Here is a 72,089-nt window from a genome sequence, read left to right as displayed (position 1 = left end):
GAATGTGGCCGTCCTGCTGTCCCCTTTCCTTTGCGCTGAAGCTGTTGACCTGAGGAACCAATGGGACAAAGAAAGGGTAAGCATAAAACCACAGAATGGGGAAAATACTAAAAAGTTTGTGTGTATTAATTTTAACTACGCTTAATCTGAACTGCAATTCTTAGTATAGTAACCACACTAATAATCCTTGCATGAGACTCTTAAAATTTTAAATATACTACTAATAAATTCTCATCTTTGCATACAAGGCATGTTTCTTTTACCAGAACAGGATTTTGAGTACAAGAAATTGGTGGGAATTCAAGCCAGCTACTCAGTTCCTTGGATACAGAAAAATTGGTAATATTAGCAAGTCTCATACATACCTGCGTAGAGCCAATGGATAGAACAGCCCCACTTCTTTATTGCCTTTCATATGCAATATGAAAATACCCCATCCAGTGCAAGGTAATCTCTGAAATGAGTGGATCTGGAGGAGGAGCATGACCAGAACCCTGTCCTTTCAAGAAGAGACAGTGCTGCCAGAAAATAGAGTGCTTCCCTGACTGAGACTCAAGTTGGAGGCTGTTGCAGGCCATGAATGTGAACAAGCATGTCTAATATCTCACTTGCTCTCTGTCATCATAATTACTGCAGGATGTCAGATACTGAGGTAGACCCCAGGGCTGGGGAAAATGGAAGCTTTCACCATGAAGGCACCAGCACCTGCTACCCATGGCTGTCTACAGTTTTTCTTCCCTCTACCAAGTGACACCTGAAGGGCTGACATATCACGTGCAAAGATGTATCAGTGACAACAGACATGTACAGCACACCTCTTTGGCAAAAGGTGAAGGCAGCTGACAAGGAGCCCCAGGGCACACCAAGGACCTCTAGGGACCTTTGCGTGTCCTGCCTTCTCATCAAGACCCCTTCCACATGTTGGACCACAGGGCTTCTAGCTCTTGCCCACATCTGGGTGAAGAGACCATAGGGGAAGGCTGTCAGAGGGCTGTGACATGACCTCTCCATGTCATGGAAGGACAAGATCTTCACAGCAGAGGGAGGACACCCAGACCACCCTCACTCTCTTTGGGTGCAAGGGGACATCCCCTGGCAGGAGGCTGTGTCTCACAGCCTAGGGACATTCTGGGTGGCCACTCCAGGGCTAACAGGCACCCCTCCACTCTGCTGAGGTGGCCAGAGGACACCTGTCCCATGGAGAGTATTTCAAACCACCTTGTGAGTTTGGAAACTGAGGAAAGCAGTACAACAGGCATCAGTATGACTCCCTTTCCTTTGCCTCCTTATCTTATCTGGTATACTGATATACTGTTACTCAGTCACTAGACATTTAGCAACTAGACCAAAAGCGCTTTTTTTTTTTTTTTTTTTTTTTTTACTGCATCGGCATAAGAAATAAAATTTCATCATTATTTATTCTGTCTTATCTTCAGGAACTGAGCCAATCAGCTGCAGGTTAGTGGAAGGCATTGGCATGCCTCTACTCACTGGCAAGGGACAGTAGCTCTTCAAGAGCAGGAGAAATCACAGCTAAAAACTCTAGTAGGTTGTTTTCTTCATGGTTACTTGGAAAAAACTATTAAAACCAAATCTTCCCTGATGTAAAAGACTGTGACTGTCCTGTGACAGCTACACAGAAGCTGCTATGGCAAAACCCGTGTGTGCTCATTCACGTGTGTCAGAATCACCACTCCCAGAGTGCCCAGCCTCCAACCAGAGCTGTCACTGAAACATACAGTTTTGTTGGTGTTGGGACACTAATGACTATCAGCATTTTTAAAGACAGTTTGTTGCAGGCCAGGTGTGAACGTGGTTGTGAGGCTTATCGGTCATAGGAGACGAGTGTGAGAATCTGATGGTGTTTGTTGATCTCTCTCCAGGCAATTTGAGTATATGGATTTGAAGTACTCATGTTATGGCTGGATCTAGTTCTATCCATTATTTTATATCCCTAGGTTTGCTATGTTGGTATTTCCTTTACACAGAGAATCTATTTGCCTGCTAAATGATACAGCTGAGAGATTATCAGACTCCCTGGTATGTTGAAATAGCTGGCTTCAAAGTGAGGGAGATAACAGTTTGACTAACGTAACATGTTTGGCCATAGGTGAAAGTCTAGCATGACTTAATATTTGTATAACATCCAAAACTTTAACTAGAGCTTTAGCAATATATACTGGATTTACTTTTAATATATTCTCAAAATATATCTTGAGTTCCTCACACATTAGTGGGGAAAAGATACACTTCCAGAGTGGCTTTACATTGGCAATGAGCTCAGCCTGCCACACTGGGCAATGACGGTGAGGCCATCTTTGTAGCCCACTGGCATCAGTCAGGGAAGCGTGGCAGACTCAGCAATCTTTCTAAACAGGCAGATCTCATATGCATTACTTCTCAAGAGGTCAGCTTCCCCTGGTCACAGAAGAAAACCTTTCCAATTATCCCAGGGTTTAGTGACATACAAACACAAAGCTCAAGAAACAAAGGGTGTGTTTAATCTGGTGGCTGCAGAAAAGTTCAGCCTCCCTGGTTGGCATGGGACGCCTGCTCGCTCTGCTTTTGCCCATGGCCACCAGGACTGATGATGCTGGGGCCAAGCCTGACTCTGTGCGAGGCCACTTATGTTGAGAAATCAGGGACATCCCTACAGTGAAGGCTGAGGATAAACAGGACCTCGGGTGGAAGGAGTGACGGGGCTGTGGCTCTCAAACTCACAGCCAAGCGAAGAGCTGCTGACCATGATGCAAGAGTCTCCGCGTCATCCACGCTGGGCCCCTGCCTGTGCTGTCTTTCCCCAGGTAGCACACAGGGGGACAGCAGGGGAAGCTGGAAGTCTGGAGTTGGGAGTAGAAGTGTGTTTGCTGCCACATTTGGAGGCATTATCTGCCCTGCAGAAGAAATACCAATTTCCAAATGTCCCCTTTAACCTGATACAAGTAAACCCCAGGTATTTCAGATATAGCAACTGGGATCACTGTATCATTGCAGAATTAAAAATAGACACTTTGGGACAGCAAGAACATCTTGTTTCAGCTATGCTCTGCCTACTGTGTATATCAAATTGTAACTAGTGCAGGTTACATTTACCAGCACAGAGTACAATGACTTGTGGAGTGCTTCAGAAAGAGGTGACTCTCACATCTCATACAGATGGGGAGGTGACCAAGACTGCTTGACAAGGCTGTTCCACCAGCTCCGTGCCTGTTCTCTTGATGTCCTAGCCTTTAGCTGTGTTCAGTGTTACTGTATTTCTTTCCTGCAGATGCATTCACACACAAATGCACACGCACACACACACACTCATCTTTGGTGCATGTTTTGGGAACGCAAAAGCATTAACCACTGTTGTTATAATTCAACGAAAATTACTCTATAGCAGATTGTGGCTAAGACACTCTAAGTGAGTCAGAGAGATTCTATGAGAAAATGCTTTGCTAGCTTATATCTTTTTTTTTTTTTTTTTTTTTTTTTCCCAGTCTCTCAGGGTAAATTTAAGATAACCTTTATGTTTGCATTGAAGTGAGCATGCTGACTTTGCATACTTCTTCCACCACCACACCCTGTTGCTTGATTTTAAGCTAGGAGATAAACCTCTGGGCAAAGAATCCATTGCACAGCTTATTTTTATTTTCAGCAGAACTCATTTCATGAGTGCTTAGGACCAAATTTCCACCTTCAATTCAACTTTTCCTTTTGCATCTTATCTTGTTTACTTACAGGCTTTCATGATGTAGACTGGCCTCAACACCTGCATGCATTGCATCTGCTTGAACTAGATGTTCTGTTACCAACATAAACTGCAGCATGTGCATAATTAATTACTAAGTTGGTCCTTCTTGCCTGAGCAAGGACAGTTAAACCAACAGCCTGCTCAGTGAAGTGATATGGTTATGTCATTATACAATTGCTTCCTACAGAGATTGTTTGTACCACTTTCCCTGGGCAGATGAGTCTCTTACTGGCCCAGCTCTCAGTGAGAACTCAAAACCCATCACACCATGGCAGGTCTGGGCACACCTAGGGTGAGAACCGTTCTGTCAAGTAAGAATAGGAGTCACACAGAGCGGAGCGATACACCTACTCCTATGGTGCTGACTAGCAGCAGAAGTTGTGAGTTTTCAAGGCTTCATATGTTGAATTTTGGTTCAAAAGGCAGAAACAGTTAATTTTAAAAAATTATATATTTCATTAATAATTTCACCTTCACATTAATACTGTATGCACACAAGAGCAAGGTTCTCCTATGATATGAAGGATTAGTTTAAAACCATAAAGTAAAATGTTTCTGTACAGAAACATTTTTTCTTTCATAGAATCATAGAATAGTTAGGATTGGAAAGGACCTTAAGATCATCAAGTTCAAACCTCCCTGCTGTGGGCAGAGACACCTTCCGCTAAACCATGTCACCCAAGGCTCTGTCCAACCCAGCCTTGAACACCGCCAGGGATGGAGCATTCACAACCTCCCTGGGCAACCTATTCCAGTGCCTCACCACCCTCACAATGAAGAACTTCTTCCTTATATCCAATCTGAACTTCCCTTGTTTAAGTTTGAACCCATTACCCCTTGTCCTGTCACTACAGTCCCTAATGATGAGTCTATACCCAGCATCCTTGTAGGCCCCCTTCAGATACTGGAAGGCTGCTATGAGGTCTCCACGCAGCCTTCTCTTCTCCAGGCTGAACAGCCCCAACTTTCTCAGCCTGTCTTCATACGGGAGGTGCTCCAGTCCCCTGATCATCCTCGTGGCCCTCCTCTGGACTTGTTCCAACAGTTCCATGTTATAAGAAATTTGTTTTTATTTGTCACCTGGCAAAGAATTTAAACTCAACCAAGAAATCACACTGGAATGAAAGTTTACACAAGGATTTAGCATAGCAATATTTTCCCATCACAATTCCAATGCATTATTTCCTCATGAAGACAGCCCTATGTCAGTTAAACTTAGTCTGATACAATGATAAAACATATCCACACTGAAAAGACTGTTAGCTTTCCTCTCTGTATTATTGTAATGGTCTGTATCTTACAGGTTTCTTTCTTCAGATGAAAAACACCAGTTCTCCATTTTCCATATTCTCTTTAGTGCTTCCAAAGTATCTGCTAGTAGACATGCCTCTTCTGTAGCTCGCCGTGTTACGCATTATCTGGGAAGAACAATTTGATCTGATAAACAATAGCTAAGTATGAGCATCTGAGAACATTGTCACATATGGCCCACATTACTCATATACAAGTCTAAGAAGGAATTGAGACCTGACTTCTGGCACATTTGTCTATACACTCCTACCTATATGCAGTACTGACAAGGTGGATTATCACTGAGTCTGACAGGTATCAAAGTAGGTCCAATGACTATATCCTTACTGTAAGGGACTGCAGAACATCTTTGTGTCCAAACTTAGATTTTCCTGTGCATATTATGGATATGATATGCCTAAGCTATAAGATAACTATGGTTAAGCTGAAGATACGAGTTTGGGTTTCAAGTGTATGAATCATAATGCTAAAGACTAAAGCTGTTCTCAAGTGCTCTTTTGATACAAACTTCTCAATTTCATGCTATTACTGCACTGGTATTCACAAAAGCACTTGTTTTCCTGTTGGTCAGAGAGCAAAGTCTTAAATATAGTCACTCGCTCAATAAAATGTAGTTGGAATATGATACTTACCCAACATTTATCTTCTACTAAATAGAAATATTGGCTGACAAGAAGTCTGACCGCAGAACTGGCTGTTCTTTAGGACAATGACTGGAACTTGAAGGCACCACTGCTCACTGAAGAAGAATGGGTGGTGGATTGTAATTTGAACCTCCTGTCAATGCAAATGCTTCCATGCTTATTACAATGCCAAAAAGAAAAATGAATACCTCTATCAAAGGCAAATTATATGATGCAGAAATCTCATATTCATTCTATAATCAGCTGCTGACCAAGTTACTATCATTCACTATGGAGTGACTTCAGTGGGATCCAAAAATTGTTTCATTATATAGGGAACAAAATAGGTGCTTTCAATCAAAAATGTCTAAGAAGGAACAACTGAAGATGCTAGATGAGACCTTCTGGATGATAAGAAGTGTGTCTTTGATGTGTTCAGTGACTTATTCTGATCTGGCCATAGACCCAGGAAGGGTCTGAAATAACACTGCTCCCACACTGAAGACACCACTGTCTTTAAAGGGATATATAATACAGTGTATTACAGGCTTTTAAACACTTCAGTTTGGCACAAAATCCTGACTGCAGAAGACCATGAATCTTTTCAAGAAAAGGCATATACAGCAGTGCTGATACTGTGCTTATGGCTGTAGCACAGAAAAGCAAGACTAACCTACAGCTGAATCTCCACAGAGGCCCTAACAGTGAAGGTGCTTTAAGCTGGCCAATAGTCCGCACCCTGCGGGAACACAACTTTCTACTCCAAGTGAGCCAGCATTCAAACAGACTGCATTGACAGCACCAACCACATGGCAAAATGCTCTTGCTAGCCAAGGAACTTCTGTTCAATTGACCTCTGTTCAATGAAGTCTCAGCTTCCTGCAACCTTGATTGTCTACCTTTTCTTTTCCCCTCCTTCCAGCTGTCCCCTCACTCTCTAGGTATGGATACTTACATAAAAATTGCTCATAATCATATCTCACTATTTTCTGTTATCCAGCAAGTGAATATTAAGGTTTCATTTCCCTCCAGCACACTGATGGGCCTAACTTAACAGCATAAAAATATCAAAAAGCAAACCTATGCACATTTTTTTTTAATATAGGAATAGTTATCTGGACTACAGATTCATTGAAACCTGGTTTCCATAGCTGCTCTGGTGTGGGTTCTCTGATGGATACCAGAGATGAGCTCATCAGCTCCTCCCACAGTGCAGGCAGTAAAAATGTTTCTGACCTAGATCAGGTCATTCAACTTCATGAAATCTGTATGAATTTGGTATGTTTCAGATCTTTATTGTTTTGTCAGTTTGAATGCAAAAATACTTTCAAATTTGTGAAACAAAATGGAGAGAAGGTGAGACAGAATGAGACAGAGAAAGTTTAACCTGAGGTTCCTTGAAGAAAACAACCAAGCTGAAAATTCACTGAGTCAAAGTTGCAAAGTTGGATGGCATTTTAGCCAGGAAAGCAACTAAATGCTGTAGCAGTCTAAAGGAAACCTCTTAAAAGAACTATAAACTTTTCACTCAGTTCCCATCAGGAGGGAGATTCATATATTTGCTCCATTTTCCAAATCATTTTTCTAATATAGATGTTATTCTCATTAGCAATGTATGTGCATCCTTAAAAAGCTCCATTTCAAAGATGAGTAGGGTTGCTAAGTGATATTTGCACTTAAATCAAGGAAATGAATAAATAACACCTCACATCTGGCACTGCCCACATATTAAATGCAATATTCTTATGAAACAGAAAGAAAACCATATTTGAGCTCCCACACAGCTCACAGACAGGGGTTGCTGTTCATTTAACTACTTCACTGTCTAAATATTTTTCCTTATAGGAAAGAAACAGTGGAATTATTAGTTACAATTTTTCAACTGATAATGGATTCTTAGTATGTCTGTTTCTTGAAAATTAATATTATAGATATGATTGAGCGATAGACACAAGTATCCAGTGTCTCTGGCCTTACATTTGAGACTGTTATGGTTGTCTCTTGTATGTAGCAGCATGTAATTTATCATGTTTTTAACTCAACCTCACAAGAACTATGCTGTGGCCATATGACAGCTTCATATGGAAGTTGAGAAAAATGTTTGTATCTTCTGAAAGATTTGTTTATCTACCCTTGCTTCTCAACTCTTTTGTTTTCAGGTAAACTCAGACATTGTCTTTTAAAAAGGGACTGGTCCCAAGACCAGCATGCAGAAACGAACAGAAGCACACAGACACTGACTGATTGAAGACCAGGAGAAGTGCTGAAGCAGTTTAAATAGAGGAACCAAGTCCTGTAGGGAAACTAACCCCAGCTTAAAAACTTTGTGAAGGCACAGCCAGGTAGATACATACTTTCTCTAGGAAGAAGAATTGCTTTTGAATACCCACCACATGCAGCCTACAGAAAGCCCATACTCAAGCCATGAGAACTAGTACCAGACCTGCAGCAGGTTACTGTATTGATATCCATGTTTAAAAGGAAAAAAACCAAAACCAACCAAACAAAAAACTCCAACCCCTCAATGCAGAGCTCTTTGCTAGCTACTCTGGCAGTGTGGGTAACTAACTCGTACTTAGTAAACCTCAGCATATTTCACAAGTGCAGGAGGGCATCATTTGCTTGTCCTTTACAGAGGCCAAAGTGCAGAGGTTTCTTCATTGCATCCAGTAATTGCTTTAGGCCAGACAGTCAAAGAAAGCAAGTCACAGGAACTCAACTTGGTTATCACAGTAATAAGGAGATGCATGCTCAGTGCATGTAAATATGGAAAATGGATAGAGGATATTCCAAGTTCAGGTGATCAGAACTCAGCGATGTCAAAATTTTCTGCCACTTTGAAGATGCAATGAGATGCACTTTGCAATTCCTGACTTTAAAGTTGATTTTTTCCAGGAATTTAAAATACGAATGCACTTGCATTTCACATCTACTGAAGAAACTGTCAGATGCCTTCCCAAGAGAACAGAAACATCTTCCAGTGCCTTTTTTAAGTTTGTGTCCTGTCTGCTTAAGTCCTGCCCCCCGATACAACCTTAGTAAGGCACAAAGAAGGGCAGATGTCCAAGCACACAAAATTATCCTTCTTCCCATCAGAGAAATAAAGGTTCTGATGACACCTGCTGGCTCCACAGGGACTAGGCCAACACCAAGCCCCTGATGCAGCTCTTACATTCTTGTATATGAAAACGCAGGTCAGATAAATTATTGAGAATGAAAACGTTCCTTTGCTGCAAGTTAGAGAATCACAGGAAACAAGGCTGGGAGTGATTTTAGAAGATCGTTTACTCCATCGTGTGGAATAAAGTAGGATTCGTGCTACTTCCATCATACCCCAGGCATGATTGTTTTACCTGTTATTTTACAGTTTTTCATCATTTTTGCATTCCTTATAAAAGCTTCCATAGTCAGATGTTCTATTAGCAGACAATCAGAATTTTATTTGTATGTTCAAGGACAATTAGACAGTGCTTGACTGTGAAGTTTAAAATGTGAAGGGGTATTTCAGCCATACATTACGAAATGCTACAGCTTTACCGCCTTGTCCATCTTGTACAGTAACACATTCATCCAACCCCGGTGAGACACAGGAACACACACCTTCCAAAGATGCTTTTACTACACAAATCCTCCCATATGAACAATTGCATAGTCCTAGTTCTTTGCAAAAAGGGTCAGACTTACAAACAGTGTGGAGCCATGAGAGTGTTTGCATCCCGCTGATTTCAATTATAATGTGCAGTCTTCGAGCAGGAGAAGCAGCAGCCACCTTGATGAATCATCTTGTTAACAAACTAAGTATATTTAGGAGACTGTATAATGAGCTGGTTTAGAACTGTTAGAGCATGTTAGTTTATGTCTTATGAGTAATTTCACAGTGACACTTCAGAAGAAATACACATCCTTGATAATCATCTTTGTGTATCACCTGCACTACTCCTCGTACACTGGTATTTTGTTTAGTCTAAGAAACGTGGAAGAGGTTAGATTACATTTAATGCAAAAATGTTCCAAATCAACACTTTTTACCTTAATGTTTCTTTTTTTCAGCAGATTCCAGCCTGGACAGTATTTCTGACTGATCTCAACTAGCTCCATCAAGACAGGTGTAAATATCCTGTGTCTGCCCTTGAGAAACCAAATGGGTAGCAACTAGCAGGGAACAGAAATTCACAGGGCCTTGAGTGAAATGTATCTTTTGGTTATTGCCTTGTTTGAGCCAGACAAGAAATTCAGTTTCTAAAAAAGCTCTTACTGGGAACCTTGTACAGATACACTTATTTAACCCACCAGTTTCCTTCCTGGAACCTGATTTCTTAGTTCTGCAATCATGCCCATCATATCTCATAGACTACTTTGAAGCTCAGCTGTGGTCGAGTTACAAACATTGCTAAAATGGGGCACGGCATGTAAAACAGAGGCATTACTTAAGCAAGGACTATTGCTTTACTGAGGAGCTTGTAATTGGAAGGAACTACAGAGAGCACAGAGAACCTGAACCCAAAACAAACCAATTATTAAGATGACTGATTGCTCCACAGTCACTGATGGTTTCCTGAATGAGACTGGGAAAAATAAGTAAGAGGAAAAACACCCACTGAAGCAGAGGTGTTGCCAGCCTCCCAAGAACTGCAAAAGGAGGAAAGGGGCTTGTAACACAAATCCTCTGAATATTTGGAACAAGCAGCTGAGCCTGATTCTGCAGCATCCCTCCCCCCCAGGGACTCAAGAGTCTCAGGGCCTTTTGACAGATTGCTGAGAACCTGGACTACATAATCACTGCCAAGTTTTCAGAGTTGTATATGCATACAAAACCACTTGTCTGTTAGAGAACAGACAGTATTTAGCTCAACTGCTGACATACCAGTTGCCTATTGCCCAGCCTTAGCACTGCGCTGGCAACAGGTGCCAGCAGAGATGCAGCTGGGCAGCAATACACCTGTATTGCCCTTTCTTGTTCTGGTCTCAGGGGTGGTTTTGTCTTAAATTCTGCCAGTGTGACACACTGGCAGTCCTCTCCCAGTAAATCACTCTGTGAACATGTATAGTTTAGCAGAGTGTTACCCATACGCTGTGTGGTGTTCTACTGCTCAGAAAGCTGAATCCAAGGGGCGACTGACAATATAAACATTAGTTGGTGGGAGGAATACGTTACTCTTAATAGTGTGTGGAGGATACTCTAAGCAAGGTGTTACCCAGCATAAAAAATGAGCAAGGGCTTCGTGAGTAAATACAGAGAAAGACAATTCCCTCAGATCTCTGTACACAGACAATATTATAATAGCAGCCTCCTTTTTCTTCCAGGTAAAATAGGATTGATGTACTTTTTTAAAGGATGATGGACTTTTTGTAGTCCAGAAAAGATTTAACTGAAAGATTCAAAGACTCCTTTAAGATTTCTTCAAACCTTTATTTTCACCATCATTTATAAACAAGACATTTTCAATATTAAATATTAATATTACGGTATCACAGTATCACAGTATGTTAGAGATTGGAAGGGACCTCAAAAGATCATCTAGTCCAATCCCCCTGCCGGAGCAGGAATACCTAGATAAGGTTACACAGGAATGTGTCCAGGCGGGTTTTGAATGTCTCCAGAGAAGGAGACTCCACAACCCCCCTGGGCAGCCTGTTCCAGTGTTCCGTCACCCTCACTGAGAAGAAGTTTCTTCTCAAGTTTAAGTGGAACCTCTTGTGTTCCAGTTTGTACCCATTACCCCTTGTCCTATCATTGTTTGCCACTGAGAAGAGCCTGGCTCCATCCTCGTGACACTCCCCCTTTATATATTTATATACACTAATAAGGTCACCCCGCAGTCTCCTCTTCTCCAAACTATAGAGACCCAGCTCCCTCAGCCTTTCCTCATAAGGGAGATGCTCCACTCCCTTAATCATCTTAGTTGCCCTGCGCTGGACTCTCTCCAGCAGGTCCCTGTCCTTCTTGAACTGAGGGGCTCAGAACTGGACACAATATTCCAGATGCGGTCTCACCAGGGCAGAGTAGAGGGGGAGGAGGACCTCTCTCGACCTACTGACCACCCCCCTTCTAATACACCCCAGGATGCCATTGGCCTTCTTGGCCACAAGGGCACAGTGTTGGCTCATGGTCATCCTGCCATCCACTAGGACCCCCAGGTCCCTCTCCCCTACACCACTCTCTAACAGGTCGTTCCCCAACCTATACTGGAACCTGGGGTTGTTCCTGCCCAGATGCAGGACTCTACACTTTCTCTTGTTATATTCCATCAAGTTACTCCCTGCCCAACTCTCCAGCCTGTCCAGGTCTCGCTGGATGGCAGCACCATATTGTTGGATCTTAACTCAGGCAGGGCTTTCAGTGGTGACCATGCATGTCAGAGTTGCGATGTTAGGGCTAGAAAGAGGTTTGATTGCTATTGTAATTTAAAATAACATTGCTAATTTTGCTGAGCACAAAAGATGGGTATGGGTTTTGTGTACATCAGGTTTTCCTTGTACTGTCTTCTTGGGCCACAACCACAGTACCACAGTCTCCAGAAGATGCACAAATTGAGAAGCACATCTTAGTAATGCAGTTTTATTCAACCATATCAGATACAGATTTCTTCCATATAACGAGAAAACATTGGAATTTTAACTCCAACTGAATTAACCACAAATAAATATAGTCTAGGAAGTGGGAAAAAAAAAAATGTCCAGTCTTCTGGACAGAGAACTGAAGTTCTGTGGCATTCACGGTGGGGCTTTTTGTGTTTTGGGAATATACTCCATGATGTTAGGGCAGGGCCTTCATTCAGTAACTCTGTCTTACGTTCACGTTCTTCAATACAACACCTATACTTGGGGTTATCATGACCGAGATGTTTCTAAAAGGAAGAATATTTTTAAAAGGAAGAATATTTTAAAAGAATTTAAACTAAGGAAGAATTTACGTACCTAGATCCTGTGATCTTTCATGTCCCCAGTGCTGAATTTCTTAAGAGTACAAAACAGAATTTCTTAAGAGTACAAAAGTGTCCTCCAGTAATGAGTCTTTGCAATGGTGGATACAAACCTGGTCAGACCACAGAGGGGCTATCTATGTTCAGGTCTTAAGCGCTTCCTATTCAAATCTTGCACTTTGTAAGCAAACAGTGTTGTCACTTTCATAGAAGTAATCATAGAATCATAGAACAGTTAGGGTTGAAAAGGACCTTAAGATCATCTACTTCCAACTCCCCTGCTATGGGGGGGGTTGATACTCATCAACAACAAACAAAAGGCTTTTTGCATTGAGTACTGGATACCCAAGTACTTTATGGGCTTTCTAAAATGCCATCCTTTCCTCACAACTTTTCCATTTAGACTGAATATAGTATTTTATTTTTTTTTCCAGTGCATTTGAAAAACAGAGACTTGTTCCCTTATCTCAAATTTTAAGGCCAAATTCTTTTTCTTTTACAATCCAAATCAGAATTAAATGTTGTGTTTTATTTGGTATTTTAAAAAGTGATTTAGAGCACGAAGGGAACGTAGGGAGTTCCATGTTTATATTTTATGTGGAATTAGGCCAATTGTCAAAATAGTGAGGAGTTTAGATCCTGCACACACACTACGGAAACTGCTGAGTAAACTATCTGTCTTAAGGAATGTGCATTCCCAACTAATAGTGCTCAAGACCCAAAACCAGCCTGTCATATCTGTCCAAGCAAGACCAATTGAAAACTCAAAAAGTTTACTCTTACTTCCCATAGCTCTGTATGACTTTTGCAGGAATATCAGCTTCCCACATGTTGTCTTTTATAACAGAAACATCACTCAGCACCTATCAGTTCGTTAATTTTGGCATACTGATATGTTACTGAATAGCTGGGGTGTTCTTGAAACAGGGAGTGGAGCCCTGGTCTTTCCTCTAAAGAAATGGCTGAATTGCCAAGCAAGAGAGCTGACAACACCCCTAGAAATGTTCTGTACCTTTTCCTTCCCTCATGTTCTCCCCTGCCATGGTGAACAGTGACCTATTCTTTTACGAAAAAGGGGCATTTTAAGCAAGATTGGATACTGCTTCCACAACAGAGCAGCGCAGAGCTTGTCTGTAAAATAATTCTCATGGGTGATCAGACGTGCAAGGCCAAATCCTACCACCGTGCCTAAGGGCTGGATGCAAAGAGTGTACTGTTCTGTTTCTCATGAAAGACACAACGTATTTACTGGAATATAACCCTCGCTCATTGTGCCATTTATGGGAAACACTATACTTGGTGTTTATAAAGCAGTTAATTTGTAACAGACAAAACCAGATTATCACTGGTTTGGAAGAGCAAATATTTGTTGAAAAACTTCTATATGGGACAGATACCTTCTTGTTTTTAAACGCAGTTGATGAGAAAAGTTACAGGGCAGCTACCTAATAGGTAAGACAAGATTTATATTAAGCATTTAAATTGTAAAGGGATGGATTATTGTATTTATATACATATATACACGTAATTTTATATATTTATCACCTGTTCTCTAGACGTGATGTTTTAAATGGTTCTAGATCTTAATCAGCATTTTAATATATTTTATCTCTTGCTCTAGCGCTTTCAAAAGAAAAACACATTTGAGCAAGAAACTTCTTGATATTTGAGACTACTAGAAACAAGTATTTCTTAAAATGGAAAGAATGTTCACTTTGCTCTAATACTTAATATGTTTACTAATGAATTGTCTACATTATGCATAAAGTGAGTTCTCTAAAATTAGCTTCACTCAGGTCTAAAAATACAAGTCTATAATGTGAAAAATATATCACTTTATTGTTTTCAGAACTGTTTTTCCTAGGCCTAAGGGACATGCTTTATTTCTAACAGTTACAAAAGGTAAACAGTAAATGATAAAGCTGCTGTAATGTTAACTTTAATTTGTTCTAACCTCAGGTTTGCACGGAATGCTTAGTGCAATTGTGAGGTTCTTATTCCTGTGATATTCATAAGACCCAAATCAGTAGCACTTGAGTACACTTGAGGATGCAGGACTCTTCTATGTGCTGAATGGTCTGGGATGTGCCTGTAAACAAGGGCTTCTGTGTTTGTCCCATCCTGTCAGCATGAAACTTACTTGTTTTAGGAAAGCAGAGTCCTCTGAAAGGCAGCTCACTGCTTTCCCCATTAAGTCCCTTCACATCTCCTAGGGGGATCTGGTGACCTGCCAGAGCTGTGTGCTGTCCCAGACCTCTCAGAGCGAGATGCAACAGTGATGTCTGCCAAACACGACATTGTCAAGATGTGGCATGAGTGTGCACCATGCACAGGAAAGACGATGAAGAGCTGGTACTCCGCAATGTCTTGTGAGCAGATAGGCCTGATGCTTTTGTAGACACACTGCTGCTGTTGCATAAAACCCTTTCTCCATGATTGAATGTGATCAGAAGCAAAAATCTGTAATCCCTGACTCCTTGACAGAGCTGACTCTGCAATGTGGAAGGATACCTCTTTGAAGTAGGGATGACTCCCAGGGGAAAGGACTACTTCTTTGTTGCCAGGGCAGGCACAGCACTGTGGCGGGAACAGTACCTCAGTGCCTGTGTTACTTCCCACAGAAGTGGGTCACTACATAAGGAGCAGAAATGGCTAGCAGTTACTGTACTAACTCAACAGCACTGCTTGCAGTTGGAAGAGTAAATATCCCAACCATGCAGAAGTCGCATGCACTGTTTGGCCAGCAGGGCAGCAGCTAAAGTCAAGTCATCCCCTTCTCTATTCCAGTCCTGCAAATCCAGGTACTGGGAACCTCACTGAAAATACAGCAGGAATTAATGGGAAAGAAAAAAAATTAATCAAAAAACATTCACAACCACAGAACGCTGCATATTTTACTCTGTTTCCTGCCATGCACTCAAGAGGAGGCATAACATTCAGGGATTTCAGTGCCTCCCAATTAAGTCATTACAGCCCATCTGTGTTGCACCAAATACAGAACATGACCTATTATCTCCAAAGAAAATAGCACACCACCTGATTGCCAAAAGCACCCTGTGACTTGGCACCCAAACGTCTTAGGGCTCACATCAACATACCTTTTCAGGACAAAATTCCACAGCCTGAATCAGACAACTGTGAAATTCAGCTGAACTCAGAATAAACAGCAATCAAATAAAACCAAGTTTCCCATATGACAAGTCACAAATTATACAATGACTGTAATTTGCTGTTACAGATCCTTAACATAAAGGAGTAGTTAATAGTTGCCATGTGTTTTCTAGATTATTGAAACGCTTACTACTTTAATGATGGCTGTATAATCCATCTTTTCATCTCATTTATCCATTTGCATGCCACTGCTAGACAAAAAGATTCTGTGCAGGCTTGGTGGTCTTGAATATCCATTTACAATTTACAATTTGAACATCCAATTTACAATGAGAAAATGCATTTTCGAAGATTATAGCCATTCAAAATTTTTCCGTAAGTTGCAATTCAACACTGTTGTGCAGGAGAGAAGTTCATATATTGCTTTGATGGAAAGATGAATTACAAGCTTATTTGCATTTTGTGCTTGAAAAGTGTGTGTGTGCAAATTTACACATGCAATGTCTCAAAGGCCAGGCTGGACAAGGCCTTGAGCAACCTGGTCTAGTGGGAGGTGTCCCTGTGCATGGCAGGCGGGTTGGAACTGGATGATCTTATGGTCCTTTCCAATTCAAACCATTCTATGATTCTATGATGCCAAAGTTTTCATGAAGCCTCCTGTAAGATGTGTACAGTCCTCTCCAAACATTTCGTTAAGATGAGAGACCCTGTGTTAACTTTGCTCAGAAATCAAAATTTGTGTAAAAAAATTGTAATTTTAAGCACAGAACAACTGTTTCATCCTTGTGCTGTTTGACACCGAAACTTGGTATTTTCAGAGCTGGTACTGACAAACCTGCTTCAGCATTTCCTGGACAGTAAAGGACAAAAGAACAGGGAATCCTTTGGCATGTGATCAGGAGAATGATCTGAAGTGAGTAATAAATAACCTGTAGCAGAAGGATGAAAAGTGAAATGAAATGATGAAAGGCAAGCATGTAATTTCACCACATGCTGCCTAGAATTCCTGTGCTTACAGATGACAAAAATCTTACAGCAGCAAAAGCTGAGACACAGGTCCAACAAGCCAGTTTTTAACCTTTGAGCTGCATATTGTAATTTGAAATCCGGGTTTCATTTTGTAAACGAATTGCAGGTTGGCAAGGGAAAAATCAGTGAAATACTTCTTAGGTGAACCACCAATACCAAAAGATCATGATATATCTCTGGATTCACTTCATGATGTTGGAAAATTCTCTCTTTCACTAATCTAAATTTGAACTTTCAGATAAGAACCAGATCTTAGGTTTAGAGTAATACACTGAAGATGCAGGAAGTCTACCTAGCCATATCCATGATCTTTTGCATTTTGAATAGAACAACTAAAAAGGCATTGTGGTGCTTTTTTTTTTTTTTTTTAACTAGGAAAAGGAAAGAGCTCATTACTGAATGTCAACATGAAAGCAGGATTTTACCTACTTCTCTTAAGTGAAATATGTGTTGAAATCATCGAGGCTGGCATCAAACCTAACATTCCACAGAAGGAAAAAGAGAATAATTTCTTGGAAAGAAATAAAAATGTCACTGTTTCTGAAGAGTGGCATCATCACAAAAACACCTCTAAGCCTTTTGAAGACCAAAGTCCTGAAGAACTCACTCTTTACAACTTCACTGAAAAGACTGCAAATTTTGGATTTAACCTATATAGAAAAATTGCAATGACACATGATAACAATGTCATCATCTCTCCGCTTTCTGCATCAGCTCTCATGACTGCATATATGCTGGCAGCCAAAGGGGAAACACACAAACAAATAGTAAAAGGTCTAAACCTCCATGCTTTGAAGGACAAAATGCATTGCCATCATTTACCAGCTTTGTTTAAACAACTGAAAGATAACATCACAATGAATGAAGAACTTCTCCTTGTGCAAGGTACTCTTTCTTTTATCCAAAAGGACTTCAGACTCAAGGAGTCTTTCCTCAATTTATCCAAGCAGTACTTTGATATGGAATTTCTGAGAGTGGACTTTGAAAACTTTACACAGACAAAATTTGTCATAAATCAAAACATTAACAAAAGGACCAAAGGAAAAATCCCAGAGCTTTTTGAAGCATTTAACCACCATAATAAACTGTTACTTGTGGACTATGTTGTCTTTAAAGGTAACTGTTGTTTTTATTTTGCAAAATGATTATTTAAAGAAAGAATCAGGACTCTAACTTCAGCTACATTAGATGAAGTTTAAAATAATTTAGGTGTTCTGTTTGCTCTATGTCTCTATCTAAATTTAGTTTCTTCTGTTACATTTATTCAATAGGAAATGATTTTTCATGATAGGGAACCACGGTTCTTCTATACATACAACAGAGTCTGAAAGAGAACAAAAAGCCCTGCAACAAACATTTCAATCCAACTCCACTTAAAATGAAAATGTCTTAATTGTGATAGTCTTTTGAATGCTGGATACTGGGTATAAAATAATTGACTGTACATAGTACACAAAATAATGAAAAAAAATTAATCTCTATTTCAGTCAAGAATCTTTTTCCCCAGATGAACCAAAGTACCCCATTATATTACCTTACAGGACAAGGGAAAGAAATACCTGCAGAGGGCAGAGACTGTTCTGTGGAGAAGACCTCTACTGACAGATATCTTATGCTTCTTTTTCTGTTGTTGGGTTTTTTCTGACCACTGGCTTAGAAGATAGATAAAGGACTCCAAAAGGAGGTCCTGGTAATGACAGGGAGCCCACCCTTTACTCTGAAACAGCCATACAGAAGCCAGAGATACCCAGTTAGTAAAAAGCAAAGAGAAAGAGTTAGGGTGGCAAAGGGGACAAGAGGAATGCTCTGCAGAGAACACACATTCACAGCCACTACTCCAGGCCAAAGTACTCAGCAGATGCTATCCATGAAAACACCACTAAAACAAATACACACATGAGAACAAAGAAAATTACCATACAACCTCCTTACGGACTAAGTTTATTCTTTTGTATTTACAAAAGTGCAGCTTGTCCAATGCCAAGGTTACTTTCCCTGGCAGAAAGTCAGAGAAAACAGATAGATGACTGGCTACATTTGAAAGCAACAGCAGAGATCAGAATCATTAGTATAGAAGAGGTCACATTCCCGTGCACCTTACAAGACAGTGCACTGCTGAATCCCCATCCAAAATATTGCCTAATTAATTTACTGACAGGATGTTGAACAGCTGGTGGAGAATTTTGGAGAAGGTGATACGTTAATTAAAGATGGATGATCATATGGCATTTAATAGACAAAAATGTTATCAGTTCTGAACTCAAGTGGCAACTAATCAACGTTAGGAAAAGATTTCTCTTTTCCTGCAAATGAAGGAGTTTATTTTGTGCATTATTTTTTTTATGCTGTAAAAAAAAAAATAAAAATACACATACGCTAAATATACTGCAATTATTATCCACTTATCCCAGACACAACTGACATCCACTTCAACTAGACAGATAGAGAAAATATCCTCTATGGTTTTTTGAGTGCTTCTGAACATTTTTATGAGCAAGTCTGAATGCACAGAATTATTTAATTTTTTTTCTTTCCTTAGGCAAGTGGCTGTACCCATTTAATTCCAAATTCACAAAAATGGAGACTTTCCACATAAACAAATATAGAAGTGTACAGGTACCCATGATGTTCAAGTCAGATAAAATTAATTCAACTTTTGATGAGAACTTAAGATGCACTGTGATAAAGATACCCTACAGAGGGAAAGCCCACATGCTGATTGTCATCCCAGAAAAGGAGGGAGATTACATTTCACTTGAAGACCATTTGACTACAGAGCTTGTGGAATCCTGGCTGGGAAACATGAAACCCAGGTATTGCTTTAAAACTCACTGGCCATAATATCTTTTATGTCTATCACACAAAGCAACAAAGCATAACAAGGAACTTTCTTGGGGTTTTTTTCCAAACAGGAAAATGGATATTTCATTTCCAAAGTTCAAACTGGAGCAAAAATACAAAATGAAGAAGTTACTTTATGCTCTTGGAATTAAAAATCTCTTTACACGTTCAGCAGATCTCAGTCATCTCACAGATCAAGAATATGTAGCAGTTTCACAGGTAAGCCTTCCAAAATTATTTGCTACTTGGATTATCATAGTACATAAATGGCCCAGGCAAGAGACTATGTCATATACACTTATAGGTGTACTAACAGGAAAGGTTCTCATCTGCCGAATATATACAATCCACACACCTTAACCAGTATGGATCTCGCTTCAAGCATGAGATGTACGTAAGTGGCAGCTATATTTCATGTGTTCAACACAAAGTTAACCCATCAAAGGAGGAAAGCTCTGCCTGAAGAAGAATATGGTTGGCAAGGAATGAGTACAATTAAACAAAAACAAGAGCAAGAAAGACATTGAAAATGACAGTCAAATTGGAAAAGCCAGAGGGAGGGAGGGTGCAAGAGAATGAAGGAAAGAAGGAAGGAAGTGAGGGAAGCAGGCAGGAAGGAAGGAAAGAAGGAGGGAAAGAAGGAGAAAAGGAGGAAGGGAGGGAGGCACCCTCCCTTCAGGTATTTGTACTCTATCAGAAAGAAACCTAAGCTACTGGTGATGCTGTTGCAAGTCTCCCTACCCCAAATAGTTACAGAAGCCTTTGTAATTTGCCAAAACTGTTAATAGGTGGTATGATAAAAACCTCTATACAAGTTACAAAAACACTAAGCCCTGAACTAGAGTTTTTAAAAAATGTGCTGGTTTAACAAAATAAACTTTCTGGTAAAACATAACATCCTAACAATAAATATGTAACCGATAAAATCACAGTAATTTTCAGTTTGGTATAAACTATTTCACTTTTGTGAAACACAATGGCAATCTGCAGCGCTTTTCTCCCTTTCTCTTAATCATACAACTATTTCATGCTGATTGCCAGCAGTTAACTCTATTGAGTTATGAAAAAATCACACTTGAGTAAGTGCTTGCTGAAATTCAAAGTAATATATTCATCAGCTACAAAGTGCCAGAGGAGCATCTTGTCCCTGTGAATGATGGTATCCAGCTTCATTATTTAAGAGTGTTTAGCACAGAGCTCAACACTGATGAAGTCCTTCAACTGCCTTCACATAAGTCAGTCCTAGAATTAGGAGTCTGTGCTATGAAATACAGAAATTAAAAATATAGAGGAAAAAAAGCCAGGATGATTGGCAAATTTGCCTAAGCTCTCCCAAAATCAACTGTGAATTACATATCCAGCCAGTCAGTTTTTGTGACTGATGAAAACAGACTTCCCACTTTTGAGAAACTCTCCCTTGTTAGATGTCAAAGAGGAGCACTATACAAATGCAATGGTTGCTTCATGCTACCACTTGCAAGAACAAAACCTCTATGCTCAGAAATGTAGAAAAGCACACTAGCATCCACACTGTTAAGTACTGTGGTCATGGTGGCTGTATTATCCTCTCTGCTGCTAAAGTAGATAGCACAAGGATCTACCAGTCTATCAGACAGGGCTAGATTGCACAGGCCTACTCCTTTTAATCCTTAATAAAAGCCTATTTAAACTGAGTGCCTTGCACTTGGAAAAACATTTGTCATGTTAATATTTATCTCTGTCACATAGCTTATTTCTAAATTGCATTTCAGGTTGTCCAAAAGGCAGTAATTGAAGTGGATGAAGAAGGAACTGAAGCCACAGCAGCTAGTGGGTCAGAAATAACTGCGTTCACAGTGCCTCCTGTCATCAAAGTGGACCGACCATTCCTTTTTATGATTTTTGAAGAAACTTTTAAAACATTATTGTTCATTGGCAGGTTAGTTGATCCAACAGAAATGTAAATAAAGAAAGTGCTTTGCTTACCGGGCTATGTAAGAGGCTTTATTTCCATTTGTCACGGTCTAACCCCAGCTGACAACTACGTACCATGCATCAGTTTGCTCACTCCCCTTCGTCCCCCTATTATGATGAGGAGGAGAACTGGAAAAAGGTAAAACCTATGGACTGAGATAAGAATAGTTTAATACTTGTAATGAAATATAATAAGTGTAATGAAAAGGGAGGTAACAAAAAGAGAGCAAGAGAAATAAAACCCAAGAAAACGAAGTGATGCACAATAGAACTGCTCACAGCCTGCTGACCAATGTTCAGCCTGACATGAGCAGCCCCTTCTGGCCACATGTGACCCCCTGGTGGCCACATATATTGGACATGACATGCTGTGGTATGGAATATCCCTTTGGCTGCTTTAGGTTAAGTGTCCTGTTTCTGCTCCCTCCCGGCTTCTTGCGCCCCTTCTCACTGGCAAACCATGAGAGACTGAAAAGTCATTGACCAAGGTAAGTGCTACTTAGCAGCAGCTATACATATATGCAGCTGTGTTACCAGCATTGTTCTCAGACTAAAGCCAAAACACTGCACTGGGCCACGCTACTGGGAAGAAAATTAACTTCATCCCAGCTGAAACCTAGACACTGTTTTATTAATTTCATTACAGTAAAAAGACAGTGAAATATGAAAATATAAAAACCTATTTTGTCTCTCCAGCTAGCAACAGGTCATCCTATTTATATTAATGCCCAAGTAACAAGCTAAATTCGCTAAGGCCCAAAGTGACAAAAATGTGTCTTGTAAAATGTACCATGCAAATAAAAAAACCCAAAGAAATAAAAAAAAAAAAAAAAAAAAAAGGCAAACACAAAACTGAAATTTGGAAATATTCAGGAAGCTCATTCCCGAACACTGCATGCTTGATATTCCTCAATATTATCTCCTGTTTAAATGAGACTTACGAACCCACTGACCTCACTGTTAGTAGAATTTTGCCACTTTTAAAAATAGAAGCAGGATCAAGCCCTAAAAGAGAATTTACCGCCTCTGCCTAGAGGTTTTATTACTGCAGAAACTGCACTCAGTTTATCATGAAGTCTGCAGTGGCTTGGAGTGTGACCTCTTTCAAAGTGTTGATTCAGAGTATCAAAGCACCTCATTTTCTCTGGGTACATGGTGTGTCTGCTTTTAAAATACTCTTTCTATTAAAGACAAAATAATTCTGAAAAATAACTTAGATATTCTGAACGTGTAAAATCTGAATCTGGACTGCTTTATAATGCCAAGCTGGGACTCTCCTAAAACCAGAATTTCTGCATGTATTATCATCTACATGTCAGGGTGAACTACATAACAGGACTCTATGCCTGAACTAAGACAGGCTTTGGCAGGAAAAATGCACTTCCATAAAAGTGGAATAAATCTGTTCACAGAGTCGATCCCAAAATCCAAAAGGAGCTGCAAAAATGTTTCAGAAAAATATTTCTATGATCAAGATACAATTCACTCTATTCAAGCAGCGCAGTTAATCCAACCAAACAGCAAGATCTTTAACATTTAGTACATTTTTAATAGCAGCAGTCCTATGTATTAAACATCGAACAACGTGAAAAGCTGCTTCCAGCTATATCTAACTAAAAGACCTAAGCATTATTCTACTTGCTCATACAGCCTTCACAAATAGCTGCCCAAAAGGGGGCAGAAGAGTTTTCAAAATCATTTGACATAGAAGCTTCAAAGGTGTTTTATCAGTAAACACACACAGACAGATGCATCTGCAAGAGAAGATGTAGAAGATATATTACAGGGTAAAGCTGATAAATACCTCTAAAAAGCATGTCAGTTACCACTAGAGGTCTACCCACAGCAACTGAGTCACTGGTATAAGCCACTCGCAAAAGTATTTAGCAGACAGATACTAGTATCTGACCAAAATGCAAAGGTGCATCTAACCTAACTCCGCATTGCAGTATGAATGTACCAGGAAACAAAAGAATCACTAATTTCTGTTTCTGAATGAGTAATTGGAGAAATGCTGCTCTATATAAGAGCCACCTGGTTAGCACTGTACAGTTGACCTACAGCTGTTATTCTGAGTTGCAGGTAAAAACAATGCTGCAGAGGGTTCAGAAGTATTGGTGCTGTCCAACAGAAGTAACCCAGAAGTAAGCAGCCCCAAAAAAGATTGTTGGGATGGAGGTCCGTAGTGTGACAGACTTATGAAAGTATACAGAAGACATCAGGAGCATTGTACAAGAAAGATGTGCAGACCAAAAAATGTCTGAATAAAGCAATTAAAGCTTACATAGCAGGAATTTGATACACAGTAGGGCTATTGAGTGGAGCATGTGTTATCAGCATTAAATGAAATAATCAGTTAGAAGTGACAGACATATGACAGCCACTAAGAAACAAAAGACATACTGTATTAGACCTCATCACATGCTTATTAAGGGAAGAAATAGACTGGATTCAAGCTTCTGAACTTACTTGCATTGTAAGTTCAACTTGTTCTGCATTGCTCTAGTAAAGGCATTGGAGGGTTAAACACAGTTTTGAGTCCTGTTCTGCAGCTGGCCACTTCTGATCTGAGTTTTGTTCCCTGGCAGAAGTCAGACTGAACAGATTGAGCAGTCTCCTGCCGCCCATGGGTGAGCAGCTGTAGCTGGGATGTTAGTTGTCCCTGGGAAACTGGGAGTATCTGTTTTTATTAATGAGACAAATGCAGAACCTAGGAGGAGCCAGTTATAGGTCATCTGTGCATCTGTACCAATACTGAATGTTAAACATCATAATACTTAAAGAAGCCTTTAAAGAAATCTGTGATTTACAAGATCCTATGTCAGGCAACAGAACAAACTGAAAAACTGAGTTTTTTCACAGAATCCAAACAATGTCTGTGACTAAACAGAGAATGCTCCTATATCCAACTGCTGTCTAAGAAGCTTAAGAATTCAGACAGCAAAACACTGCTAAATCCAAAGACACATTTTGTACTTCACACAAGACAGCATACATCCAGTGTTGTTATTATTTTAAATACATACCTTCTACAGGTAAATGATTTTATTTATTTTAATTATAAAAGATGCCCTGAGAGTGGTGTTTTTTTTTCAAGAACATGCATGTACAGCATTAGCCTACATTTTATTTTGACTAAATCATCATTCATATTTTTACATTATAAAAAGTAATCACACACGCATATGCATTCACAGATCAGATCACCTTTATCATACACCAATAGATTTTAAAAACTACATATTTCTGATATCAATATATTTATGCTGCTTCCATTCTGAAATAGAGAAGCTGACAATAGCTTCATAGGCTCTCTCTTTAGTATTGGCATAAATAGAACTCTTTAAAATAGAATTGCATGTTTTCCCACAGGCAAATTTTGATAGAAACATTAGCATTAATACAAACAAATGCAGATGACATCACTGAACCATGATAGCTTGCAATAGCAGCTGATTAAAAACTAGTTTCATCATTATAAATTATTCAAGTGAAAATACAATCTGAAATACTAAAAATTAAAACAGGTATTTATACACAAAACTTATGAATAAAAGTTTTTTTATATCATCTGAAGACATCTGCGTTTAGATTGCTTTGAAATTCACACAGTATTTTTATGAACTTTATTTAGTACTTGTAAAAACATTACCTCCAAATTCATAGCATAATGCTACTAAAGTTTATGATATAGACTGATCAATTGTTCTGGACTTTGGTCTTAAATTAGGTTTGAATATTCCTTAAAATGTGGGATTACTTTTGCATATTCATTACATTTCCTTCTATTTCTTGCATAAAACAAGGGTACTAAGAATTGTTAAAATTGTAAATAAGCCAATTAAGTAATGGATATGTGTATTCTAAATCCAAGAATTTGAACTACAAAGGCATAATTGAAGAAAACAAAATCCTCTCTTTAGCTGCAGCAGATTAAGAGCACATAACTGAAGTTAAATTTCATAACATTTCACTACAACATTAGAATTCTGCAACTGTTACATTATTTATTGGAACCTATTTTACATCTTGGGATTTTATTTCAAAGATAAAAAGTTTTAACATTGCAAGATGCATTTTATTCATTCCAGGCATTAGAGAGTCCGTTTGCTGCTCCCACCTTATCGCACCAGAATGCTGCTTCTACCACTTTCTGGTTCTCTTTTTTTCCATCAGAAGATCTTAAGAGTTTGATTTTCTGGATTTTCTTCATACAAAAGAAGAAACACACATAACATGTTTTTGCTATATTTTTAAATAACATAACATAAACTGCTATTGTGTGTAACATTTTAATATAACTCTTAGGTGCTGTACTTTAAAAATTACTAGCTGCTCTAATGTACTCACTGAAGAAGCCAAATGGACACATTCTGAGGGCTTTCTTCACAAGAAGGGTGTTATTTTTCTCCATTAAGCTTTCTACAGAAGGTTGTGTAGAGATCGCTCTAAGTGAAATGTTAAGGTAGTCCAAGCAGCTACAAATAATGTCAGAAGTCTCCATCTTAACCCATAATGTCTGGGAAAAGTGGAGATGGGCAAGACAGAGAATACGATGTTATTCCTAGGTCTTCTGCTGACCATGTTAATTGGGCAATTTCAGATTTTTCATAGACTTAATCTTTAATCTTTAAATGTACTCTTCTCAACTTCACAGAATTGTAGCTGTGTCAATTATCAACCTATTTTTATTGGTCAGAAATATGTCAAAGAATGTGGCTTAATTTTTAGAACTCTATGGAAATATTAATTTGCATCAATATTTTACAGTACCATTTACAAACAACACAATATATTGTTCTATTTCACATTTTTAAATTGCTGATGAAACACATCATGATAATGTATCAGCGTCAGAATACCTACTAGCTTCATCTTAGAAATGGGACCCAAATCACATGCCAGACCCACTGGACCTCAGAAATCTTAGCATCTTGAATAGCAGGCTGAAAACATGATTAAAAATTTTAAGTAACCAACTCAAAGTGCAGTAGATCAGTGGCAGAACTACTTTATCTTGTGCTCAACTTCCTAAGCAATCATATGATTGCATGAAAGACATTACTTTGAAATATTTATGCATATACTGCTTACTACATGGTCACACACCAATGTGGATGCGTTAAAGGTCAGTTGAGGACATTTTAGGAAATACCGAGATCAATTCATTATTATGAAATTGATTTCTGTGCAACAATAAATCTACTCCCACTTTTTACAGGATGGAAAACCTGTAACCCTCATTCTTCCTTGAAACTGACTTTTTTCTTAACGTGTGCATATTTAGCACCAGGGCTGATTTTCTGAACAAAAGAAAAATAAGAGGTAGAGCTAAACATGTCTGTGGTCAACAAGGTAATGTGGACAAATGCATTGAACACCAACTATTCCTGTATCTGTACCTCTTAATATCTCCTTATAGAGCTGCTCCATTGTCTGATGAAAGTACAATTAAGTATTGGTCTAGATTACAAAAGAGAAATTGAATCTATAGTGCAGCAGACAGTATGTCAAATTGAGAGATGCATTTTCCCATAAGAACATAGAACATTAAAACTCTTACTCAGTACTAAATGTAGGTCATCCTAAGCCTACTCTTCTTTCTCCAAAACCACTATGCAGTTTAGGGACTTTCTGAACTAGGGAGAGCATCCAGTTCATGGTGTTTGGTCAGATACCTACTTTCAAATAGTCTGCTGTTAAGGTATTTACCAATGTACCTCAATGGTACACTGAGACTCGAAGCCAAGACTCTAACATTCCACTTTCCTGCCTGAAGACAAACGTACAAACTGCTCTGTGTGAGTCTTTTTCTGTCCCTTTGTATTCAAGCAAAAGATACCAGTTTTATTTTAAGTGATAGATAGAAAAGCCTTGGCTTTGTGAGTATTGATCCATTTATTTTCCCCAACATTTTGTGAGACAGATGAGTAATTGGAATTTCTGCAATGACTGCTAAAAAATTTATAGCATTAGAACTAATTTTCTGGTTCTAAATAGAAGGAACAGAGGTATACAGTGATTAGAGTGAAAGCACATGGGGTTTTGACCACACTTACTTTTTCAAAATATTGAGCACTGTATATCATTTTATGTACTCAAGGTACATGCCTCACTTACTTTATAGATAGCTGAAAACATCAGCATGACTACTGATCTAACTGTTGAGTTTGAAATCATGTGCTTTGAAATTAGTGACTACCTGATGATCGCCTATAAAAAGTCTGAAGGACTGTGGGTTAATACTTAGGAGAAAGCATTAGATTCTGGACAAGGCAGGGGTAGAGTGCAATTTGAATTGGTACTTTGAAGTACTTGTGCTGTGAAACCATTGACTCAACAGAAACAGTCTACCTTCATTCACTACTTACCTTCCAACCTTTTCTACAAAGAAAATCCAGTTCTAAAAACAATAGGTCACTATGCAAGCTTGATTTCATTCCAGAACAAATTTATCTGGTACAGTGAAGGTGGTAAAATTCCAGCAGAAAAACACACAGCAAAAGACTGTATTGTAATATAATGTATACAAGTAGTTGAATGCAAGCTGTTCAGAGAACAACTTCATATATTTGTTAAAATTTTGAGTGTTTTATTTTGCAATTTGGGAATTTTATTAACTTTTATCTGTGAGTAAAGGTGGTGACAGGGGGAGTGTTTTGGTTTGCTTTTTAAAGGAACCTGAAAACCCCAGAAAGGACCACTCAAAAGATATCACTTTCACTATTGTTTTCTCTTTATACCTAGCAAGCCAGCGTAAGGTGTTTCCTCTTTCCTGTCTGGTGTAGACTCCATCTACACATTTATCTCAGCTCCATTATCTTTGAGGCAAGTTACAACCTCACATCCTGGACTCTTCTTTTATTCTTGGTCTTTTATACTTATTCAGACTTCCAAGGCCCCTGCTTGAATTTCTCCATTTTTTTTCAGCTTTTTATCAGCTCCCAGTTCTAGTTCCTATTACGTTTAACTCTACTTTCCCAAACAACCTCCATTTCTTGAAATAGCTGGCTCCTTTCCATTCTCCATTCTGACTTGGATAAGAAATCAAATCTCCAATAGCAAAGAAAAATCTCAGTTTGAGCACCCAAACGTACAGCCAGTCCAATGACAGTAATTTAGAACTACAAGTAATAGTGTGAAAGGAATATGAAGGGAAGTAGCTGCTAGAGTCTACAGATATTTGACTAAGAATGTACACATCACAGCAAATTTATAGGACTTGCAGTTTTATCACAGGAGCAAAAAAAGTCATCTTTGATTTCATTCTTGCAAAATGTTGAACAGTTTAGGGTGAAGTTTAAAGAAAACCAGCCTGAGGGAGATGCCTAGCATTGAAATTTTTTCATCCAAATGAAAAGTAAAATTAAGGTAAGGCAAAAGCAGCAGCCTTAATAACAAGTAGCAGTACCAGTTCAACATAACTCTCAAACACAAAAATATAGAAGTACATAAAAAGGAAAAGGAAAAATTAAATCATCTAACAATGCATGTTTTCTATTTTTCTATATTTCTTCAGGCAGCTAAATCACTGTGACTGTAGTTGCTATACATCAAATGCAATAACCTTCACTTTGTCATATTCCACCCTCCCCATAATGCTCCAGCTGAATGCAAGCATGTGCAGAGGAAACAATGCAAAAGACTAACTAAAATAGAACGCAATCTTAAAAACTCTTGTAATTGCAGAAATCCCATTTTTACCATGCTAATTTAGTATTTCAAAATCTGGGTGAAGACATATCATAAATACAGGCTTAATTTCACATAGGTCTCTTCAGTTCCCATTGAAAAAATGTTACCCATAAGCTTGATTTAACCTCTTGTCAACCACTTACATGCTCATCCTTCGGGACTGAATCTCCTTATTTCCATTGCTGTTCTGGTCAGCTGAGTTATACAAGTTGCGAGAAGAACTGGAAGGGAAGGCAGCATTCCCACTATTACTACCAGAATGAGTCCGGAATGAATCATCTGAAACAAAGAGCTGCAGTTCAGACAAAGAAGTTTGTCTGAAAAATGTACACAGAAAGTAAACAGAATGTGCTGGTTTTCCTGTGGCAATTGTGGCATATTTCCTACGGCACTAATCCAAAAGTTTAACTTTCTGTAACAGAATGGTTTCAACTTAGCATTTCTTCTTCTTTTGTGGAAAAAATGCTAAATAAAAATAATTAAAAGACACATTTTGGAAGATAGGGTTAATACATTTCATGTATGAAAACAGGGGGAATTAATTGGCCAGCCTTTAGGTGCTTAAAATGTATCTATTTAATCCAAGCTAATCATCTAGTGTCTATTGGTACTGAATTGAAAAAAGACAGGTTCCTCCAGGAAGCCACTAATCTCATTCCAGTCTTTCATGATCCATACTTTTCAACAGCAAATGCAAAGAGGGGCACTTCCAGACAGCAGTTTCCTTCCCCTAATTCAAGAGAACATATACACAATAACCCTTTCCTCATGTAAAATGGATGGAGGCAAAATGCAAAACCAACCTTCTTATGACACCCAAAATATCAAGAAATGTCAAGCACATTTTACTCTTACTACATTTAGATATAACTTTAAACCTACATGTAACAAATACCAAACAAAACAAAGAACAAGCAAACAAAAAAAAACCAACAAAAACCCAAACAAACAAAAAGCAAAACAAAAAATGCAACAAAAAAATGAGAAGTAGACTAACTAGACTAGCATTTAAGTGGCCAGACATATTGGATATATATTATTCTATGTTCTTTAGCAGCATGATACCTTACAGTATGCTTGTTAAATAGGGTATATGTGAGGCTCACATATTCAGCACTCCCCCCCCCAAAAAAAATAAAATGTAATAGAATAACCTACTTACCAGTAAAGGATAACATACAATTCTTTCCCATTCCTGATACTGAAGACGTATATCCTGTAGCAGAGTTTTTACTTAAAAAAAAAAAAAAAAATTAAAACCAAGCTGTTTATTACAGAAACATGTTTCTCCCAATTGTATGATCCTGCTCTTTATATAATATTGGAGGTTATTTATGAGTTTATATAAAAAAATTAAATGAGAAAGTTATGCTGAAATTTCTTTAGATTTAGCAGTTCACATTGAAACTTGTTTTAATCTGTGATAAAAGGTGACATATTAACTTAAAAGGAATACATGAGTACGATTCAGCATGCCTTAAAGTGATATATCTTCCCTGAGTTCAAAACTGCATGCCTTAATCAATTAAACAGGCTGAAAATTAAGGTCACAATTCAGTGAACACATCACTGTTTTTATAGAGCCTTATGCGTATAATTTCATAACATTTGCCTATGAGGTAAGGAATTAAGATAATAAAGATACTTAGAACACTTGTCTAAGGTGTTGTATTTTGGATGTAGTGCTTGAGTACTGAAAGACTGGCTTCGAACCAACTTGGATTTTTTGTCTTCTTTGCCTAAAATTATAAGTAGGAAAAATTTTTAAACATATATAGAATTGCATTTCCCAGTAATTAAAATAACTTTTAATATAATTTTCTGACAACTTTTTCTAGCTGAAGGAACTGATTTAAATACTTCAATAACAATAAATAAACTTTATTAAACTAAAACTAAAAAACATAGAAAACATTCAGTTCTAGGAGTGGAATCACTTCCTACGCATAGAAGGTTAAACTAGCCCACAAATCCCAACAGCAGCTTTGCTGGGTTTTAAGCTGCTGATGTGACACCAAAACATTCTGGAAGATTTTTAAAGAGTTCTTACCTGCTGATGTAGCAGAAGAGCTTCCAGGAACAGAGAGTGTGATACTTTTTGCCAACACTGATGAAGTTTTACTGTCTCTGCCTAAAAAAAAATCCCAGTATAAATACTCCTTTCTTACAGGTTAACTTTAAAAAAAGAAAGATGTCATAACATATTACAGCCCTGGGGTAAAGAGCAATAATATCAAATCCAGCGCTACTAATACTTCAGAAATACCACAGACAAGTACATACACTACATGCTAAAATTAAAAATACCAGAGGACTAAAACTGTCATGTGTTTTATTAATAAAGCCAAAAGTCTTCCCTCTAATATAATGAGGCCAGTGTTTATAAGTATCTTTAGAAATATATAGAAAAAAAGGTTTATTGCCACTTTCTAAAACTCTATTTACTGTATAAAATGGTTTTTCTCTGCTCCTTTCTCCTACTTTTGCAGAAGAGCAATACATGCACAAACAAAATGTACAAAAATAAACAAACTTACGCTTCTTTTCAAATATTTTGTTATTAATATTTGTAGATCTTCCTTCATTTTGCTGCTTCCCTTTTTCTAATTGTTCCTAAAAAATGAATAATTTTCTTAGATTCCTCAGAAAAAAATAAATTGTGTTTCCAACTGGGAATTGCTTCCAAATCACCAAAATAACAGTTAATTTCTACTCTCTGCAACTTTTAGTACAGCCCCTAGTGAATATCTTGATAACCAATCAAGTAGAACAAAATTAAATCAGGGTACATAACCTATATAGAAGTCACACCAAAAAATGTTGATTGTAATTATGAAGGAACCTCAGAGCTGAAGTTCTGCATTTGATAAGCCTTTATGAAAACAAAACCAAGTATTACAATTGTTCAACTATAGGGAATTTCTTTGCCCTTCTGTAATATTAGCTAGCCTTAGAACCTTTTGAGAGTACATTCATAGCATTAATGATAAAAAGTGCCAAGTGAACCGTAATTGTTCTATTTTTTTTTTTTTTCATTTCATTTTAATTACTACCAAGGTTAAAAAAAAAGAAAAAAAAAAAATTCACTCATGTCAAGGTTGCTGTAATGTAGTTTCAATTAAGTCACTTACTAAAATTAAGGAAACGTATTAACATATTCAGTATTAAAATCTGTAGCAGTCAGATACATTTAAGTAGGTTCACTCCTCATCTATTTGCAACATAGAATCATAGAATAGTCAGGGCTGGAAAGGACCTTAAGATCACTTAGCTCCAATCCCCCTGCCATGGGCAGGGACACCTCACACTGGACCATGTCCTCCAGGACTTTGTCCAACCTGGCCTTGAGCACTGCCAGGGTGTCACAATCTACTGTACACATCTCCAGTTCCTCAAAAACATGCCTCTCAATGCTTAATGAGACCTTTGTGATACAGAAGGTATGCCCATTTCGGTGGGATATATCATAAAAATACAGGTGCTTTTCTAAAGTCTAGCTGTAGAAATAGGGTAAAAATTGTCATTATACAATACAAGGTAACAAAGAGTACACCAGCGGCTATTTTACCACAGCCCCCACTGCTTTCACTATAAAAACATTTATTTTATCTACTTAAAAACTGCTAAAGCTACGTTCAAGTCTTTGAAAATATGTATGCAGGTCCTGCTAACAAAGCTTGAACCTTTGCTACGCAAGAAAAGACATGCAGTACCTACTGACATCAGTGGGTCAGAAATACAGGCTCTGCAGAATCCCAAAGAGGAAAAAGTGGTTTTTGGACAGTAGTCTTGAACCTGTTCTGGTTTACTACAAAGCAGCTTCATTTTCTCAAATCAGAGAAACCATGATAATGAAATTCAGTCTCTTCTAAATACTATCAGCTTCTTAGCTTCTCCCACCTTTGGGTGGAGAGGAGCTAGCAGAACAGAAGACTGCAGTAATCTCATCTAGGTTTTGTGAAAATGTAGTAGGTTAAGTGGTGAAGCATCTGCTGCAGGTCTCAGAGACACGACTGAAGATAAATAGTTTTTATAAGCTGGAAAACTGTTCTGCAGACTTCTCTTCCAAATCCTAAGTAACTTGCAGCACCTTTTGCTCTATAGAACCTGCACTAAATCTCCCTCCTGAGAGGTGGCAGGTATCAGTGGCCTTTTTTCTGATTAACAGGAAAGCTTGCAACACAGAGAGCCTTCTTCAGCTTCCTTGGCACAAACGTTAGGGCATTCATTGCTTTGCCTATGGAAGTTGTCTGTCAATTCTGAGGTGTTTCGTTATTCGATTTATTATGTTATACACACCTGAAAAATTGCTAAGCTCCCGCAAAAAGATTTCATGAAGATGTGCTGAAGGGCTTGAATTTTAGAACTGTCGAGGCATCACAGAAAAATATTTTTCAAGAAATTACAGTTTGTTTTCTAACTGATACAGTAAAATTTTGGTAATACAGAAAAGGAAGTTATATGTTACTTATGTCTTAATCCTATTGTAAATTGTAAAATGAAACCACACACAGATTACAAACCTACAAGGTGTCTTGATAATGTGTGCTTCCTCTACCTTAAAATTATTGCCTCATTAATATTTAGCTACAAACTATTAAAAAAAGGACAGATTGTACTCATAAGATGTACCATTTCCAAAAGGAGATGTTCTTGTCTCTCTTTTTCTTGATCCAATAAATCATTTTCGTAAAATCTTTTCTGAAACTTCAAAATAAAATCAATAAAAATAAAAAATCACTACATGAAAATGGGAATTAAAAGTACTTTGTAAGTATTAAAGTTACTGAGTACTTACAGCATCTACAGAGATCTCCATTCTGTCCAATTCTAACACTGTCTATAAAGAAAATCAAAAATTATTGTTACTCAGCAGCATGCCACACTTTCAACTAAGAAACTGTCCAGCTAGGAAGCTCAGAATAGTCATATTCAAAATTAAGTATGCCTTTTCTTCATTTGAAGCCTATGCTTGCATTTTTTGCTTACACATGCAGTTAAAAATTGTCAGAGAGTATTCTCAGAGCCATGCTGAGACTCACAGACTAATAATTGACAGACTATCTATTTAGAATTCAAACTACACTCAAGGAAAGCACAGAAGCATGGATGGCTGGAGCATGGAACTAGGAACCAAGACTATAAAAACAACTCAGGAATTTGCAAATAAGCCAGGATGCTTCACACAGGTGTCCATCCAATCTCTCCTGCAGACTGGCCCTATAAGGAAGCCACCTACTTTAGCTACTTCACGTCATGGCTTCCTTGAAGCTAAGCATGGTCATCCCTTAAAGATGTACTTTTTCATGAATATTCACTGTACAAAGACATTTGTAACATTTCAAAATCATGCATCTGTGTATTGTAAATATATATCTCTAGATACCTCTACCTCAAAAACTTCCATCATTTTTACTAAAGTCAATATTTAACCCTATCTTTAGTCATCTGTTATTTTTTCACAGTCAGTCATTGAGCTAAGTCCTGAATCCCAGTCACTATAAAATAACGGCAATATTAGCAACCAAGGAAACACCAGCTCTCAAATTTGACAGAATGCACTGCACTATATCTTCTCTTAATTGTCCAAAATTATGTGATAGACAATGAATTCTTTAGTCTCCTGTTCTTACATTAAGAGAATCAACAGAAAGAATAAGGCTGATCACCTTTTAAGGATAACCCCAAAGCAAAATGCTGCGGGAAAAGAAAAATGCTTACTCTTTTTACAATAGTCAGGACATCTTTGTCTTTCTCTTGACACAAAAGTTTCCTTATACATAACTCTAACTGCTGAAGTAAATGTTTATCAGTGGGTATCTTCAGAGTAGATTTAACTTTTGGCAACAAATAGCATAGCTTCATTCTAAAAAAAGAAACAAAACAGTATATATTTGTCTTTTCATGCAGATGTTTAATAATCATCATTAATATTTATATTGCATGCTAGCATTTGACATAAAATACAGTTAGTAGGTTTGATTTTCAGAAAATATTGTTGTTTATGTATTGTTTCCAGATACACTGTAACATTTTCAAAAACTCCACAGATCAGGAAAACAGTCCTATATCTGAAAGTCAATAAAGATTTCTTGGTTTTTGTTGTGTTGTCTTTGGTTTTTTTTTTTTATGGTTATCATTTTTGTTTTGGCTGAGTGGGGTTTTTTTGTTGTTGTTTCAGGTTTGAGGGTTTACGGGTTTGGGTTTTGTTCATTTGGTTGTTTCATTCCGCTAGAATGATAAGCAAACCTCTAGGTTTTCAAAATTATCTACACATCTATCTATCAGGTACCTAAATACACCAGAAATCTGGTTCATCAGTATAAAGCAGACAAATTCTCACCAAAACTCAGGTAACTGCACTTCCATACAACTGCAAGGATGAAGGAAACTTTGTGATTGATAACATTCGAAAAGATTTTCTTATACAAATTCATCTTTCTGCTTTCACACATTCAAAACATTTTAATCTTCACAACTTCCATTACAGAGTTACACCACTCTGTGAAAAGCTAGAATATCTCCATATGTTCATCTTAAAATCATGAGCTAACAACTATGTCTGACTTCTAAACTTCTGTCCACTATAGATGGTGCATCCTTTCTGTAAAAATCCAGAAAAGAATTATGACAAAATTAATTTTAATGTCAGTTAAGGATTTACAAGTTATTTCAAGATTCCATTAAATTTTAATATTGTGTCAATAGAGCTTTTAATAAAAATGTTTGTTGAAAGAAAAAAAAATTAATATACATACCAAATTCCCTTATATTTTTCTATTTTTTAACTTACTTTAACAATGAAGTAGAAAACTTTTAAATAAGGTAAATCCTATGCTAACTTGTTAAGCTCAGACTACTTAAAGAATTGCTTGTGTGTTTTACTTTGCTTATAAAGAGATTGAAATGGATGGAAATTAACGGAGACTGTGAAGTTGCATTTCTCTCTATATTCATGAAACAGCAAATTACTTTCTTCTCACCTACAGTTGGCTCCTCTGCCTCACTGTTCCTTTCAGTCCCAAAACCTGACATTTTTGATGAGTCCCCCAATACTCAGATTGACCTACTTATGTGGTTTTCCAACATCATTCCCACAGTGCCCTACACCTTTAATACTGGTCACCCTGAAGGCTCTGTCCATTTTTATTCAAGTCCCATTATTTAAGCAAGACATGAAACCTGTAGTAATATTTCTAAATATAGCATTTAAAGTTTTTATTTCCTGTTCACTGCTGCATACTCTTTGTACAGTACCTCACATTTGCCACTGGATCATGTGTAAGTTCAAGAACAGGTAGAAAGAAGTATTTACAGAAGAACGATTTTGAAAACAGTTCCATAATGAATTCACATGTATCTAAAAACCGAAGTCTGTTCCAATAACTTTTTCCTTGGCCCAGTTCTGAAAGATAACAATGCACAGATATTATCTATTAAGTTTTCAATGTCAGATAGATAACTTTTCAAAGGTTAACCTAACATCTCAAAGATAATAATCCCACTCATCCCAAGACACACCTTCTCAGTCTATCTCAATTCTTTATTTCAGTGAAAACCTAGCCTTCTGAATTCAATGACCATACCTGTCAGTGAGCATTGTTTTTCAGAAATACAATCAGTCTCTCTAACCATTTGAAAATGCAGAAATAGTAATTGAACTAGCTACTGTGTTGAACAAAGCCCTGTATGCCATTCAAACCATGTCATTGGTGTATGAAAATTACTGTGTAAACTTTAAGGATTGCTGATAAAAACTATTCAAAATTCTAACCTAGCTTTAAAACACATAGCATAGACCAGAAGGTCACCTTAGGTGACTAACCCATTCATAAATTAATCTCTGAGAAGATTTATTCAGCACTTCTTATGATGAAGCCTCTAGAGAATTTCATTTCTATAGAGGAACTCTGTTTTGTATATTGCAGCACTTTCAGCTGAGCAATTTTGTATTCAAGAAGCAGAGCTGGAGGGGGTTAGCATATTATCAGTTTACCGCATTGCCTCTCCCAATTCATCTGCACCAGTTTCAGATATTCCTTGCATATGCGCAATGTTTTGCCTGATGGTAATATGAGCAACTGAACACCTTTTAAATGTAATCCCTCCAATGAAGGCAGAAAGTTACACTGAATAAATATAACTATATATAGAAATAGATCTTTAGTCAAGACTAACTGGCACCTCTAAGTAATAATGGAAAAATTATCTTACGTTCAATCAGTTTCTGGATAACCTCATGCCTCTGTTCTTGTTTGCGATTATAACGCAAATAAACGCAGAGAGTTCGAGCAGCTGCTTTTTGGACTGGTAGGACTTTCTTGAGAGAAATAAAGGGAACACAATTAAACACACCTGCAGAAATATGACTAAACACGTATAAAAAATCTAGAAGTAGAAAAAAATAGCTAAAAAAGCACCTAATTTTATAAATTTTGAAATAATTGCCATAATGTAATGGAGAATCAGGAAGTTTGGCCAATTCATGAAACACCTGCTTTTTTATCCCTTCTGCCTAAGCTGTTTATTCAGTTACCCTAACTATTCTATGATTCTATGATTCTATTTCATGTATTGGAGGTGGCTTCTATATTACAGGTGTTAGAAAATAGAGAATCTCTTACAACAAACATTCATTTTCAGAATCAAGTGTTCTTTCATAAGGAATGAAACACAATGTGATATAATGCATGGAATCAGGAAAAAGAAGGCATATCTCAGAGGAAAAACTTTTGGTTTACCTAGAAACAAATTGATAATGACCACAAGGAAACAAAAGAACTTTTGGGAGTTAAAATATGACAACCTGTCAATCCAAATTTTGCTCCTCAAACTGGGGGGAAGTTCTCAGGGCAATTTCTCAGTCTTATATTAAAAAAACCCCACAGCCTGATATGAAATGAGAAGTAGTACTTTAAGACAATTAAAAAGTACTACACATAGCAAATGTATGGTGGTCATTGTTCTAAATTGCATAAACATAAACAAAAAACAACATGAAAGAGACAGGTGGGCTTACATTTGTCAAAATGATTGTCAACATTCTGTGAAGAAAGCGGTAATAAATCTGATCACTTGATATGATATGAGGGAGACATGCATATTTTTGTAGTAACTTCTCATGAGTTCTCCATTTCAAAGAAGTTGCTGCTCTCTGTTCTGCTGTTGTTAATGCAGTAATCAAGTCAGGAATAGACAATAACTAGAAATAAAAATATAAACATTAAAATAATTTTACATGTTCTAGCTTTATGTCATGTTACCATGCTTAAAAAGCACATCACAACAATGCAGCAGGGGAAGAGATTTTTAAGGGGTCAGTTAATTCCTCTCAGACAGGATCAGCTACACTGTGACCACTTCCAGCAGATGTTAGTCTAACTTCGTTTTAAAATAATCTAATGATCAGGTTTAAACAATCTTCTCTAAGCAATAAATTCCATTTTACTACTCAAAAAGCTATTCCAGTACCTAACTAAATAAACTTTCATTTCCAATCCCTTCTCCTGACAAAGAAAAACTGATCACCGTACCCTTTTAGAGATACGAAAGAGCATTACAACAACTCTCCTCAGTCTCCTCTTTTTCAAACCAAATAAATTCCATTTTCCTTCTAGCCTTTTGATTTTGCAGCCATTGTTCTCAGCTCCCTAATTGATTTTAGTAAGAATTATACACCTTTTCTCAGTGGGAAGCAAAGACTTTGTAGTAGCCATGCTAAAGTCTCTTTAGCACTAAGCAAAATGAAAGAGAGTGCCACATTTGACATTGCACTTGTTATATGCTACACAGATTTTCAGCAGCATATATCTGAAAAGTTCACGTTTTAAATTACACTCTCAACTTTTCTCCATACGAGAAAATAAATTTTGTCATTTCTCATATGGTTGGAATATCTCAATTTCTCCATACACTTAGGAAGTATGCTCAAAACAGGATCTTGAAGCAGGAGATGATCTCTTATGTTCCATTTTACAAGTAAGGATTCACTGAATAAACCATTGTCCAGAGCTGCATAAAATTAAATTAGTGAAGTTGGGAGCTGAATATAGATCTCCTAAAACCTAATTCAGTGCCTTTCTTCAGCAAATAGGCTTTCTTCTAACAGAAACTGTGTCTGAAAATGGCAAACATGGGCAGTTGCCACATAAATATAAATAAAAAAAAAAAAAAAAAGTGTGTTAGCTGTCATTCCTTTAGCATGAAGCAAACTTATGTTTTAATTTAATGATTGTATTTCAAAATTTTATTTATTTCAGCAAATCTGTGGCTAATTAGAAAAAGAACATGGATGAACATTATATTATGTCAAGTCTTTCACAATTCTTTTTTATTATTATCATTAAGTTTATAAAGTCAAAGGACAAGCAAAAAACCGCAGAAACTTTTATCTCACCAAAGCAGAAACTAATAACAAAAGCATATTCATACCATATATGTCTGAAAAGCTTTGCTACTACCTTCATTTAGAAATCAAATTAGAAAAACATGAGAATACCCACCTTGTTCTCTGATCCACAGTTTTCTCTTCCATTAGTCATTAGTTCAAGGATTTCAGGGAGGTGACCTACCAGAGCATCTAGCACCTATTTAAAGAAAGGCTGCATAAATGAGTTCTGTAAATTAACTTGACTCAATTTTTATCTCTCACCAACAATATCCCTAGTGACATCTCTTATGGTACTGTTCTCTCATATCCATCTCAACAAAAAAGAATGAGATGCAACATATTTGCTTTGATGAGGACTGGGATTTAAAACTGATGTTCCAATGTAGTTAAGTAATGTTTTAATGTAGTAATGTAAGTATTATACATTATAAGTTTAAGAAAACAAACTGTAGTTTTGATTTATATGAATACCATAGTCAGTGCTTTCTAAGCTATTCACAGCATACAATATTTTAAAATTAACATTCATTCTTAAATAAAAGAGCCTTGACAAACACAAAGAAATGGGGGTTTTTATGTTTGTCAACTGAACCTTAAAAGTGATTTTTTCTGCTTTAAGAAAAACTGCAGTTGATAAATTAAAATAGAACGTATAGCCTATATGAATAAAATAGACAAACTTTCAAATGTTGTAATACTTACAAATAGACCAGGAAAGACCGTAAGTAAATATTTTTGGCACCAGTTCTGACTGAGGTGGTAAATAAGATAAGGCACCAAATACTTTTTATTACAGGTATCAAAACAGGGAATTTTTTAGCATCACCAGCTGCTTCTGAGTCTCAACTTTTAGGTGTTCAACTTGAGAAATCTTTAAAGATATGTCAGAATTTCATAAACTATAAGTAGATGTTCTACGAACACTTTTAATTCCCTTGAAAATGTCTAACAAAGGGTAACAATAGAGAACCTGAAAGCAAAAGGAAATTACAAATTTGTCTCAGTAAATATTTGTCTTTTTTCAAGTCCAAAAAGGTCTCACTATGTCACCTGTAATCTAGCTAAGTGATTCACGTTTTACTCAGGTTGAAACTGAGGTACACTTAACTATCTCATAAACACTCACAGATTCTGTAACAGGTCTTGGACTGAAATTCTTTCTATAAATCTTGATCTTTGAACCTTACACAACTTCTTAATCTCCTCTTCAACTGAAGAAATGAAAATAAACCAAAGCAAAAACCTTGAACACTATCAAGGATTATTTTAACACAGTATCAAAACCAAATATTTCCATAAAACTTGTGAGGCAATAAGTGATATGGTGATTAAAACAGTTTAGGATTAATATTTTTTAAAAGCTAATAAATTCAGTGTGGGTTTACTAAATTCAAACACCTTCCTATTTTCCTCCTTTTTTATTCACAGAAGGCTGTCATCTTTATGAAGCACCTGTGAAACAGAAGTAAAAGCTGTCGAGCCTTTCAAACTGTTACTTTACTATCTTATTGAAGAGTTCTTAAATATCAAGATAATCTGCCTCAATGTAACAAGCAAAATAAAATTCTAGTAAAAGTATATTACCTCCAGTGACTCATCCTGCAATAGTGTAACCAGTTCTTTATAGATTGTATACACACCAGAATTTAAAAGCTTAGCCACCTAAAAAATGACAGTAAAATAGCAAGGTGAAACATTCTCTAGTTTCATGCCACTACAACAATATGTGCTGACTTTACAGTAAGCATGAAGATGGGATGAAGAACAATTGTTTAGTATCAGACTTCTAAAGTTGTGTGCTTTCCCATAGATCACATTAAAATATGCTAATATAAAGAATATGAGTCAAGAAACTGGCCTATTATCTAACCATCAAACATGCTTCCAAATTTAACACTTTTTCACATTTAGCAAAAAATTTTAAGACTGCAAGGCTAGGAAAAAATCATTCTGGAATATTCAAATGTTGTAGATGATGCTCCTTAGGGGAATTAACATTTCAGACTGTTATATAATTTACAAAAGATAAAACATAAAAATTGGTTTAGCCTGTGATGGATTTTAAGTTTCCCCAACCTTTCCATCTGAAGTTTTCAGTCCTCCTTGGTTTTTTTCCACTCTGATTCATAAATCACATAGGAAATTTTAAAAACCACCTCCAGTCCATCTCCAGACTGTTAAGAGTTTTAACCCTTTTCACATGAGAAAACCTTGAGGAATAAGATTTTTGCCATACTGAATATTTAGATGACGATTTTTAATGAAGTTCTTTATTTATATAAGCCAAGTGAAAGTAAAAGCTTGCTCCTAATCAAGATTGAAGCTTTAATGAAATGTCTACAGGGAGTTTAATTTTATATATATATATATATATATATATAAAAAAAAAAAAAGTCCACCTAGCAGTGAATACCAAAAATTGCCCAATTTTGGCTGTCATATGGTTGCCTAGTTATGGTGTTAAAATTAAATCAACAAGCACCAAATGCACATTCAGACCAAGGTATAGTTTTACAGGCTTTTTAAAATGAACTAAAATACTTCATATTCAGGCAATACCTTAAAAGTATTATACATCTAACACAAAATATTATGCAGAACTAGATGCTAATTTTATAATTTCAACAATTACCATGGATTATCATTCCCTAAGACAATGCATCAATAGGGAACGAGAACTGGAAATATATCCATCTTTCTTATAATGGTGGAAATAAAACCATTTAGGCCTCTACTAGTGATTTAAATGCTTTCAGCAAGCTTCTTAACTTATCAATTTCCCCAGGAAGAAAATGGGATAAAAGGCTAGCTCGAAGACTGAAACACAAGGATTCTCAGTAAAACACTATGAAAAACTTCAAGATCATTCTACATAGATTATTACAATCTGGAGAGAGTGTATTTTCTTTCCTGAAATTCACCCCACATAGCTAATAATATCTACACAGTTGTACATTTTTTAACTTTCATGAAAATAATACACTGGAACACATGCAAACTGAATGAAGTAGTAAGAATACACATTCTTCTACATCTGCATAAATTTCCAAGTAGTTTCATATTAAATTGAGCATTTAACTTAGATTTGACCCATATAAATATTCTCCACAGAATACCAGCACACCAGCAAACTCCACCATTCTAAAGGAGGTTTTCAGGACCAAAAGTGGCAAGTGCCTTTCTACCAAATGTCTCATTATTTTCTAGTAGCATTGAAAAGTTTCAAATAGTGTATTTGCTACAATTGCTTATGTTTGTAGTACTAGACCATTCTAAGTTTCTTCTAGGTTTTACTCCTTAAAAGCTCACCTAACAGTAGGCTCCTGTAGCCAAATGTTACACAACTTAGAGTAATGTGTGTATATGGGCTATATAGAGAGGTTAGAAGGGACTGAACAACTTTGACAAACTGCATCCTTTCAACAAGTTTTCTCAAGTCTTTTTATTTTGGTTTAACAGTCATAAATGTAAGCTTAAAGAAGAAAACAAAATAAAAACATGTAAGTACTAACAAAGAACCAATGTAGACTTACTTCATAGAAGCTTAAGGCCATAGTATATCTGACAGGAACTTCAGGGTCATGACAAAGGCAGAAGAATATAGAATATAGTTCTAAATGGAAATTCTTTGGGTCCACAAAAACAATCATGGCCTGTGGAAAGATAAAGTCTTCTATTAACTGCATAATTAAAGGGCCACACTATCAGACCAAACCATTAAGCTACAATCAGAAAGACACTTAGGAGGCAACAGGTTATGATTTTAAAGAGGAAGTGTAGCATTTTTGATGGCTGTGTCAAAACACAGGCACCAGACAAACTCTGAAGTTGAGAACTAAACTGGATTTACATATCTTCCAGACATGCTTCAGGCTTTTTTTCTCAAGACGTAGACTAAATCTACACGATATAAAACTTCAGTTCTATAAATATTGTTAACATTTCCACACACTAGTGGAAGGTGCAATTGCAGACTTCAAAAACAACAAACATTTAAGCAATCAGCAAAGCAAGCGTCTGAACTTCAACATAGTTTTTTGTGTACATACCTTTGTTTTGCTCAAATAAACCAACAGATGTCTACCTACATAAAAGGTGCTTGTCTTTAAAAGGCAGAATAAAAATAACTGTCTACTGGCTTGTTACAAACATATTTTCTTTACTATAAATACAGAATGTCAAAATACAAAGTAAATTTATAGAAAGATGAGTGGTACTTTTAAAGACCTCACTTCAACTTGAAAAGACTTTCTGTTTTCAGCAAGAACATGACTGAAATATTAATCTAACCATTCAGATTCAATCTTTAACTCCCTAGAATGCCATGACACATAGCAAATCTGAAAGCCTAGCTTTGACAGTTTGAAATTGGGGACTTCTGTTTCACAGACATTTTCTCAAAGCATTTGTGCTAAGTGTTTGGAGAAAATGTATAAGAAAGAGTGAGACCAGTAACCTGTCAGAACAGCAACACTTGCTCAGTCAAAACTTGTCAATAATTTTCTGAGGCTCTGTAAAAGGAATCTTTCCTGGACTCCTTTGGACAACCTCTACTTTGAGCCATTAACTTGAACTTTCCAGGAAAGATCTAGAGTCTAGCTAAAAATGTACATTTTGAAAATAGCTATCACTCATGCAGTCTCTATTTAGTAAATTATATGCACAACACAAATTATTTAACCTTAAATTAATGTCACTTACGGGAAAATTATAAGCACAGTTCTTCCTGACCAAAATATACTTCTTTTCCTGTTCCAGAGTTTGAACTTGTAGTTGATTATCATTGTGTCCATTTTCTTGCTGTAAACCCAGTGTGGAAAGCTTCTTATAAAACTCAAAAAACCGTAAGTGTTGTTCAGGAGTGAAAATGCCTCAAATGAAAAAAAAAATAAATAAAAAAATAAACTACTTTTCTCATTACAAATGTTATTAATAATATCCCCAAACAAATCTTATTTACAAATCTACCAAATACATAAATTTTTATTCTTCCCCTCACCTTAAGTCTACCAGAGTATCACCACTACACATTATACAGAAAAAGTGATTACAGAAAAAAGACAGCTAACTCTAACAGTGAATCTTCATTTCTGTTTATGTAATTCTGCAATACCCAGGACTTTATGGAACTCAGTCACATGAACAATGCATGCCTGCAGAAAGCTGAAAATTTAGGCCATTTTGCTACAGAAAATAGAGGTATAAAAGTAGAAAACTCCAAACAAACTGGAATACAAATAGAAAAATTACTTCAAAAGTTACTTTTTAATAAAAGTTAATTTTATTAGTACATTAGTTATAAGAGAACAATCAAGGAAAGGCTCAGTACAATTAACTGTGACAAAGACTTAAGCTTTAAGTAGAGAAAGAATAGGTCAGTGAAACATGAGAGGTTTTCAAAATGTGCAGGGTCAGATGTGCTTCATTCCACTATTCAAAAGTATTTGAAGTACTAGCTGCTGAAATCTTAAATAAGTGAGATATCAGAATGCACAAGGGCTGAAGCGGTACTGATGTTTAATCATTGGAAAGGGGAAGGACAAGCCATATAATTATAGATCAGTCAGATTACCTTCCAATTTTTTAAAAAATTAGAACAAAAAAACCTCCAAAACAGCGAAACATCTACTTGTAAATACTGTAAAGAAAACAAGAAAATGAGTAGCAGCCAACATGGCAAAAGCAAAACTTGTCAAAATTCCATTTCCTTTTTTGACTAAACAAAAGGATCTGTGAATACAAAGAGGCAGTAAAGGTCGGTTTTTTCACAAGCAATATTAGGAATCAGTAAAGAGAGATGGAAAACTATAAAGATGCTGCAAAACTGTTTGGAAAAACAGTTAACAGAAAGTTACCTATGGTTCGTTGACAAGAACTGGCAACTATATAAAGAAAAATCTATTCTTGTTCTGCTACTATTCAGTATTTTCATTGGGTTTCCTGGATGTTTGCTTAAAAACTTATCCAGTATTCTCGATAACACCTAAGAGGGAGACTGATTGTTCTTCAAAAGATACAGTTTAAAATGATCTTCAGACACTGGACATACAGTCTTAAAAATTTAGACTACTATTCCAGCAGGACAGGGACAAGGCACCATGCTTAGGCAGATCCACATCACCTGCACAAGGCCAGGAAAGAGAAAGGCTAACTAGATCCCAGATACATCAAGGCAGAAGCCTTCATAGGCTGCACTTGAACAAATACGGCCAAACTAGTGCAAACTTAAAACAAGAAAAAGGCAGCTTTTCACACTGAAAACCAAACAGCAATATAGCTTGCAAGACACATGAAGCAAGTCTTTCACTTTGTTCAGTTCTCATAAGGCATAATACTTCAAGAAAAACATGAACTTGGCAGACAGAGATAAAAGGTGAAGAGAGACCAGTAATTAAAGTCCTTCAACCTAGAGAAAAGAAGACAGGAAAGACACAATAAAAACAGGATGGACTGTCCTAGCTCTGTGTTTCTGTAAATAAGTTTGACACTGTGGAACAGACCTTTTGAGTTATTTGTAGTGAAGCAACAGTCACTTTGATAGTCTGTAGCATATCAGAAAGGGTCATTATAAAGATAAGCAAGAAAGATCAAAGGGTTTAATAGTCTAGGATAAAATCATAATGTAAAATGTAAAACTGTAATTCTGTGCTGTCTGTCTGCAGGTAAGCTCTGTGTAGAGGATATGTGGTGAGCGGAACTACCAAGGAAAGATCTGCTATGCTCAAGTGAAAAACACAGAAATTAAGGGTAAAGATTTGGCCTGAGCTGAAGCTAAGAATTCACAAGCCATTAGGCCTTCTTTTTCCCCTGAAGTTCCTTAAGGGCCACACTCACTACTGTGCCTCAAAAAAGGTTATCAATCACAGAAGTGACTATACACATTTAACATCATGCCATGTTTTCAAATGTTTCTAGTTTCAAAAATTCAGTCATCCAACTCACAAGCTCCAGAATATCCACAAAGAGATCAAAATAATCAGTCAAACCAATAAACACAAACCACTGCATCTTCATCTCTGACCCTGTATGAACATACATGCACAAAAACCTAAACAATACAGAAATGCATACTCAAAGAAGACGTTCACAAAATCCAGTATTTATGCAATAGATGATTTTGGACTTTTATAACTATGATTTCATTTGAAATATTCAAATCTGGATATTTTCGAAGGGCTTCCAATTCTCCAATCTTTCCTCATTTTTAAGATTAAAAAAAAATACTAATAAAAAATAAAGAATTAAATCATACCATATAATCCATTACACAGTTTCCCTAAATGGAAAGATAAAGAAACTAGGATAGATTCATCCGCTTTGAAGGATTTTTCACAGAATGATTTCACTAAGGGAAGCACAGTCTGACTCCTATCATCTGAAAAAAAAAAAAAAAAATACAAATTTTATGTTAGCCATTTGTCGACATCTGAAAAGAGAGCACAGAAAGTGGACTTCCATAATAAGTTACGAAAAATCTCATTTAGTATTTCAGGAGTATTTTTGGCAGACACACACTGGAGGTAGAAAGCAAGAGGTGAAGAGAATGATGAACATACTACTATAATGCAGGGCCTAAATTTTAATACTTACTTGTTTTATTTTGTTGTTTGTTTGAATTTTAGGGAAAAGGCATCACTCAGTAAAGGATGAGACAGAGAATAAATGAACAGTCATTAACTTCTCCATTCATCAAGAATACAGGGAGTGAAACTATACTGCAATACTCCTACAATAAGATTTCCTACAGTAGTAGGAATACAGGGAGATCAAGACCAAACATGACAGTAAAATAAAAATCTGGATACATCAGAAGGAAATTTTATCAATCTACTGAGAAGAGGAGGTTGAAAATCATTTGGTAAATAATAAATTCACAGAGGAACAAATTAACTAAAGATGGAGGAAAGAAATTAAATAACTTAGAAATTAAAGTTAAATCCAAGTAATCTGTGTCCTTATAAAATGAACAGGCAAATATTTAAAGAAATTTATGCGTTTTGACTTGTTTTAAATAAAACCTTTGTATTTGTGTACAAATGCCTATTAGAAGTTTCAAAGGGATTAGTATTTTTTTAATGCAAAAATCAACACTGAAATTCAGCACATAATTATGGCTGAACAAAATATTTAGGTTGACCTAAAGAAATACTCTGATATTGTGGGAAAGAAACTCTAGGATATAATTTTGGGTCATCTACCTCCAAAATGTTCATTTTCTAGTTCAGCCATGAAACCAAAAAACTGCACAAAACAAAATTCTAGGAACACATTCATTACAAACCTGTAAATAAATAATCCCTGATTGCTTTCTCAAAGCTCTTTCCAATGGCTAAAAGCCGCATTGGGGAATGCAGGAGGAGGAGTGAAGACTGAGAGGTGCAAAGAGAAGCACAAACTTGCCAGCATCAATGAAAAGGCTCAATAAGTTAAAAATTAACCTACTATCATACTATTAACAGCAACTGCTAAAACTTGACTTATTGTATTCTCCCCAAAACTATCTTATTTCTTTATGTAATTCTCCATATGGTTTATATGCAATCATGTTTTTTAGTAGTCCATCAGCAAGTTCCTGTACAGTAAATATTTTTTCCTCGTTTATGTATCAGGAAGGAGGTGCCCCTCAGTAATAGGTTTGAGGCCCTGGATCTTGATGGAGAGGTAAGTGAGGATGTGGTGCAAGGCCAGACTACAAGGTCACATAGGAAAAGGCAGTCGACTTCGCACCTCAAGACTGCCTCTGACAAGAAAGAAAGAAAAATCATTGTTGTAGGCGATTCCCTTCTGAGAGGAACAGAGGGCCCGATATGCAGAGTTGACCCTCATCATAGGGAAGTGTGTAGTCTGCCTGGAGCCCGGATCAGGGATATCACCAAGGTGCTCCCCAGCCTGGTGCACCCGACAGACTACTACCCCCTGCTGGTCTTCCAGACAGGTGGGGGGGAAGCTGCTTCCCGCAGTCTGAGGGGGATGAAGAAAGACTACAGGGCCTTGGGGCAGATGGTGAAAGAGTCTGGGGCTCAAGTGATCTTCTCCTCACTTCTTCCATCTTCCGGTGATGATGTGGGACGGAATGGGAAAATTCAGTCTGTAAACAATTGGCTACAAGACTGGTGCTTTAGGCAGGGCTTTGGGTTCTTTGATAACAGCTGGTTTTATAAGGCTCCAGTCTGGATGATGGCACGTGGGAAAGGTTTAACTCACAGAGGCAAAAGGATGCTGGGGCATGAATTAGCAGGGCTCATTTGGAGAGCTTTAAACTAGATTCGAAGGGGGATGGGGTTGTAACTGGGCTTGCCCCAGTGGGGCAGCACTCTAGGATTGATGAAGACTGGGAGGCCTCCTATAATCCTAGGGTGAAATTGATGAGCTCAGCTCCCTCCTTGAAATGCCTATACACCAATGCGTGCAGCATGGGAAATAAGCAGGAGGAGTTGGAGACCTGTGTTAAGTCAGGAGATTATGATCTGGTGGCAATTACAGAGACGTGGTGGGACAGCTCGCATGACTGGAATATAGTCATGGAGGGCTATGTCCTTTTCAGGAAAGACAGGCCAGCCAGGCGGGGTGGTGGGGTTGCTCTTTATGTGCGAGAGCAGCTGCAATGTACTGAGCTCTGTCCAGGAACAGGGGATGAGCGAGTTGAGAGTCTGTGGGTGAGAATTAAGGGGCAGGCTGGCAGGGGCGATACTGTTGTGGGTGTCTGTTACAGGCCACCAGATCAGGGTGAGGAAGTTGACGAGGCCTTCTACAGGCAGCTGAGAGCGGCCTCACAGTCACAGGCCGTGGTCGTCGTGGGGGATTTTAATTTCCCTGATGTTTGCTGGAAGGACTACTCAGCAACCCAGCCACAGTCCAGGAGGTTCCTCCAGTGTATGGATGATAACTTCCTCATCCAAATGGTGGATCAGCCAACCAGGAGAGGAGCGCTGCTGGATCTCATCCTCACTAACAAGGAGGGTCTGGTCGAAGCAGTAAAGGTTGAGGGCTGCCTTGGTTGCAGCGACCACGAGATGGTGGAATTCAGGATCTTGTGTGGTAGGACCAGTACAATAGCAAGTAGAATTGCAACCCTGGACTTTAGCAGGGTGAACTTTGGCCTTTTCAAGCAATTGCTAGGGGAAATCCCTTGGGCAAGGCTGCTTGAAGGTAAAGGGGCCCAAGATAGTTGGTTGACATTCAAGAATTGCTTATTCCAAGCTCAAGAGCAGAGCATCCCGACACGTAGGAAGTCAAGGAAGAGGGCCAGGAGACCTGCGTGGCTAAATAAGGAACTGCTGGGTATGCTCAAGTGGAAGAGGAGAGTTTATAGGTCATGGAAGGAGGGGCTGGCCACTCGGGAGGAATATAAGGCTGCTGCTAGAGGATGTAGGAAGGCAGCTAGGATGGCTAAGGCCTCCTTAGAATTAAATCTGGCCAGAGGGGTCAAGGACAACAGAAAGAGCTTTTTCAAATACATAGCTGATAAAACTAACACCAGAGGCAAGGTTGGCCCACTGGTGAATGGGATGGGTGCCCTGGTGACAGAAGATACTGAGATGGCAGAGTTATTGAATGCCTTCTTTGTCTCAGTCTACTCTGCCGGAGGCAGTCCTGAAGAGCCCTGTACTCCTGAGACCTCAGATGAAGTCAGGTCACTGGAGCAGTTTGCCTTAGTCGATGAGGAATGGGTTAGGGACCAGTTGAGCAATCTGGACATCCATAAATCCATGGGTCCAGATGGGATGCACCCGCGGGTGCTGAGGGAACTGGCGGAAGTCATTGCTAGACCACTCTCCATCATCTTTACCAAGTCTTGGGAAACGGGAGAGGTGCCTGAGGACTGGAGGAAAGCAAATGTCACTCCAGTCTTCAGAAAGGGCAAGAAGGAGGACCCGGGTAACTATAGACCGGTCAGCCTCACCTCCATCCCTGGGAAAGTGATGGAACACCTTATCCTTGATGCCATCTTAAGGCATGTCAAGGATAAGAGGGTTATGAGGGGCAGTCAACATGGCTTTACCAAGGGGAAGTCATGCTTGACCAACCTCATAGCCTTTTATGAGGAAATAACATTGTGGATGGATGATGGCAGAGCGGTGGATGTGGTCTACCTTGACTTCAGTAAAGCATTTGACACAGTCTCCCACAGCATCCTCATAGCTAAATTGAGGAAGTGTGGTCTGGATGATCAGGTAGTGAGGTGGACTGCGAACTGGCTGAAGGACAGAAGCCAGAGAGTTGTAGTCTATGGGGCGGAGTCCAGTTGGAGGCCTGTATCTAGTGGAGTGCCTCAAGGGTCAGTACTGGGACCAGTATTATTTAATATATTCATCAATGATTTAGATGAGGGAATTGAGTGTACTGTCAGCAAGTTTGCTGATGACACTAAGCTGGGAGGAGTGGCTGACACGCCAGAAGGCTGTGCTGCCATCCAGCGGGACCTGGACAGGCTGGAGAGTTGGGCAGGGAGAAACTTGATGAAATATAACAAGGGAAAGTGTAGAGTCCTGCATCTGGGCAGGAACAACCCCAGGTTCCAATATAGGTTGGGGAACGACCTGTTAGAGAGTAGTGTAGGGGAGAGGGACCTGGGGGTCCTAGTGGATGGCAGGATGACCATGAGCCAACACTGTGCCCTTGTGGCCAAGAAGGCCAATGGCATCCTGGCGTGTATTAGAAGGGGGGTGGTCAGTAGGGTGAGAGAGGTCCTCCTTCCCCTCTACTCTGCCCTGGTGAGACCGCATCTGGAATATTGTGTCCAGTTCTGGGCCCCTCAGTTCAAGAAGGACAGGGACCTGCTGGAGAGAGTCCAGCGCAGGGCGACAAAGATGATTAAGGGAGTGGAGCATCTCCCTTATGAGGAAAGGCTGAGGGAGCTGGGTCTCTATAGTTTGGAGAAGAGGAGACTGGGGGGGGACCTTATTAGTGTATATAAATATATAAAGGGGGAGTGTCATGAGGATGGAGCCAGGCTCTTCTCAATGGCAAACAATGATAAGACAAGGGGTAATGGGTACAAACTGGAACACAAGAGGTTCCACTTAAACTTGAGAAGAAACTTCTTCTCAGTGAGGGTGATGGAACACTGGAACAGGCTGCCCAGGGGAGTTGTGGAGTCTCCTTCTCTGGAGACATTCAAAACTCGCCTGGACACATTCCTGTGTGACCTTATCTAGGTGTTCCTGCTCTGGCAGGGGGATTGGACTAGATGATCTTTTGAGGTCCCTTCCAATCTCTAACATACTGTGATACTGTGAAGATGGGAGTGGAGTGGGGAATGTGGTGCAAAAGACAATTAGTAATGAAGATAAACAACTGAAGAATTTGGAAAACAACAGTATAAAAGGCAAAGTGGCAAATAGTAAGCAGTGATCAACAACATAAAATATTTTTCATAAACACTATAGCAATGACCTATCATGTACTTTGCTGCTTTGTACATTTCCAGCTGTAAAAAAAAAAAAACAGCAGAAAACACAACTGAAACTGTGCCAGAAAAGCTGGCTGCTATTGTCTTCTACATCCCTCTGAAAAATTCTAGACAGAGCAGTTGAGTTGATTGGAGGACAAGGCACAGTGGTTACCCAGAATGCTCCTATACTGGAGCAGTCACAATAGCTCTCCTTAAAGTTTGTCCCAGTCACTGCTGAACTCAACTTATGATGAGAACCTGAGAACCATGCATGATCCACTATGCTAAAAGAACCAGATACAACAAAGAATTTCTCCTTCCCCACATGAAGGTACAGACACTCACCCCCAGAGCATGAAATAGGCACGTTGATCACAGGAAAGATACAGAGCACTGAGAAAAATACAAGCATTTACATTTGCTATTTCAAATTAAAAAAAAAAAAAAAAAGCTTTATAAGACACACTCACTACCTCATTGCAAAAAAGAAAGCTTTCAGTACCATATAGCCACAAGTTTAAAGGGATTTAAATAGTAACTGCTGACACTCAGTACCTCTTAAACTGATCAGCTGTGCACACTGCAGTTTATGGGACATAAGGAAATATTTTCTGTTCCAAAATTTATAAATGTATTTTATGTATAACACTAGATGTTAAAACCTGCAAGGTTTACTGATACACACACAAATATCATATCATTGCCCCAGTATGGGTTCTTCAGCTCAGAAGGCAGGCTGCAGTCCATAATTAGTTTTAGCTTTGCTTCAGTTAAGAGGCAAAAACTAGTTAACAGCAAGAAAAAACAGCAAACTAGTTAACTCCAAGCAATGGCATCTGTTGAGCTAACATTTTGTATTGTGTATTGATACCATTAACTAAGTACTAAACCCAATATTCCTATCAATTATACAGTAATTTTACTTATTCCATTTAGTTACATTACAGTAGAAACTTGGAATAAGATGATGGATTTCATGGACGACTGGATCACCTTCCTTAAAACTTACTATGTATAAGGCACTGCAAGATATGAAATAAACGAAGGATGAAACAATAAAGAAAATAAAATGAGAAACGCCTGATAAATGCAAATACATTTAAATACATTTGTAAGATGCATTAAAGCATTAAGAACTGTAAGCCTATATTAAATTCTTACCTGCATCAAACATATCAAGCAGATTCACTAAGGTCTCAAAAGCTGCAAGGCGTACACTGCTGCCCTCATCTCTTGCCAGTTCTACTAACTCAGGAAGCACAACAGTTTTTGTTAGTTCTGCCCTGCAAAGTGAGGCAAGCAGTCAAGAGAAAACTTACAAGGAAACTATCGCTACAGCCAAACAGAATTCTACCTTGAAATAATAAATCAGGTATTTTGGGGGCAGTCAAGAATGAAAAATCGACAAAGTTATAAAAAAAGAAAAATCTAATAAAAATCTCCAGGCAATCTCAGGACCTTTTTCTTTGTCAACCAAAGAAGTACGCAAATTTAAAATGCAAAACTTCATCACTAAAAAAGCATTCAAATTAGCTCAAAATAAATCAGAGAAAATGCAGTCTGAAAAAAAAAAAAATCAAAGGAATACAGCTACTTCACTCTGCCATTAAAAAAATATTCTGATTAAATAGGCGGAAACTGCTCAGTGCGATCGTCCAAAGCCAGAAAATATTAGATATCATGCTGGATTGAACTGTCTGGAAATCTTACACTTCAAGGATGAGCCTTCTTTACAGAGGGTAAGCAACTACTGCTCAGAGAAAATGTTGTTTCCAAACAAGTCCAAACACTAGCTCTTAGGCTTGTTTTAAAGTAGTAAGGAAAGGGTTCTGCTTGTCTGTTTTTGCCTTGGTAATTACCAGGGCTGCTGCTGTGTGTGATGATCCTGGCAACCTGAATCTATACACTGGCAGCAGATTATTGTTCCATAAACTCTGACTTAGAAATCAGAGTTTAATGAGAGAGGTGACTAAGGAGGAGTGAAATACTCCTGACACAGAAACATTTACACAGTCAGGTGACTGGCATATTAAGTTCTAAAGAGATTTGCTCCTTGGAACAGAATTATAGCTGCTGTAGAAGCTACCAACCAGCATAATATCCCATATCCCAGCTATAACCAGCTCTTTATTGCTTTAAGAGATTAGAAAGATCTCTTTTGCAGCCCTGCTATCAACAAGAACTGGGAAGACATAGCCAGTATTTCCACCTTTTCCCCATGGAAATGCAGATGGTATCTCAAATTAGCCACCAAAAAAATCTCATGAGATTGCACAATAACAAAAAAGAAAAGAAGAAGGAAGGTGATTGAGACAGAGAAGAACATACGGCCCAGGAAGGGTCAGGTGAGAGAAGGGTACAACACCCAGAAATTGAGCTGTGGAAGGAAATGAGGACAGACATGACAACAAATGGGGAGGAGGGAATAAATGCTTTGCAAATGGGTTTCTGGGGATTTCTGTTTTGGTGACATCAAAAATCTTCAAACTAATATGATAGTTAGAACTATTCCTCTCTTCAAATCTTGGTAATTATGGGAAAAAAAAGCTCACTCCCTGAAGATAAACAGAACCCTTTCTTTCACTCATCTTTAATCTCCCATTAAACAAAAGTAAACTTTAAGATATATAAAGATACATGTATTCAGTAAAAATAAATGTAAGCTCAAATTATTCAGTAATTCAATTTAGTAAAATGAATGTTAAATTTCCAGTTTCACAAATCAACAATTTTGACAAAGACTACCTTTAATTTCTACAATCACAAGTTCTTTTAAATTCAAAGGCATTCAGTATGGAAAATGTTACAATCATTTACCACATTAACCTATGCTTTGTTATAAAATAAGCACAAAACCAAATGAGTAACTTTATTGAGATGAGTAATATTGTGATTTCACATTATTCACATCCTCTGAACAGTTGTAGGGCAAAGGCCTTGCAGAAGAGATGCATATAGCACATATAAAAAATTTTTTTGCATGCAATAGACAAGTTTATCTAGGAATCTAGAAATTCCTATCCTGCATGAGCTTGCCAAACCAAAGTTTAATTAAGTATATGGCAGTAATGTTTAGTTCTTGGCATGACTATTCATTCCCTATATCTCAGTAAGCTAAAACACTGCCTGAACATACACTTTTGCAGTATTCCACAGCTGAGAGGTAAATCACATTGCTTCAAGAATTTCTGGTGGTTTGGGTTTATTTGTTTTGGTTTGGTTTTTTTGTTTGCTTGTTGTTTTTTTTTTTAATAACTCAGAATTTAAATCACAACATAATTCTCCGTTAAAAAAAATAATTAAAAAATCATTCCACAGCCACAGGAAAGCATCTTTTGCTTAAGCACCAGTACCAACATGCTAAAGTGCACGTTTACTGTATCTTTCAAATTACATTTCAGTTTCAGCCTCATCCTTGTATTTGTCATAAATTCACCTTTTAAAAAGCTGGAGGGACTTTTAAGATCTAATCTGTTCCCACTGTGTAACACAGGGCAGGGAACCTTGCTTGATCATTTCTTTAAGTCTGTAAGAGAAGTTACTGGTTTTTTTCTTCCTGAAACAGTAACAGGTGGAGACTTGGAATTTTAATGCATTTGTTCACTCAGAGACCACTCCTCTGTGGGTAGTTAACATGTACTTTCTATTAAAACTTCCACACTTTTTCTATTCGTATATGTGCAATATTGAAATTCTTCCATCTTAGAGTAAAAGTTGATACTGAACTGAAATTCACTTGCTAAACACATTTAGCATTTTTTCACAAATAACTGCACAGTAATTATTAGAAACTGCTAATACTTGCCATAATCTCCTTCAATTTTTAAGTAAACACAGTGACATCAATGGGTAATTGAGAAGATTTCAAGAAGTGTAAATGAATTCATTATTTACAAAAAAAAAAAAAAAAAGCTGTTTTTATAGTTCAGCAATTTTACTATCACAGAGAAACAAAAATTTGAAAATGGAAAAGAGCCAAGCACCAACCACTAATTCCTAAGAACACATCTGTACTCTCCAAATTCATTACTGAGTACACATGAATTAAGTTAGAAATCTTAAGAGGACTTTTTAGGTTACCATTAAATATTTTAGAGAAAGATTTTGCATTTAGTAGCTGTTATGCAAATTATACTCACCCTATTCCTTGAGCTATATGTTCCAGTTGCCGACACATGCAAGTTCTAACTTCATATTCCGCGTCCTGGCACAGTGATTTTACCAATGGAAGAATGTCTCTTTTAATACTAAAAATGTGAATATTTTTTATTAATTTACAGGACAAGAATATATAAATTCCACTCTGTAGTACTCAAATTTTACCCATCTATTATTTCTAAAGAAAATTATATGGACATCAGACACATTGCTATATAGAAATGTTTCTATAAAGAAACAGTCATTGTAATTTGCTCATATTCCATCTTTTTTTTCTTTTTAAACTACAGAAATAGTAGGTAGGCTTAGAGATGCTGTCCTCGTTTAATAACCATCTTCACTACAATCTCTGAACAGCCACTGCAAGAATACAAACTATTATATAAATGGAAGTGCAAATCCCAATTAATATCTAATACCTCATCTTTGGTATACATGTATCACCAAGGAGATATTTGGGGGAAAAAAAAAATATAAAAAGAGTTTAAGATTAAAAGCTTCAGTGCTGTAGTGTCTTTATGGAGAAGCAGACCCAAGTATTCAATGGCAGATACAAAATAACTATTTTTAATCTATTTAAGTAAGAACACATACTAAAACTTGGCAGAATCAGCCATTGTGTTTCCTTTCGCTGCCCAAGATGCTGTCATGAGTATTCATAAAATATCTCTATCCAAACCCTTATGTTGTTGCAAAACTCTACAGAAATATGAAGAGACATACAAGAGATTTTCAAGCCAGTTTGATCAGCCTCCCCTCATTTCAGTAAAAATTAATTTACTTCTTACAACAAAATTTGGCCTCAAGTTTTAAAAACTGTCCAAGGTCTTGGGAATCTGGCTTTGTAAGAATTTGCTGAAGTAGGGACTACTTCCAAAAAAAGACTTGTTTTTAACTAGCTGTTGGAACAGAGGCTAGAAAAACTGATGTTCTATTCCAAGATTGGGATATTTTCAATACTTTAAAAAATAACTTGGGAGTCATGTGAAATACAAAAGAAAAGTTTTTAATTTTAGCATAAATTTTAAGAAGAAAAATTATGCCATTCTGAAGAAGAACATGAAGATATACTTATAGATCTTATACCTTGCCTACTTCAGAGGTCAAGTACATCTCCTGAGACTATACCAAGCAAGACCCCTCCTGCTAGGGGAACAACAGTGCATCATTAATCTTACTTTGCCTGTGACCTTCCAAACCTGTGGATCCTGGTCTCTTTTCAGCCCTCTGAACTGCATGCACTCAGATCATTTTACCAGAGAATCACTACATCCCAGAAAATTCTCATCTGTCTTCTTAACATGTAGCTTCTGTACAGAAATGATGCTACTATCTGCTCACTGAAATGAAGGGTTTCCTGCTTCTAATAGCAAGGAATCATATTAAAGAAACCCAGCAAAAGAAGGTATGATTATTTGAACTTATAATGGCTAACACTATTAAAATTTCTCATAAGATTCCAAGTAATCTGAAAGTCACTTGATTTTCATAAGAACGTAACATCAATTAAATAAAAGCAATTCTGTCAGAATCCTACCAACTTTGAAGATAAAGGTTTGAAGGCTTTGGTAATATTATCAAAAAATACTACTTTATCATGCTCATTATTCAAGAAGTGTATTCTACAAAGCAAATGAAGATGTAGACAGCTTCCTTTTGGCTGCTTCCAGTTCTTCTTATTGAAGAAAAAAAATCATAATTTAAAGAAATATATTCCTAAATGTCTTGTCATATGGTCCTCTTGATCACCTTTTTTGTTATGCCGAATTTTTGCATTTTAAGGCAAATCAAAATTATTATTAGAGAAGAAATCCTCAGCTAGATGTAGTTTCTGTGCATGTAGTAGCCCTCAGTGGATTTATTTTGTAATTCAAAATCACATGTGGCCAACTACCTGGATAGAAAACACGTCTGGTGAAACAGCCCCACTATCGTAAGGCTGGATAAACTGTCCAAGGAATATACCATACCAACTACTTTGGGCAGATTTACTTTCATCATCACTTCCCTCTTCTGCACCACTGTCGAAACACACAGACACTGAATCTAAGAATTGGATAATATCAGATAAAAACAGCAGATCCTGATACATCTCCATATAATTAGGGATAGAAAAAAAAAAGTATCTACATTTAAATTTGGTTATACAAATCAAAAGTTAGGAACAGGATTCTCCTGTTTATGACAAGAAAGTCTAAGGTGATGTTATCTGTCCCTGTAAATTTCAGAGAAATTAACTCTTTGGCTTATTTCCTAGTAAGAAAAACAATATGGAAGAATGGCATGAAAATGAACGCATTTGAACCTCTGGAAGAACATAAAAACTGACGTTATAACTAAGGAACATCACCAAGTCTGAATAGGCTAGTTACATAGTGAACACTTTTTTATCAGTATTCAATATCTAGATAAAGGGGCCTGTAAAAAAAAAGCATTTAATTTTTGCAGTAAAGTCTACTTTTCTTGTAGTAATTTTTTGCCCACTAACCAAGAAATACCGATATATACTGTGGAATTAAAATATGTGTACAATCTACTTACATATGAGCTTCAAATTTGTTAGCTAATTTTCCCATGATTTTACAACTAACTAAGCGGGACTGAAGTGCTTGAGAAAGCTGTGCTTTGGAAACAAGTGGATTCAGTATCTACATGAAAGAAAAAAGAAGAAATATGAACAGAATAAATATGAGCAGTAAATAATGTATTCCTCTTTTTAAAAAAATCATCTAGAAAAACATATCCCAAGTGTCATCTACCCCTTTCATGGTATTAATCAGCACTAACAGAAATGATGTCTATGTACTATGTCTTAATAGCCTATTGGAAACCCATATTTAATATTCAGCGCTAATTATAGCATATTAAACCCAAATCTTGGCCCAAATAGCAGTTTATGATTCACATCACAAACACAGTTTTACATCTGTCTTTTTTTTGAGGCTATGTCGTATATGAATATTTATAGATTTCAGCTGGTAATTTTCACAAAAGTTGATAAATATATTCCTGCACAAGAAAAAAAGAAAATATGCACTGAAAGGTAAAGGAAGCCTCTCTGAGGTTCTTTCCATAAGTTTTCCCAGTAAACACCTCCTTTGATGTAAAATTTTGAGGCAATGATCCCTCTTGATTATGCATACTTTGGGGATTTGTAGGGAAGAAGTTTCCTTTCCATACAGATGCAGAAAAAAAATGCATCTTTATGGAAGCCCTGCCATCAATTGTTGGATCACCTCTATGGTGCCACAAACAAGCTAAGAAAGGCCTTTCGATATATTATTTTTTGTGCAGAAATGATCACAGAAGACCACGTGCCAGGTTAAAAGGAACATTACAGAAAGGTATCTCATTGTCTGCCACAGTTCCTCACTCAAGTCTCTTTTGCAGAGCTTCAAAAAACGATAATATACAGGGCAGAAAAGTCCACCAATGTTCTAAAATACCAGCTGAAATTTTTAGGTGAGAGAATCTGACCACTGTAAGGATAAATAGATCACTCAAACTAGAATTAGTACATAAAATATGCTTCTACCTATAATACTGCATAAAGAAACATGCCATTAGTTACCTAAAAACTATGTATTACTTATTTGGTCTTTGAACTATGACAGCAAACACACCGTATCTAGAAATACTAACTCTAATCTCTGACCTAGACACAGTCTCTCCCATGAAGTGGCCACTGCCAGAGATAGAATACTGGGTGAGGCTGATCTCTCGTCTGAGACGCACACCTTTCCTTATATCCTTGGAGTCTATGGTAGTCCTATGGTTTTTTACTTACAAAAAAGAAAGCAAACCCAAAAACAAACAAAAAAACCAAACAAAACCTCCAAAAAAACCCTCTAGAATATTCCACGTTTTCTGATACAAAAACACATGATGGTTTGGGTTGGAAGCAGCCTTAAAGATCATCTAGTTCCAACCCCTTGCCACTCGAAGATTTAGGTTTCTGTGCGGCTCCTGAATCAACTCTTTCATCAGCTGTGATCTTCCCAAAGCAAATCTTTGTGGAAACTTATACATGTGTTCCTAGAGACAAATCAGGGGAGAACCTCCACCATCTTTAAATGGCATCTGTAAAACCGTATTACATTTAGATTTTGGAGGTGCCTAGAATAATTAATCTTTTTTTTATTTTCCACCTAACTTTTTAGCCTTTAGAAGTTTATTTTCTAAACAGTACTGAATTTCAATTAGCCACTAATTTTAATGAATATTTTTATACTACACAATCATATATTTAAATCTCCATATTGTTTTAAATTATAAACACAGTAAAATATGCCTGTTGCAAAGCTTTTAAATTTAACAATTAAATATGAATACTTAAAGCAAAACTGAATAAATTATCAGAGTAAAGGGAAGTGATATTATGAATTAGTGACAGATTTCCCTCCTCTTTCTTGAGCTACACAGTGAAAAATTAAGAGTGTTTCCAGGGCATTAGGTGTTTGGTGTATAACAAAGAACTGAAATACACAATGAAACAGATCTTTAGCATTCAGTTCCATTTAACAGAAATCAGAATTTTAGTCCAGCAGCAAACAAAATGTAGTTTCTTCATGAAGACACAGAGTGAGATACTAACCTGTAAACTAAAACTGGATACATGAAAACATGTTACGGAGAATACTAACTGAAGTGGAAGTGTTACAGTAAAAAGAGCTATTTGCTGAAGAACATTAAAATTTTTAATATCACCTTCTTGTCTCACCTTTTAGCACATTCCTCTCTTACAGTATGTTCCACAAGCATTACTGTTTTCACAGGCACAGAACTTCCACAAATCTTAATGAAGGCACAGGGGGGTTGGAGCTAGATGATCTTTAAAGTCCCTTCCAACCCAAACCATTGTATGATTCTACAGTTCTATGGAAAAGGCAACATAAGTTGCCAGAGTTCAAATGTTCACAGAAAGATGACAAAAAATGGCCTAGTTCATTTTGTGATTTAATATCTCCTTTTGCCTCTTCCCTGAACCAATCCACCTCAAAGGTGCTTTTTAGGTTTAACTCAAGAATGAAGTTTGCAGGGAAATACATTCTTACAAAATATTATTAATTTATTGCTAGCATAAGCTTGAAAGTATTATTACCTCATGTCTGATAGTCTCTTTTGGTAAAGCTTCTATTACAGCAAGAAGAGTTTCTAGCCATGCATTGCTGACACCTGTTACAATGAAATGGGTTATATGTTATGTTGTACATATAATAAGTATAACAAAACACATCTCAGTTTTACAAAATTAGTTATTTATACACGCATCTCTTCAAGGAGCTATGTATCTAAAAGCCACCAAATTACATATTTAAGACTTCAAACTAAGAAGCAGGATATGTGAGAAGCAAATTCTGCCCCCATTTCTTATATCTTTTAGATGCCTGTGCAAAAATAATTATTCTCTTTGTTTTGAAAAAATTATTTCCCTCATTTAGAAGCTCATTCTTTTCTGATGCCCACTGAAACTTTCTAGTTTTCTAAGAGGCTTTTTTTTTCCTTTCTATTCTCAAAATTCTGTCAAAGATGTTAAGTGAAACTAACCATCACAAAAGAAACTTCAAACATCCTCCCTCCATTTTCTCAGCTACAAAATCCTGGTACTTCAGTAGAAGCTCAGGCACAGTATCAGCTGGGTTTTAGTTCTTCAGACAAAGGATTTTTGTTTGCTTCAATCAGAATTACATTTAAATATCAGTATGTTAGTAGTCAAAATTTTTGCATTCATGCAAGTCTAGATACAAAGTGACAGTGATTGCACTCACTGCTTTACACAGGATTGTGCGGTCACTAAGGAAACAAAACAGGCAGAAGTGATCAGTCATCAGTATAGCTGTACAGTTCTGACCTGCATCTCTGTGTTCCAGGTTTTGAAGAATGATGTGTAGGAAGGAGTGGGAATACGTATGAATGGACACCAACTCCTCTTGCAGAACAGTCAAAAATGAAACAGCAGCTGTTAACTGCATTTCCACTCCTGCAACATGCAGCACCTCCTGTACAGTTTAAAATTAAATCAATATAGACCATACAGAAAAAAAATGTACTGAAAGAACATTCAAATTTGTACATTTGGTTTTAAGAGTGAATATACAACAACCTGAGTAACTTACAAAATTGGCTGTAAAAGTATTTTCTCTTAATCATAATTACTTGGAGATATTAAAATCTCTTACAGAAACTTTAAAGAAAAATAAATTAGAATATTTTTGGTGACTTTTAGCTTCAATAATACATATGTGTGGGGTTTTCTACCTTACAAAATGAGAGGCAAAAATAGACCAGCTGTCTATGAATTCTGCTGTCTATGAACATTAAAAGAATTCAAAGGATTAAAAAATATTTCATTCATCCAGTGAGAGACACTAAGCAGAAGTAAATTTAAATTTTGTCCCTTGCCAACTGACACAGAACACAAATAAAAATGTGTAGTTTTATATATATATATACACACACATAGTCTTAAGAATAAAGCAATATGTAGTAGAATATTTACCTACGTAACTCAGCTTTTACTAGTGTACTTAGTAAAATCATGTAAGTACTTAGCTTTAACCATATAAGAATATAATTAATCAGGCTGTCTTTAAAGCATCAGTTCAGAAGTTAAACGACTATAATAAGGGAATAAAATATTACTAAATTTTTGAATGAAACAACAAGGAAATTTCAATTTCAGATCTATGCACACACCAAAGAGCTTGTAGGATGCAACCTATGACATAGCATTAATTTTAAGTATGCACATACCTATTGGCTAGGTGAACATTTATTTACTTGTCTAAACATGCCTCACTCATGGCAAAATAAATTGTATTATTGCAGTACTAAAGCATTACATTCATTTTACAATTGATTTCAAACTTAGTAAGAGTTTAAAGCCCATGCTTCCTATACAGCGCATTATATATGTGGGTTTGTTTCTGTTTTAAAGTGCTGAGATGAACAGTGGTTTCTCAGATCCCATATCAAAAATCAAAGATAAACTGATATGTTAATAAAAAAAAAAAAAAGAACCTAGACCAGAATAAGAAAACATTCATTATGAACCTAAGTATTACATATCAATTTTGTTGACAAAATAGTTTGCAGAGAACATCTGAGAAATGTAGTAGACTTCTCTTATTTCAAAGTAAAACAAAAACAAGTTTTCATTACAGAAATGTCAACCAGCTTGTGTGTGCAAATGTGTAACTTTTAGATTATCTGATTTCAAAGAGAACCATTACTTATCTCTCAACAGCTGTCTCAGTGTACAGCCACATGTTTGTAAAAGCATTTTCTGCGTCTCTGCTCTCCCAAATGAATAAAAGAAGAAGCACTGCACAGCTTACCAATCAAAGTGTGATATAATATTTGCAATCAATAGCCACGGAAACCACCCACTTGTTATCTCCACAGCCTACTCTGTCCTCATTCTTCCATTGTTATTACAACAGCCAAAGAAAAGAATAAGGACACCTAACAATTTTATAATTTGGATATTTCTGATATTGAAATACCTGCGCACACTGTCCTGGGATTTTGGTTTACACTTGCTCAAAAAAACATACCCAAAATAATTAAAAGAGCTATTTACAAACTGCGGATACTAAGATAGCACTGCAGACCAGAACATAATGGAGCTGAATTCAATTTTGTGTATGTATTCACTTTGTACGCAAAGCAAACAGGGTTACTTACCATCAAATAAAGTTTCCACATAGTCTCCTCCACAGATCCACACAACTCTGGATAACCATGTGTGAGAACACATTTTCTGGATGTGCCTCCTCATGGACCTCAGAAGACACTGAAATGTAAATTTCTAGGTTGCTTACACACCTGCCTACATTGGTGCTTTCACTCGGAACTGTACAGTCCTGCATATGCAAATGTTTGGGTATCATTCTAATTTCACTGAACCCGAGTGACTTAAATTTACTTAATATAAACTTATTTATTTAGAAAGTAATGTTATTTTTCCATACATGGATCCTCCACTAATTTTCATTCCAGAGGAAAAAAGTTTTTCCTGTCTTATTCAGATAAGCATATTTAACAGAATTTGAGGGTATTAGCATTTTCTTGAACTCTTGTTATGTCTACAAGTTAAACTCAGGCAACCAAACTTGCAAAATTTAAAAGGCCTGGTTTACTCCATTAGCTGGAAAACAGAAAATTCACCTCTAATTTAATACACTTTGTGTGTGCAGCAACAGAATTCTCTTGAAAGAATGCTGCAAGCAGAAACATAGTCAATCATTTTAGTAACCACGTTGGTATAACAAAAATCTTCCTTTAGGACTAGAAAGACACAGAAATAATGGAGATTACAGAAACTCAAAGATACAATGAAGATGAATCTTAAAATAAATACTAGGCATAAGACAGGATGAAAATCACCCCACATCTTCCTAAACTATTAAATCAACTAGAGAAAAATAGAAGCTTTCAAGAGGAGACTGCTATACTTGGAAAATTAAGTAACTGTGTGTCATGGTTTAAGCCAGTCAGCAAGTCAGCCACGCAGTTTCTACTCCCCACACCTCCACCCCCCCCACGCCACCCCCCCCGGAGGGATGGGGAGGAGAACCGAAAGAATGTATCTCCCACGGGTTGAGATAAAAACAGCCCAGTAACTAAGGTATAACACAAATCACTACTGCTACCACCAATAATAAAATGATACGGGAAACAACAAGGGAAGAGAATACGATACCACCCGCCAGAAATGAGCCCGACTAAGCAGAGCGTGCCCTTCCGGGTAACTCCCAGGGCATGACGTGCTGTGGTACGGAATACCTCTTTGGCTAGTTTGGGTCAGGTGTCCTGTCCCTGCTTCCTCCTGGCTTCCCCTCCTCCCTGGCAGAGCATGAGACTCACAAAGTCCTTGGTCAGAGTAAACATTCTGACCAGCAACTGAAAACATTGGTTTTATCAAAACCCAGGCTGAAAGTCAAAAACACAGCGCTGCACCAGCTACTAAGAAGGAGAAAAAGTGACTGCTACTGCTGAACCCAGGACACTGTGAAAATTAGTTTGGAACTAACCAAACAGCAATGAGTAAGGCTTGATGTATACACTTCAACAAGAGTAACTCTAGTTTTCTGCAGTCACAGCATTTGGAAAAGTCTCTTATTAGTTAATCAGACACCTGCAATCTACCTCCACTTCTTTCAGTGGTGGTGCTCAAGGATGGGTAACAGGGAAAATATTAGTAAAATCATTTGAAAAGAGCCATTTGGTGCACAAGAAGAAATGCTGATGAGAATGTATAAGCCTTCCCTAAATCCACATTTCAATGCCTTTCAAGGTTCATGAGGAGGTGCATGCAGAAATCCAGTTTGTGGATCTCTATGCAAAAGAACCCACACAAGGATGCCACTTCATTTTAATTATTAAATTTTAAAAAATATTTCATAATCTCATTCTTACATTAACATCTAAATGATATACGATGCATTTGTTTTATTAGCATAACCAAAATACTGATGCACAATTTAATCATTACTTAGATATGGCATATTTATTGACATATAATATTGATTTCTCTCATCTCAGGCCTGAAACACATTAAATAGGGTCTTTGATATCATTTCAATTTAATTATGTTTTAAGGAATGATAAGCAATTCACATATATTAATTTCTATATTTACTTATAAAGTAACCAGGTTTATCAATTACTCACAAGTGAAATAAAAATTTGTAATGTATCCAGACAGAACATTCCTTGCATTCCATGCTGGCTGTTTTATCCTCAGCTTTAGTAAAAGCAGTATCTATTCTTGCCTTGGGTTTCTGCAAGTATCCTAAATAAATACACTGGTTTCCCTACCAGTCATATGGTGACAATACCTTCAGATAAACAGCACCCTGAAACTACCACACAACTCATTTTTCTTAGCATTAAAGAGTTGTTTTGGTTGTTACAATTCCATAATTCTATGAAAAATGTGTTGTATAGTATTTTTATGTGCAAATTGAAATTCATAAATGATTTTTCCTGATCTAGCAAATTGAAACCAAGTGCAGTAATTTAAGTCATCTTATTTCCCTGCAATGCCAGACTACATGTGAAAAATTCTAATTGCAGTTGAGTTCAGTTATGACTTTATAGACTGTAACAGTGTCCATTTAACAGTCAGGACTATTCCTCCAATAAAAAAAAAGGAGAACACACACACAAAAAAAAATAGGTCAAGTTAATGATTTTGCAGTTAAAAGTGCAGTGGACATGGGTACAAGAGACTGTTCTTTCATTACAGGTTAAATAATTAATGAGATAACAGAGCACCAGTGAAGAACCTACTTTGAAAGAGTGCAGCCACAGAAAAAAATTCAACTCATATACATTCCAGAAAGTTTCTATTTATGAAGTTTAAACCTGAAAGGAGCACTTACATTTAAACTGACCTCATTATACTTCATTCTTTTACCTCTGTCTTAAGCACATTAACTTAAGTTTCATTTAATTTATCATCTAGGAAGGCATTCAGTTTTGATTTAAATGACACTGCAAGATGAAAAACACTACTTTTCCCAGTTATTTTTACAACTGCCTGCTTAATTTCTAATATTTTTGTCTTCAGTTTCTAACTCTTCCTTCTCGATATGCTGTTTTCAGTTAAATGTCCTTCAATAGTTTGCAGGAAGATATTTTTACAAAGTAATTAAGTACTGCCTGATCTAAACACACTGAACTCCAATCCTAACTAAACAAGTATTTTCCAGGCCCTAGGCCCTCATCATGCTAATGATCATTCTCTTAATTTTTTTTCCCCGTTAATATATAAAGACCTAAGACTAGAATCAAAAACTGTATTCCCATTCGGGATCACAAAAGGTTCAGGAAATAATAAAAAGTTGAAAGGTGATATCTGATATTGACAGAATCACAGGATGGCTGAGACTGAAAGGGTCCTCTGAAGATGATTTTGTTCAATCTTCCTGCTCAAGCAAGGACACCTAGAGCGAGAACATGTCCAAGACAGTTTTTAAATACCTCCAAGGAGGGAGACAACATCCTCTCTGGGCAACCTGTGCCAGTGCTTGGTCACCCATACAGTGAAAAAGTGTTTCCTGATGCCCAGGAGGAACCTCCTGTGTTTCAGTTTCTGCCCATAGCCTGTGGTTCTGTCACCGGGCATCACTAAGAAGAACCCATCATGAGCTGGCAGTGTGCGCTCCCAGCCCAGAAAGCCAACCGTATCCTGGGCTGCATCAAAAGCAGCGTGACCAGCAGGTCGAAGGAGATGATCCTGCCCCTCTACTCTGCTCTTGTGAGACCTCACTTGGAGTATTGTGTGCAGTTCTGGTGTCCTCAACATAAAAAGGACATGGAACTGTTGGAACAAGTCCAGAGGAGGGCCACGAGGATGATCAGGGGACTGGAGCACCTCCCGTATGAAGACAGGCTGAGAAAGTTGGGGCTGTTCAGCCTGGAGAAGAGAAGGCTGCGTGAAGACCTCATAGCAGCCTTCCAGTATCTGAAGGGGGCCTACAGGGATGCTGGGGATGGACTATTCATCAGGGACTGTAGTGACAGGACAAGGGGTAATATGTTCAAACTTCAACAGGGGAAGTTTAGATTGGATATAAGGAAGAAATTCTTTACTGAGAGGGTGGTGAAGCACTGGAATAGGTTGCCCAGGGAGGTTGTGAATGCTCCATCCTTGGTGGTGTTCAAGGCCAGGTTGGATGAGGCCTTGGGTGACATGGTTTAGTGTGGGGTGTCCCTGCCCATGGCAGGGGGGTTGGAACTAGATGATCTTAAGGTCCTTTCCAACCCTAACTATTCTGTGATTCTATGATCTTCTTTGCATGCTCCCTTCAGTTATTTATATACATTGATAAGATCCTTTCCAAGGCTTCTTTTCTGCAGGCTCAGCAGCCTCAGCCCCCTCAGCCTTTCCTTATAGGAAAGATGCTCCAGTCCCTTAATCCTTTTCAGGGCCCTTCACTGAAGTCTCTTCAGTATGTCGATGTGTCTCTTGTACTGGGGAGCTCAGAACTGGATGCTCCAGGTGTAGTAGAGCTGAAGGAGGAGTAGAGGGAAAGGATCACTGTCCTCAAACTGCTGACAATGTTTTGTCTAATGCAGCCCAGGATGCTTTGTCACAGGGACACACAGCCAGCTCATGTTCAACTTGGTGTCTATAACGACCCATGTGTGTTTTCAACTGGGTGACCCACACATCTATTGGTGCACAGAATATTACCAAATAAATCTACCACATGGAACCTAAGACTCCTCTACAGTAGGGCTTGCATTTAAATATCCTACAGAAGAATATTTGCTAACTAATCGTTGAAGATGATAATGAAGACATACATATCTTTCAGTCAATAAATTCATAACAAAAGAGCAGAACATAAGTTATTAAATCAGTTATTCATAAATACTAAACTGTTCCTTGAGCAGCCTCTTTCTTAAGAGTAGGGGACAGAGGGAGGATTCAGTTTAAGACCAATTCCACAAGCAGTAAGAAATACACCAATTTTTCATAATATCATATTTTTTCTGGAATTCTTTTACTAATATAATGTTTAGGTAGCTGCCTTAAAAGTAGAAAGAAAAATTAAAAAAATGCTGAGAGATATATGTCCACACAGTTCTTCAATAAAAGATGCAATTCAGTTCTTTCACACTTAACAAAGAAAGCAACGAAATATAAATGAGAATTTACTGGAATGAGTATCATTTTCGAATGTGCTCACTTTGATATTTAGTAATCACCTCCTTGGTCGATAGAAAATTCTAAACATAAGCATGTGACTCAGCTATTTCACCTTTGTTGCTAATATAATTATATACTGTCATACAGCTGGCAATGAGAATCAGATACAGATATAGCAAGAAAACTCACAGCACCTACTCAGTTACTACAGAAGACTTTTTCCTCTCAACCCTGAAGTGCTTGCTATAGAAAGGACAAATAGTTAAACTCTTTCCTCCTTTCTGAAGTGATGTAAATAATTTTCTTAAGCACTAGTTGTTTGCAAAATAAAATAACGATCCTGTTGGCAAACTGTTAAAAAAGGAAAGAATTTTAAATTATATGCAAAAAAAAATATCTACAAAGTGTCCTGGTAAAATCATGACTGAGTCACACTAGTGAAGATGTCAATGTGCCTCCAAAAATGCATGGGGAAACTGAGTCTGTCCATAAAATTAAGAACACAGTTCAATGCTTTCAAAACAAAATTTCAACAAGAACCATTATGATTGGCTGGTTCTCAAGAAGAGTTCTCAAAAAGCTGTCAAATCACTGGTAAATGTCTAGAATATGTAAATAGTATAATTTCTGGATACTTTTCCTGGGATTTTTTTGTTTTGCTTTGTAGTTTGCTTTTTGTTGTTTTGGTTTTGTGGGGTTTTTTTCTTTTTTTGGGGGGGTGGGTGGGGTTTTTTTCCCAAGAAAAAAATATAGTGCCTGCAATACTTCAGAGACTCGGTAAATTAATGTGGAAGACGATCAACTGGACATACCTCTCCTAGAGATGGAGCTTGCAGTAAATTGGCCTTTTTTTTGCCTTTGTTAAACTACTATTCAATATGAACTATTCTATGATTCTATGATACTTATACTGGCAGGAAAAAGATACTTTCCAACTTCATTACAAGTAACTTACTCTGATTTTTGGTAAGACCCGACGAAGTGTTTCTGCAGGATTTTGTCGCATCAGGACTGGAAGATTTGCCACCACACTTGTTCCTTGGATATCCTGGCCAGAACTTACAAAAATATATGCATACAACACATTAATCTCTACAATGATTACAAGCTCATAGCTTTCATTAAAGAAAAAAGAGAAAAACATAACAAAAAACCCCACACTACCCAGGTTATTCACATAACTCGAGAGAGGCATTACTCTTTTTTTGTACAGTATATAGTAGAAAACAACATTGAAAAAATATATCTACCATAAAAGCTGTTCCAATACAGAATGTTCTAATTTTTAGTGTAGCTTTGGTAAAAAACAGAAAATGTTTGAGGGATCTTTCAAACTCAATGATCAAGGCAGTGGTTTTGTGGAAGCTTCTATATTATAACAATATAAGTGATAAAGCATAGGGAGTGAAAACAAATAGGAAATACAAATGAAAACTACATTCAACATACATTTTAACAGAAATCTAACATTTTTTCCTTTATGTAGGAAAAACAGTCAAATGCATAATCAGATGTATATTGACAAACATGATTAAAGAAGGATGCAAAAACCTAGTTAGATTACAGATCTTGTATCTTTCTCTCATCCTTTGTCTCTCAATGGTATCCCATAATCGAAAAAACTGAAGTGATAAAAAAAAGGCAGAATGGGAGGTAAATGGTGGGCAGCTATGAAGAAAAGGCATGAAGCGAAGACAAAAACTACCCAAGTGGATAAACTTCTAGAACCAAAGGAGAAAGAGAAAGACTCTGGATAAAACTAAATATCAAAACATTCTTTTTCCTGTTTAAATGCATGAAATGAATTTTGCTAAACAAATTCAGATTTGTTAAAGCAGCTAAGCAGCTAATTTTTAAATAAGCACATAAAGCTCATCTGTACCCATGCAAGCATTTTGCTTAGTGTGACATTACAACTAAATGTACAATATGATTATACATATAATTTCGAAATAAATTCATAGTAAATCTACTTTAAAATACTTCCATATATCACTCTCCATCCCATCATCATTCCAAGTTTTGTTAGTGAAATATATGAGCTCAAGAAGTGGACTAGGTACATAAATTGATCACAGGACAGTAAATTTGCACAACTACCCTCTCGTTTTGTTTTGCCTCTGCAATATATTAGGGAATTCACAGTTAAGATGCAAAGCCTTTCTGCAACATCTTTACACATTCCATTAATGCTCTACATCACCAGCAACATTCATGTCTTCCTGAAGATCAATTGAAATTATAGATTATGACTGCTACTGATGTAAAATAAAGCTGATGTGAAGGCCACATTGGATAAGTCCTTGTGAAATCTGCTCTAGTGGAAGATGTCCCTGCCCAGAGCAGGGGGATCGGAATTAAATGATCTTAAGGTCTTTTCCAACCCTAACCATTCTACTATTCAATGATTCTGAAGAAATGTTAGGAACCAATGTTCTGGCTGGTTACTATATACACCCCTCCACATTTTTAACTGTTGTCTGTAAACACAAGAAAGTTGACAAGTTTTGACAGGACAAAGCTACACCAAAGCCCTTTTTAATGCCATTCAAAACAGCAAGAATGAATGAAAGTACAGCTTTTCAGACTGATCTTAATATTAGCAACCCTGCAATCTTATTTGATAAACACCTATAAGCTCTCAACAAAAACACATCTCCCAGTAACATCTAAACTCAGTAAAAGGACAGTATTCTGACAACTACTGAAAATGGATTTAATCAATGATTAATAACTGATCTATTTACAGCTTGCAATATTTTTGCATTATTCAAACCCATTTTATTATCTAATTTAAAGCCATGAATATTAAAGCCTTTCATGTTTATAGCAGATTTCTCAGAGTATCACATACTAATTCCAGCAAAGCTTTAAAGTAAAACTGAGAAATCTAAAGCTCCCAGAGTGAAAAAGGGTCACAATGTGGATGAGATCCACAACTTCTGACACAACTTGCAAGGAAAAGATGTGTATATTTGTATTACCCAGCAACAATGCAAAAGTTCAAGGTAACTTGCAGAAGCTATTTAATTGAAAATTTTATTCATTTTGTATCTAGGTGGAATAAATCCTAACTGCTAAAAAACGCAAACAAAATGCAACCTTTATCCACCAGAAATGTAAAAAGCAAAGGGGAGCATTTTGCTTTAAATCAGAAATGCCTAGCATCTGGCTTGCTGCCAATTAAGAAAGTGAAGCAGGAGGCATTTCAACACCTACACAGCCTGTAATTTTCCAACTGCTTTTTATTTTTGTTCTATA

General features: G+C 37.2%; 2 protein-coding genes across 2 annotated transcripts; one reads left to right on the top strand and one right to left on the bottom strand.

The window, feature by feature from the left end:
* Positions 1-16,864: 16,864 nt before the first annotated feature.
* On the top strand, positions 16,865-21,517 carry SERPINA10 (serpin family A member 10; the record flags this gene model as incomplete). Its single annotated transcript, XM_080619214.1, has 4 exons — positions 16,865-17,849; positions 19,273-19,546; positions 19,646-19,793; positions 21,326-21,517. Exons 1-4 carry the CDS (start codon positions 17,141-17,143, stop codon positions 21,515-21,517), a joined length of 1,323 nt encoding a protein of 440 aa, XP_080475340.1. The 5' UTR covers positions 16,865-17,140.
* A 7,753-nt stretch (positions 21,518-29,270) lies between these two features.
* PPP4R4 (protein phosphatase 4 regulatory subunit 4) lies at positions 29,271-69,849 on the bottom strand. The gene is made up of 22 exons (XM_080618856.1): positions 69,784-69,849; positions 62,016-62,163; positions 61,266-61,339; positions 58,706-58,812; positions 56,146-56,253; positions 53,168-53,289; positions 46,865-46,987; positions 44,314-44,483; positions 43,146-43,265; positions 41,197-41,274; positions 39,725-39,808; positions 38,242-38,424; positions 37,437-37,542; positions 36,480-36,627; positions 34,944-35,088; positions 34,021-34,062; positions 33,855-33,929; positions 31,760-31,835; positions 31,273-31,353; positions 30,868-30,961; positions 30,385-30,455; positions 29,271-29,501 (listed from the first exon to the last, which is right to left on the bottom strand). The coding sequence occupies exons 1-22, from the start codon at positions 69,832-69,834 to the stop codon at positions 29,362-29,364; spliced, it is 2,346 nt and encodes a 781-aa protein (XP_080474982.1). The 5' UTR covers positions 69,835-69,849; the 3' UTR covers positions 29,271-29,361.
* Between the last annotated feature and the right edge of the window lie 2,240 nt (positions 69,850-72,089).

Source organism: Psittacula echo, assembly GCF_963264785.1.
Source record: "Psittacula echo genome assembly, chromosome: 5".
NCBI lineage: Eukaryota > Metazoa > Chordata > Aves > Psittaciformes > Psittacidae > Psittacula > Psittacula echo.
The sequence above is the reverse complement of the archived record's forward strand: the minus strand, read 5'-3'. Positions and strand labels throughout refer to the sequence as shown.

Coding starts and splice junctions, on each gene's coding strand:
- PPP4R4 (XM_080618856.1), bottom strand. CDS start 69,834: ATGCGACAAAATCCTGCAGAAACACTTCGTCGGGTCTTACCAAAAATC. Junction 56,254..58,705: donor AACAAATTTGAAGCTCATAT/GTAAGTAGATTG, acceptor TCACATTTTTAG/TATTAAAAGAGACATTCTTC. Junction 33,930..34,020: donor TGGAGATCTCTGTAGATGCT/GTAAGTACTCAG, acceptor TTTATTTTGAAG/TTTCAGAAAAGATTTTACGA.